The sequence below is a fragment of the Panthera pardus genome, unplaced genomic scaffold (assembly GCF_024362965.1).
Source record: "Panthera pardus isolate Hobbes unplaced genomic scaffold, ASM2436296v1 HiC_scaffold_1, whole genome shotgun sequence".
Classification (NCBI taxonomy): domain Eukaryota; kingdom Metazoa; phylum Chordata; class Mammalia; order Carnivora; family Felidae; genus Panthera; species Panthera pardus.
In genome coordinates, this window is record NW_026526654.1 from 84013474 (window position 1) to 84083566 (window position 70093).

General features: G+C 49.6%; 2 protein-coding genes and 2 long non-coding RNA genes across 8 annotated transcripts; 1 reads left to right on the forward strand and 3 right to left on the reverse strand.

The window, feature by feature from the left end:
- Positions 1–3283: 3283 nt before the first annotated feature.
- Positions 3284–7478, reverse strand: LOC128776517 (uncharacterized). Its single transcript, XR_008421611.1, has 2 exons — positions 7346–7478; positions 3284–3596 (listed from the first exon to the last, which is right to left on the reverse strand). It is a non-coding gene; the product is annotated as an uncharacterized LOC128776517 (long non-coding RNA).
- A 7259-nt stretch (positions 7479–14737) lies between these two features.
- LOC109266133 (uncharacterized) lies at positions 14738–19929 on the reverse strand. The gene is made up of 2 exons (XR_002079576.2): positions 18215–19929; positions 14738–17887 (listed from the first exon to the last, which is right to left on the reverse strand). It is a non-coding gene; the product is annotated as an uncharacterized LOC109266133 (long non-coding RNA).
- Positions 19930–20057: 128 nt separating this feature from the next.
- On the forward strand, positions 20058–37533 carry MTIF3 (mitochondrial translational initiation factor 3). 5 transcript variants are annotated; one of them, XM_019447899.2, is made up of 6 exons: positions 20083–20175; positions 27965–28040; positions 29125–29237; positions 32222–32682; positions 35563–35720; positions 36664–37533. In XM_019447899.2, exons 3-6 carry the CDS (start codon positions 29176–29178, stop codon positions 36880–36882), a joined length of 900 nt encoding a protein of 299 aa, XP_019303444.2. In that variant the 5' UTR covers positions 20083–20175; positions 27965–28040; positions 29125–29175; the 3' UTR covers positions 36883–37533. The 5 variants fall into 5 exon arrangements, with proteins under 5 accessions (XP_019303446.2, XP_019303444.2, XP_019303445.2 ...); XM_019447900.2 differs by having other exon boundaries at positions 29137–29237; XM_019447902.2 differs by lacking the exon at positions 29125–29237.
- On the reverse strand, positions 36867–49998 carry GTF3A (general transcription factor IIIA). The gene is made up of 10 exons (XM_053903695.1): positions 49950–49998; positions 48765–48964; positions 46466–46566; positions 42518–42614; positions 42035–42123; positions 40771–40844; positions 39241–39321; positions 38502–38731; positions 37361–37420; positions 36867–37129 (listed from the first exon to the last, which is right to left on the reverse strand). The coding sequence occupies exons 1-10, from the start codon at positions 49996–49998 to the stop codon at positions 36965–36967; spliced, it is 1146 nt and encodes a 381-aa protein (XP_053759670.1). The 3' UTR covers positions 36867–36964.
- Between the last annotated feature and the right edge of the window lie 20095 nt (positions 49999–70093).

Sequence of the window (70093 nt, forward strand, 5' to 3'; positions counted from 1 at the left end):
GTCAGGTCTGCGTCAGCCCGCGTGCCTCAGGGCTCCCTCCCAGGGTCCTTCCTTCATTCCGTTCTCACGTGCTGAGTACCTACCGCCCGCCGGGCGTGCCACAAGGCGCCCGGAAGACAGAGGTGAACAAAACCCTCCCTTGCAGTCTAGCAGCGGAAACCGGTCTCACACAGATCCAGATGCGCGATGACAGGTGCAAATGGCACCAAGCGGAAACCGGAAGGTGCCCTGCGAGAGGAGAGCTGCCCTCCTGATTGGGATGGGACCCCAGGGGCGGTGACGTTATGGCAGAGACTGCAGGGTGAGTGGCCCGGGGGAGGAGGGCGGGAACGGCCGCCCAGACAGAGACCCCGCCAGCACCTGGAGGAAGTGAGCTCAGCAGCGGGCCCCAGGGGTGATGTCCCAGGGACGCGGGGTCAGTGAGACAGTTCTGGAGAGGGAGCACAGCCTCGCCAGCTTGTTAAAGATTTGGGAGGTTGTCCCACCTTTCAGGAATGTAAGCAGATTAGCACTTCGGGAAGAACATTCTAACACCACCCAAATGTCCACTGACGGACGAGCAGGTCCACAAAACGTGGTACATCCACACAGTGGTGTGTTTCTCAGTCGTAAAGAGGGAAGAAAATCTGACATCTGCCACCTGGGTGAACCTTGGGGACGTGATGCTAAGGGAAATAAATCCATCACAAAGGGACAAATACGTATCTGAGATACCCACAGCAGTCAATTCGTAGAGACAGAAAGGAAGATGTTGCCGGCCAGGGGCTGGGGAGGGAAGGGGGTGGGGAGTCCTTGTTTCATGGGAACAGAGTTTCAGTTTGGGCAGACAAAACAGTGCTGGAGATGCATGGTGGCCACGTGTGTGAACGTGTCTAACACCACTGAACTGTGCATTTAATGTGGCTGAATGGGAAGTTTCGGGTACTGTGGACTTTACCACAGACAAACAAAAGAACATTCCAAGTGCCCAAGGGAGAGCAGATTAGAAGGACGATGGGACAGCTACGCCGCTTTTCAGTCGTTCAGGTCAGAGGTGCTACTTCAGGGATCCCCCTGGCTGGAAACCGCTCCGCCGAAAACTCACCAGGGGAGTTTTCCAGAATGTCTGCCTCGTGTTTGTCTTGATGAGGACTGTGGTGGGCTCCTATACAGATCTACCCGGGGGGGTGGGGGGTGCTGCCTGCAATGTGAAGCCCACAGTCGTGCGACATCTGAGTCAGAAACCTTCAAGGATGGAATCAAGCCTGCGGCCACCATCCCCCACGAGTCACCTGGGGCACGTCCTGTCTGCAGGGGTCGAGCTTTGCCGACGTAAATGTGAAAAATGGCCGAAGGATGCTGGGCAGGACCCAGTGCACGGTGGGCGTGGGGAGACTTGGCTTCCCCACCCTTCACCAGGCCTTCCTGGGTCTGCTTCCAGGAGGAAGACGCGCCCCAGGGCCCTCCCCCTGGCCTTACCAGATCAAGGTCTGGGGCATGTCCTGATGGTGGCCCCTTCCCCAGGCTCTTCCGGTGGGGAGCACTGAGGCTGGCCTCCGCGCAGTGAGGCAGTTATGTCAGGGGAAAAGGGGGGTGAGTACATCTACGAGGCCAGTTCTTATAGAAGAATAACGTTCGGACTCACAAACAAGCATATTCCTTTTAGAACTGCACCCCTCCCCATTCAAACAAAGCCACAGGGCTCTCTTTGTTTCAGGGGTGGATGAACCAGCAGAAACGCACAGGCTCCAGGAGTCCGTGCCTGCCTTTCCATTTCAGAAACCAGAGCATGTGTGTCTCAAGGGCCAAGGTCATGAAGAATGCAGGGCTTAATCACCAGATTTAGCAGAAAAGCGAGCGATCAGAGGCCGTTTTCCGCGCACCGGGGGAGTGAGTGAGCGATTTTGCTGAGGAGAGAGAGGAGTCTGGGGGCTTGAGTCCCTCACCACCCCGTTCTGTGACCACGCGCAGGTCAAGTCACATTGGGGGCTGCGGTTTCTCATCTGTGGCCAGGGGTCCTGCACTCCCCGCCACGAGCCAGCTGGTTGTCCCTACACCCCGATGCTGGAAAACCCTCAACTGAGTCACTTCCCCCAGCTGGGACATCCTGAGTGTCTCCGGAAGGACTTTGCTTCCTCCATGTTCCAGGCGAATTCCTGTCTCCACACGGATGCTGACTTTGCCAGGAGAGGGTGTGGGGTGTGGGGTAGTGGCTGGCTTGGGAACTGGACGGAGGTGGGCTTAGAATTCTGAGGCCATTGCTTTTGGTGTTGTGACGTCTGAACCCCGATTCCTCATCTGCAAAACGGAGACCAAAGAGCATCTGGCAGGCCCCTCATAAGGATGAGAAATGTCGTGGAAGGGACCCGGCACCCGTACACAGTGGGCTTCGAGCGTGATGGCTAGACCTAAGAATTAGAAGAATAAGAATTGTGATTAATATTATTATCATTTGCCATTATTGGGGGAGGGATGCTAGCTTTACGTACAGGTTAAGAGGGGCTTCTTGTGTTCAAGTGGGTTTTGAGGACCGTCGTCCTAAATCACAATGCACTACAGAGCTCCGCGTCGCAAAACTGGGGCGTAGGAAACTGACTCGAAAGGAGCAGATATCACCAGTAGTAGTGATCTTACGTAGAGGATCCTTCTTCAGATGAGATCGAAAGCGCTTTCCACCAGGTAATCGTAGTGTCTTCTCTTGTGAAAAGACTGTCTCAGCTCCTGGGTTCTGCGCCCACAAAGCCGGGCTCCCAGCTTAAGCCCAAGAGCGGCCACTTCAGAAGGAACGTCTTGTTTCCAGTAAACAAGGCAGCGTTCACCTCTGGGGTCTCCCCGACCCACGGTGTGGCCGTCCCTGGGGGCTGGGGTTCCCACAGGGACACTGGTGGTTAATGCGTGTTTGGGCATCCGGCTGTCCAGAGACAGCCACTCTGGAAGGTCTGGTGACCACCGTGGAAGGATGATGCTCCAGCCCCCGCTCAAAGGGCTGTGCTTTGCTCCCCAGGAGAGCGGGGGGGGGGGGGGGTAGGACCCTCCCGCCAGGTGAGTCCTGAGCAGACTTTCTCACACCCCAACACACATTCCGATTCTGCAGGTCTGGGGGACAGCCCAATGGCCTGCATTTGCAGCAAGCCCCCGGGGGGGGTGCCAATGCCACTGGACCCAGTGACCTCACCCGGGGACACCAGCTCTTCCTCGAGAATCTCCGATGCGGACCCCAGAGTCGCCTCCACCATGTTGCAGAGACCATGACAAGAGGCAGCTCGTTTGTCCCCAACCCCGTCCTTGCCAGCCACACCTGATGTTATAATCACACGGTTTAATTAAAGATTACATACAACTGTTGAAATAACGACCGCAGAAAGGGCAATAAAACCCAAGTTGAAAATCTCCATAAAAGTGAGTCGCTAAAAATAAAGGCTATTGAAATCGATGTAGTGAGATAACTATAAAAACCTGGGGTGGGAGGGATCTAGATGATTCCGCATTCCTGTTCCTCCCCAGATGGCTTTAGCTGCTCATAGCACATGTGGAGTGAACGTGGCTGCACACAGGACAATGTGGCTCTTGAGGCAGTGGCTCGTGCTCGGAAAAAGGCTTGGACTCCACAGGAAAGGCTGGGAAGAAAAGAAAAGTAACTGGGGGCAGCTGGGTGGCTCAGTCGGTTGAGCGTCAGACTTCGACTCGTGTCACGATCTCACAGTTTGTGGGTTCGAGTCCCGCATCGGGCTCTGTGCTGATGGCTCAGAGCCCAGAGCCTGCTTCGGATTCTGTGTGTGTGTCTCTCTCTCTGCCCCTCCCCTGCTTACTCTCTCTCTCTCTCTCTCTCTCAAAAATAAATAAACATTAAAAAAATTTTTTTAAAGAAATGTAACTGTATTTTTTAAGTAAAAATAAATACTGGATTTGAAATACGTATTTTTTTAAATCTCTGGTTCCAACTGAATTACAGGGGAAGGATTCCCTTGTATCCCTTCAAAAAGCAAGTTAATATTCCCATGTATCATAATGTAGTACAATCATTGATTTTTGCTGTCATTAATTCTTGCCCCGTTACGTTACTTGTAAGTTTTCCAAAAATCATGCGACAATGAACACTTTTCAGGCATACAGTTTTTTGCTCCTTTTTTTTAAAAAAAAATGTTTTTAACATTTATTTATTATTGAGACAGAGAGAGACAGAGCGTGAGCAGGGAGGGGCAGAGAGAGAGGGAGACACAGAATCTGAAGCAGGATCCAGGCTCTGAGCTGTCAGCACAGAGCCCAACGCGGGGCTCGAACCCACGAACCGTGAGATCATGACCTGAGCCAAAGTTGGGTGTTTAACCGACTGAGCCACCCATGTGCCCTTTTGCTCCTTTTTTAAGGATAATATTAGAGGAATAGAATTTCTGCTTCAAAATGCCTTTCTAGGTTTTGGTAACACTTATTACCTGTCTGCTTTCTGAAAGAGTAATATTTCCACTTCCTTTTTAGAAAAAAAATTTAACGTTTTTATTTATTTTTGAGACAGAGAGAGACAGAGCATGAGCGGAGAGAGAGAGGGAGACACAGAATCCAAAGCAGGCTCCAGGCTCCGAGCTGCCAGCACAGAGCCCAATGCGGGGCTTGAACTCATGGACCGTGAGATCATGACCTGAGCGGAAGTCGGATGCTTAACCGACTGAGCCACCCAGGCAGCCTTCCACTTCTTTAATATTAATCTAACCCGCATAACTTAGTGGCTTAAAATGACCAGCATGTCATTATTTCTCGTGGTTCTGAGGGCTGACCAGGGCTCAGCTGGATGGTTCTTCTGCTGGTCTCGTTTGGGGCCTTCCATTCAGCCGCAGTCAGCAAGCACCTGGGCATGTCCTGAGAACTTGGTGTGAAATCTCCAGGCTTCTGGCAAATAAACTGCTGAGCGAGGCATGGGGAGGAAGGCGGAGAACTCAGACATGAGAGCAGGAAAGATTGCTTTTAGATATTAATTTTTTTATCTTTATTTATTTTTGAGAGAGACAGAGAGAGAGCGAGCATGAGCGGGGCAGGGGCAGAGAGAGAGGGAGACACAGAATCCGAAGCAGGCTCCAGGCTCTGAGCTGTCGGCACAGAGCTGGACGCGGGGCTCGAACTCACGGACCAGGAGATCATGACCTGAGCCGAAGTCGGATGCTCAGCCGACTGAGCCACCCAAGGCGCCCCTAAAGATTGCTTTTAAGCTCAAACGTTTCCATCTACACCTTTCCCCTCAGCTCCCCCCACCCCCAGTTATGTGGGAGGGATGAGGGATAAAGCATCACAGACAAGAGTCAGAGTGTGGACCCAAACCCCAAGACATGGACGGATTCCCAGGGCGCAGAAGTCCTTATGTAATTTATTCCAAGGACCTTGCTTTAGCTAGAAATGAAAAGGATCCCAGCTTCCCCCTGAAGCAGTGGGAGTAGAAAGCTCATGTGAAAGCTTTTGTTCCGAATTCGTTCTGATCCCCACATCTGGGTGTGCAGTTAGTAATTACTTCCTTTTTTAAACACCACTTCAGCAAAGCTGGAGTGTCACCAACAGAGGAGGCAACTCTGAAACGGAGACCAAAAATGTATAAATAGCCCCTCTGAAAGCACAACAAAGGCTGGGCTGTGACCTCCAGGGAGGAATCCCTATTTCAAATGAGGCTCGGTGCTTCTGGAAACATAATTCTGTCTCATCAGCCGGGCCCCCGTCCCCGCCCTCTGCTGCGCTGTTCCCTCCACATCTCACACCTCCTTTTCGCCAGCTTCCTCCCACCTCCCACCTCCAAACAAAAGAGCGGGACGCGGAAAAACTCAACTACAATTGCAGAAGGTCTCCAGCAGCAGGCCACGTCCGGGGCTCTCCCCGGTGAGAACTTCTGGAAGGAATGGGGGGACTTTGCAGAGAGCTCTGGTGTCAGCCCTACTTTTAGGAAGTCAGCAGAGGCTTAAGGATGTCATGAGAAGCAGGTGCCTGGGTGGCTCAGCGAGTGAAGCTTCCTCAGGTCGTGATCTCACAGGTCGTGATCTCAGGTTTTGGCTCAGGTCGTGATCTCACAGTTTGTGAATGGGAGCCCCACATCAGCCCACATTGATGGCGCAGAGCCTGCTGGGGATTCTGTCTCCCTCTCCCTCTGCCCCCCCACCCCACGTACACACGCATGCGTACATGTGACCTCCCTCTCCCTCTCTCTCTCTCTCAAAATAAATAAATAAACTTGAAACAAAAAAAGAAGAGTTCCCATGATTAACCAATCCCCCTCCCCCATGCTGATCTGAAATTCTCCCAGGATGTACAAGGGCAGAGAGAAGGTGAGACACGTTCCGGGGGAAAGACGGCGGGGTTAAAGGGAGAGGATCTGTGGCCCCGGTGGCGAGGCCACGTCAGGGACCACCACACGTGGCTGCGCCCCCCTCCCGGCCCCAGCCACTGCCACCTCGGTTGCCGTCCTGCTTCAGGCTTCCTTCTCGGGCGGACATCTAGTACTTTTGCAACGTTGCAGCTACGCGTTAAACTTCTTTATGTCCACCGGGCAGAGGAGCGAGCAGAGACAAGCGAGTTCAACACGCTGGCCAACGTGACAGCTGACAGCTGGCCAGGCTTGAAGCCCAGGCTCTTTTCCGCTTTGGTGGGGACACGCCGAGCCAGGAGAACTGCTCGGGGCTCCCCCTTCTAAGAAAGCAGGAATCGGAGCCTCTCATCTGAGCTTGTCCGTGTCCCAGGGGGCAGACAGTAGCAGGCACTGCAAAGTAGGTGGGCCACTTTGGCTCAGGTCATGATCTCGCGGTCTGTGGGTTCAAGCCCCACATCGGGCTCTGTGCTGACAGCTCAGAGCCTGGAGCCTGTTTCAGATTCTGTGTCTCCCTCTCTCTCCGCCCCTCCCCTGTTCATGCTCTGTCTCTCCCTGTCTCAAAAATAAATAAAACGTTAAAAAAAAAAAAAAGAAAAGAAAAATATTCTCTCTTTAAGGATGGTGATTGTGGCTTATCCTCCCAAGATGGCGACTGATCCTTTCTCGAGATATTCCCTAAGTATTTGAATGAACAAATGAATGAATGAATGAGTGAAGGAAGGAAAAACTGTCCACATTGGTGCTTCTCAAACTTCAGCGCATGCCAAAATCACCTGGAGAACTTGTTTCGTCAAGTCAAGGTTGTTGGTCCCCAGGCCCACAGTTTCTGAATCCGTAGATTGAGAAGGGGCCCTGAAATCCCATTTCTAACATCCCAGAGGCTGCTGGTCCACAGGCCGTACTTTGAGTCGCACTGGTTTACACAGTGGCTCTCCTCTTGCTGTCACACCCAGAAGTGAGAAAAGACTCAGAGAGAAGTATTTCCAGGGAACACACACCTGGATCAGGAGATTAATGATATCTCACCCTTGTGGATTGCTTTCTCGTTTCAAAAATATCTTGATAGGTCTTGTTGGATCCTTGCAAGGCTGTGACATCATGAGCCCATTTTACAGATGAAGAAGCAAGGGTCCAAAGGATCACAATCAATTGCTCTAGGAAGCACAGCAGATAAAATACAGAGTTAGGAAACACATCCAGGCCCCCTGAGCCTCGCTGGAAGTCCTCCGCACTGAACACGGGGAATTTTCAGCATAAAGTAAGTAGTGATATAAAGATTACCTCGTGCTGAGTGCTTTGCAGTATGGCCTTCCCAGCAGTGTTTGTGAGAGGGGAAGGAAGTTCTGAGATTATAATTCACTTTAAGCAAGATTTAGTCGTAAAATCAGTTTAATACTAGTAATAAATTACCATTAAAGCATTATTAATAAATAGCATACCACAGTATGATTTTAGCTACTGCTTGACAAGCTGCAGATGTGGGTACATACGTGTGCGTTTTGGGACATGTTATGTCATTATTGCTGACACGTGACCTGAAAGCATTCAGCCCTCAGGCGGGGGCCAAGTGGGAGCCGTGGGGAGCCTTCATTCAGGCTAGGACTCCTGGGTGTTGAGGCTCAGTTTTCTGACCCAGAATTGTCCTTCTCAAAACCAAGATAGAATCCCTCCGTCCGTAAGCCCAGAGAGGAGTCATTCTCGAAAAGGATGATTAAGGGAGAATTTGCAAAGCATCTCTGACCCAGCCCTTGTCGTGGAGGCAGGTCAAGAGCCCAAGGGTCCCTGGGGAGAGCGCGGCTGGGACAGCCAGAGGAGCAGGACGGGAGATGACAGCCACTTCTTGCTGGCTGAGCACCTCACTGTCTCTCCCCACCCCCCACCCCCGGCCCCCTGCCGTGATACCAGCCCTTGGCCGGTCAGCCAGGTTACTGACTGTTACAGCATCACTCCCAAGAAGGCACTGAGGCTGAAAATTAGGCAGCCTGAGAACTCCACACAGCGCCAGGCTGCCTCCGAGGGCGTGCCACTGGTCTCAGCCATCTGTACACCAGCTCCAGGTACCCGGCTCTGGGAAGCCACTTCCCGGGCTCGATTCCAGCCCGTCCTGTCCTCACTTGGCCCCGGGACCTTTTTCTCACTGCTAGTGCTTGACTGGCAAATCCTTTCCGTGCCTTCGGTGCCGCAAACTCCGCACAGATTTCTGCTCTGCAGCTTTCCTAATGGTTGTGTGTGCTGCCCCCCTCAGGAAACCCAGGGGTCCCCTGTCACAGAATGAAGGACAGAATGCACCACCCCGTTGGGGTCCTTTCCGCAGGAGCCGGACTCCTGTTCAGTATCGAATCTTCAGGGCGTATAAAAATAATTCGATAGTAACACTATTTTGTGACTGAAACCCTTAAACCGGCAAGACAAGACTTTCCTTAAAGAGTTGAACGACAGAATTGAAATCCTGGACTCTAGAAGCCTATTCTCCACCTCTAGCTTCTACAGGACATCTCAGACACTCAAGCACTTTGGACATGAAGGGTCAGCTCTGACCCGGCCTCCTCTCATGAGAATATTTCAGACCATTGGTTAAAAATAAGAAACCTCTGTTCTTATTAGAATAATGGAATAATAAGCTTTCCTGTTTGGAGTAATGGACTGGTAAGCTTTATACTGGTTATATATATACTGGTAAGTTCATACCGGTTAATTTGTAAAAGAAATTCCATTTACACACGGGCTGGAATTACAACATATCAGTCACCGAAATCGATTCATAGACAGCCTAACGCGAAATTTAGCTGTGTTTCAGTCTTCATTTTACATAATAGTCTATCAGCGGTGGCCAAAACGATACTTTACCGTTATGATTGTATTTTATTTAATTACTAAGGCCAAGTATAAAATCTGAGCGCCCTCAATCCCACGAGATACTGACACACTGGGGAAAATACATCTCTACCTACCTACCTACACAGAAATTGAAACAAATATAAGCAGTGCTTCTGCCCAAGAGTGATTTTAGAAAATAGAAATGCCGTTCATATTGAATTCCGCAGGAAGTATTTCACAGTTGATCGAGACAAAGTAAATGTCATACTGAGAATAGAGATTTGGTAAAATGACAATCTTATTACATAAGATTTTCCTAGAAGTCTTTGTGTTACTTTATTATTAAATCAGTATTTTCTTTTGTTTTTTTTTTAAAAATACCTTTATTGATATATAGTACCGATACATACCATAATACTTACATACCATCCAACTGACCTATTTTAAGTGTACAATTCAATGAGCTTTAGCAAACGTACAGAGTTAGGCAACTGGCACCACAATCTAAGTTTAGACCATTTCCATCACCCTAAAAAAATCAAAACCCTTTTCTAGCGATAATTATTCCCTATCCTCACTCCCTGCCCCAGGCAACCATTACTCGACTTTTGGTCTCTGAACATTTGCTGTTTGGGGGTAATTCATATAAATAGGAAAATGGTAAGTGTTTTTCTTTGTCTGGCTTCTTTCACTGACCATAACGTGTCTGAGGTTCATCCATGTTGTAGCACAGGCCAGTCCTTTGTTCCTTTTAACGGCTCAATACTATTCCATTGTATGGATATGCCACATTCTGTTTAACCATTCTTTAGCTGATGGGTATTTGGGTTATTTCCACATTTGGACTATTGTGGATAATGATGCTACGAACACTCACGTACAAGTCTTTGTGCGGACGTGTGTTTTAATTTTTCCTGGTTAGACACCTAACCAATGGAATTTTTGGATCCTGTTGTAAGTCTGTTTAACTTCTAAAGGAACTTTTAAACTGTTTTCCAAAGTAGTCGCACCATTTTGCATTCCCAGCGGCAACTTAGAAGGGTACCAGTTTCTCCAGATCCTCGCCAACACTTGATATCGTTTTCTTTTTGATTCTAGCCATTCCAGGGGGTAAGAAAAGGGAGCTCATTGTGGTTTTGATTTGTATTTCTCCCCGAATTTTTGAATCCTTAAATTCATCCAAGGTCAACATTTAAGACTTTATGAATGCTTTTTTTTTGGGGGGGGGGGATCACACTTCCATTTTGAAGTCATCAACTCTGTTTCCTTGAAATGGTATGAAATACAAAAGGTATACAAATCCATAGACTACTTGTAATCAAGATTCACTCAATCAGGGAAAGCCTAAAAAAATTACGCAATGCTACAGGTATTAAGAAGAATGGATTAAAATGAAGGAAAATAAGGAAGATTGCTTTTATCATCCAGTGGTATATCACATTATGAGTAAAAAAATAAGAGGGTAAAAAATTTTTTTTCATTTTAAAAAACTAAAAAAATTAAAAGGTGATAGAAGAAAATTGGTTTGGGATCGGGGAAAATTCAGCCAACACAATCTCACCGACTGCTGTTCCTAAAAGGCTTGTCTGTGTCTTTTCTGCGAATAACACACTTTTCGTAGGTATGTTTTCTGTGTATGACTTTACTAGCTAACATTTGCCAAGCACTCCTAAGTGCCAGGAACCGAGCGTGTTTGCACGCGTGTCGTGGGTATTTTTTGAATGTTAGCAAGCCCACATGGAAAATACTTTTGCTATCCCTATGTGGCCGACGACGAAACACAACTTTACAGGGTACGTAACTTGAGCAAAGGCACACGGTGGCCAAACTAGCAGAACGTTAAGTCACTGGTCCAGGTTTGCACTCGTGCTGCTCAGCTTTTTTGGCAACCGATGGGTGGCCGTGTGACTCTTCACACGTCCTTACACACGTCAAATTCTTCGTTGCCCTGTGTTTCTTTCTCTGGCTTTGTTGCATTAACAGCATGAATGTGTTACTTAGCCCGTTAGAGCCGTTCCTTCTGGCCATCACTCTTGCCTGAGGCTCGTGTGTCAGCCTTCTGGCCACACTCGGGGTGTCCAGGAAGCAAGGAGGGCCTGGCCTCCCCAGATTGGGGCTATGATGCAGCTGCTGTTACACCACCTGTAACTCAGCAGCTCTCCCCCATTCAAGAAAGCAAGTGACGGGGTGCCTGGGTGGTTCAGTCGGCTGGGCATCCAACTTCGGCGCAGGTCATGATTTCCCAGTCCGTGAGTTCGAGCCCCGCGTTGGGCTCTGTGCTGATGGCTCAGGGCCTGGAGCCTGCTTCAGATTCTGTGTCTCCCTCTCTCTGCCCCTCCCCCTGCTGATGCTCTGTCTCAAAACTTAATAAACACTAAAAAAAATTGAAAAAAATAAAAAAGAAAGCAAGTGAGCTAGAAGCCAATTATAAGAAGAGTAACTTCGAATCCATGTTAATTTGTAAAAAATATCAAATAAGTGACATCAGTGCCAGCTTCTACGACTTACGCTATTATTAATATAAACTGACATGCACCCAGCATGACATGATGGTTGAGTGTGAAAGGGATACTATGAATGCCAGAGGCTATCAATTATAGTCACTAAGTGACATATCAGAAATGTGAGGCACACATACCTTTATCTCCATTATCCCACATTATTCTGTTGCATGCCTCATATTTATGATGCATCACTTCTAGACTATAATAAAGTTGCAGTTATAATTCCACATGGGTCCATTTTATGATGTCAGGTTTGGTTTTTTTCACCGTGAGCGTTACTACCAAAACCTTTGACCAAGTCAGTCATAAAACGCATCAATTACGTACAGAAAATTAAAGAAATCGTTAGACTGGGTTTTCTACTGTGCTGTGAACTTTCTGCCTTAGAGGTAACAAGGGGAACCCAACGTTACACATGTGTGATCATTTAATAATCCTTTTGAAAGTAATGATGATGATTATATGGGGTGTAGGCTATAATGATAGAGCCCCTAATGTAGTAATTAATACAAGGAAACTCAAAGACCCAGTTGTTACTCCTCTTTGAGACAGTGGTTACTATCCCTTTATGATATTTTTCACAGATTGTTTAGACTTTCTATGCTTTTTTTAAGCTTGTTTGTTTGCTTGTTTATTTATTTAGAAAGAGATGGAGCACAAGTTGGGGAGGGCAGAGAGAAAGAGGGAGAGAGAGAGAATCCCAAGCAGGCTCTGCCGTGCCAGCGCAGAGCCCGACGCGGGGCCCGAACCCACAAACCATGAGATCATGACCTGAGCCGTAATCAAGAGTCAGGCGCTTAACCTACTAAGCCACCCAGGCGCCCCCAGACTTTCTCCGCTTCTAATTCAGGAACGGTAAATCACTACAGTAGCAAGCACGGAAGTTTGTTTCAACAAAAGATGCCACCTTCTTTTGTGCTTCCCATAGTGGTTTAGAAAGGCTCCTCCTACAACCATAATAAAATACCTAGCAGTCTCTTATTAAGTACTCTCACCTCGGAGCCAGAGAAAAAGCGAAGGGAAGCCGCTACGAGACACGAAGTCCTGCACCAAAGCTCATACACCTTATCCAAGAGAGTCTGCTTTCTCTGATTCCAGAGACCGTTTGAAAAGGCTCCGTTGTGTATTTGACAGCCTGCAACTATTCAGCAAATATTTAATGCACACTAAAGGGATTCGGGCCTTAGGCTGGCGCTGGAACAACCTCGGCAAGGGTGTGTCCCTGCCTCTTAGGGGCTGACAATGTCGAGGGCAGGAAATGCCAAGTATTCAAGCAACTGTATGCGGAGGCAGAGAAAAATGAATGCTACGGAATAAACATACATAAGATGGCAGGGGTCACCCAGTTGGGCTAAGGGAAGGCTTCATGGAAGAGGGAGCATTTGGGCTAGGGCTGGAAACGTGGCTCTGTACTCCAGGCAGAAAGTAGGGCACGAACAGGCACAGAGGCAGCACAGCACAAAATGCGGTTCGGGACCAGCAAGTCGGCGGTGGTGGTGGAGGAGGGAGAGTCAAGCTACAAACATGTCTGGTTGCACTGAACGGAAAGTTATTGTAAGAAAGTCCACCTAAGAGGTATCTGCAGACGGGAAATGCAGACCAGTGGACTCCACGGGGACTGGAATTGGGAAGTTAGAAATGAAGGCTCCTACCCCGTTTTCCACGGAGCCCCACTCTCTCCCGCTTTTCTGCGTGGTTCTTGCTGCATGTCTGTTTCACCCTCCTGCCTCTCTCTGCAGACCAGCCCATCTGCATGAAGAACGCCAGCATGCGCGTGGCATGAGCCTGACTTGTGAAATAAACACCTTTGTAAGACTTTTCGTCCCAGTCATGTGTTGTCAGGAGCAATGTAAAAGCTTGTGTCTCTCGCACGGTCAGTAAATCCAGAGGCACGGCGTGCTGGGGTGTCAGGCCCCAGGCTCCTCCTATCTCATTGCTCTGCCAGGCGTGGTTTCCATTGCAACGAGCCCCCCCCGCTCCAGATGCCATCCAAGCTCCAGCCATCACGTCCACCTTTCAGCCGACAGAAGGGAGGAAGGGGAGGAGAGCACACTCTCCTTCTGAGAACACTTTCTGGAAATGGCACGTACCACAGCTGCTTATTTAGGATGACCATGGGATGTGCCAGGTCAGAGTGAAAGAGGTTTATGCTGGGATGGCAGGCATAAACTAGGACCCCCCTGCAGCTACGGGGAAGAAGTTATATATGAGCAGGTATACACAGATTCCACCGGCCAGAACTTGGTCACGTGGCCACAGCCGTCAGGGAGGCTGCACATACCCTCCTTACCCCGCGCAGCCATGTGCCCGCTGGAACCCGGGAAAAGGCAGGATGAATATCCAATTAGTATCTGTCTCTGCCACAAGTACCCTTTGACACCCAGCAAATTTCCTGGTTGGAATGTGGAAGTTGTCACAGTCTGTGGACTGGATTCTTGTAGGTCAGTCTTCTCCCCTAGTGCAACCAGGTGTGGACAGGAAGAGGGAACGAGGGCAGGAATTTGAGTCTGGATGGCTCCCCTTTCACGGGTGGAGGAAGGGGCCTGGGCAAAGCAGGCAAACTGACTGACCTGTCAACTCCAGTAGGTTACAGATATATCGAAGAGGGTGGTAAATGCTAGAGCAGACACTCACAATCCAATTGAGCAGGTGGATGAGGGAACCCGCCAGAAGGAAATGGGGGGGGGGGGGGAGGCGCTGAAGCTTTACTCAAACAAGGTTAGCCCGGCTGCAGTGTGAGGGCTGATTTGGAACAAGGATGTTTGGAGAGCAGCAGTCTCCTTAAACAACCCCTGCATTCGGCCAGGTGAGACTGAACTTGACTTTGAGCAGAACGTGAGAAGGTGGGGAGAACTATAAAGCTAGGTAGCAGGGTACCAACAATAAGGGGACACTGACAGTATTATGGCAAGAGAGGAGTGAGAAAACCTATGACAAGCAAAAGTTTCAAGTTCAAAACGACTGCAGTTTGGTACAGTGGCACTTGATACAGGCACGACTATATTACACAGCACCATATAACAATGGATGGTCATAATGATGCCCTTGTTCTTTAAGAAACTCATCATACCATGTTTCAGGATGCAAAACGCTGTAATACGTTATATAAGACGCTTTTATTCAACGTGGTTAGAAGTTCTGTGTGTTTCTGGAAGGTATGCTTAGGTATCCGGAAGATTCTCTCATGCAAAACATCGTATTTCCTGAATAATAATTAAATGAGTCCTCACTGTACCTAAGGCAAACATGTTGTCAAATGCATATTACAGTACAGCACTTAGATTGTTTGATTACACTTACCCTTCCGACCATCAGAGCAAAACCGTGGCCCTGGCAACCCAGGTTCAGTATTCTAAAACCTCAGCCCCATGCATGTATAAAACTCACTAAAAAGAAGTCGAGCCTCTTATCGTGGAAATGCGGTTAAATAATACCTGAAGCCTTCACGTGTCACAAGACCCTCGACATCAGTTCTAGGTAAATCATACCTATTGAAAGGTGTGTGTTTCCAACTGAAAGGCTAGAGTTGGCAGGACTCTCTTCCCAAAGACCGATTTCCGAAAGATTTCAGTCCGTGGAGAGAAAATATGGAGTACTAGAATGAAAACGCCATGAAGGACATATGCAGAAAACTATGGCTACCTCCTTTGCTTGCACGGAGAAATAACACACAACTAGTGATGCCCGGTGTTACGCTCGAAATGGAAAGAAACACACATGTGGAAACTTAAGAGGGGGCCTCTTCGGTAACTTTGAAAAAAACAACTGGGAAAACTAGGCTGGGATGGTTGAAAGTAAACACACACAAAGAAGCTTCTAGAAACTTGAGCCCCTGCATCTGACTGCTGAAGCATTCCTCCATTTCTAATGGGGATTTTTTTTTTCAACCTCCCTCACAGATTATTTTTGACTTAGCCAAGCAGGGAGCCTATTCTAAAGCCTCCCAATTTGAAAATCACGGAAGCTTTATAAAGTCCCCCACCTGCACCTCTCTTTAGGAACACAGTCCTTTCTTCTCTATAAAGGATGAAAACCTCCAGCATATAAAAACTTTGTTAGGCTGTCACTATCAATAGGGCAAAAAAAAATAATAATAACCGTTGACAAAGAAGAGACAAATTGCATCTTCGAATAAGTTTTCTTGAAGCTCTTGTTAAAAGCTATAACCTCCGACGTTAACTAAATTTAACCCATCCTGACCCTCACGGTGGCCCTTAACCTCTTCTTTCTTCTGCTTCCTGTGGCTGCTGGAGACAACGGGCCCAGTCCTTGGAAAAGCGTTCTCTGTAGCACACAAAAGGCCCAGCCTTCCCGCTACCCCCGCCAGGAGGCCCCGGATCAACCGAGGGGTCAGCACCTGTGCGGAGAAGCAGGTGACAGTGGACCGCCAGCGTCCGTCCCGAGCGAGCTGTAAGAGTGTCTACCCTTCAGCCACCACGCTGCAGTTTCAGGCATTCAAGCCACTGCGGTTCAGGTTTTCTTTGTGAACGCAGACTTTAAACAAATTAACCTATTGCTGTTCAACTGACTGTAAAATTAATAGATTTACTGTTGCAAAAAAAGAAAGAAAGAAAGAAGAAATACTGAGAGCTTTCACTTCCACTTTGGTAAGGTCACGGATGCGTCCTAAGCTGCCAACAAAACAGCCCCGAAAATCTTTGCAGCAGAACCTAGCAACTTTAAGGGAGGGGGCAGGCAAACAATGAAACGTACAGTGGAAATCTTCCCGACCCGGTGAGCATGTTAAAACTTCACATCTGACGAGCTTCTCAAAGGGAGAGGACAAATCTCGTTACTAACATTGTAGTTGTCGGCAGTCCTGCCTTCCTTAAAGAGCCTAGCTAGAAAATCTCACGTGTCGGCAAACATTAGTGGGTGTTATTTAAAATGTAAAATGCGAAGAACTTGGTCCTGTCGTGCTTGGATTTACCCAGTACGCATTGTACCTTCTGCAAAGCTTCCCACGCCAGCTGTTGGCACTTTAGCATCACGTCCTATGACGGGAATGGGAATTACGTTCATGAAGGGTCTCGTTTTTCCAGTGGGGTCTCTCGAGGCTATTTTCTGCTTCGTTCAGTGGCACAAGACTTTTCACAGGAGATAAATGGATCTTCCCGATAGACCTCTCTTTTATTCGGCAGACCTGAAAGCTTTCCAAAACTTTATTACAACAGGCCATTCGTTGTAGATGAATTTAGCTCACTTGTCCGCAACCGCCATCATGTTTTAATAATTGGTGCCATCATTTTCTGACAAGAGGAATGATTAGTCTGGAGTCTACCGTTATGGGCAAGTTTGCATGTGGTCAACGTATTCTGAATCTGGCAACAGTTGGGGAGGACGGAAAGGGTTTTCACGCAGACGCGGTCACCAGATGTTCTCCGGCTCTCCTGGGGAATCGGCACACGCAGCCCCGTGATGGATTTAGGCTGAAGGAAGAGATTCGTTCCCTCAGTCTTTCAAAACAGTGAAATGAGCTCCTACGGAAGGCTGAATCTCCCTGCCTCGGAGTTTTCCCTTTTTAAGTGTGTGAATGTGTACACGCCGAGAATAGATGAATCACAGTTCCCCCTGGGGGTCACCAGTAGAGCTCCGGTGAGGAGGTTTCCAGCTTTCGTGTGTTGTGATAATGGGCACATGGTACTGGGCCGAGGGGATCTTCAAGGTGTCTTTGACGAGTTAGCTCACACTCAGCCACGCCCCCTTGCGCACCTCGCTTTCCGTGCCCCTCTTGACAAGCTTGTAAACACGAATTAAGGAAAGCGTGGACCCTCTTAGCGGTTAAGAAGGCACCGTAATGAGAAAGTTGCCACCACTTAAGACAACTGCCATCAGCTAGATTTAGTAGGGACTATGTAGGATCTCACACACGATGGACTTCAATTCCCCTATTTTCACCAAACTGTCCTGATGAGAGCTTACGATGTTATGTTGGAGGGGATACACAAGCTAGCCGTGATCCGTTAACAACTAGGTGTCGAAGCATATGCTCAATGTGTGAAGCCGCGCAGGCTTTGAGTCACCTATGTGACCTCAGAGTAAACACAGGATTTCATTAGTGGAAGATCAGCCTCTTAAAGTTATTGTCTGTAGTGACTGTGGCATCACGACAGAGTCGGGGGTTAATCACTTTTTGAAGAAATCGCCTGCAGAATAATTACTTTGTGGAGCGGGTACGTTGCGCCCCAGTGACCTCAGGCCGAGACTGTCTCCAGGGGCTTCTCTGTTCCAAAGATTCCCACCATGCCTGTGGAGAGAGGGGATTTTCAAGGCGAGGGGCGGAATTTCCCTTTAATCCTTTCTCAGAGCAAAACACCAATGTACACATTGTGTGAGAAACCGTGTCATTTGGGGACCAACCATGGGAATTAACGGGGAAATTACTCTGTGGAGGAAAATGCAAAAGTTTTAGAGTCCCCTGGATTTGAGTTTTATTACTTCTGTTTGGGTTTTTGGTTTTGGTTTTTGTTTTTGTAAATTATGGGTAGAAACAATAGCAACTGGGAACGTGTGTAAGTTCCTGAGAGCCCTAGAGGACATAAATACAGGAAGGGGACCCAAGCGAGCCAGTTACCTGCTTTACTATCTTTATTCAAGGGTCTCCAAAATCTGCCACCACGGAGCTGAATCCAAGACTCCCAATGACTTTTTAAAAGCTGCTGCATCTCATTTCAGCTGGAGGTCAAGGCCGAGTTCAAGAGAAGAGATTTAGAACAAACAAAAAGGCTTCTCTCTGAGGGCATGTCTGCAATGTGTGTATTTTCCGGCTCATCTGCTTCCAGGAACACTAAAGCGCCTCCTTCTTGAGATATCTGATGACGACAGTCTAGGAAACTTCTCGAATCATCTACGCCGGACACATAGCCTTCAAAGAGGGGATACCAATGGGGTCCTGGCAGGTAGCTCCAGTTACCTAACGATTACTTTGTGTGAATTCATTCAAATTGCAACCTTACCAAATTTCAAGTCCTTAATTTGGGCACTAAAGCCCTTTAATCTTACGTATTTCACAAATACCTTCACAGACTTGTAACCCCCCTGCTTCCTTAGTTGAGTCTAGCAGTGGAAGGAATATTTAGTATTAAGACTACCAACTCTGGCTTCAGGCTGCCTGCATTCCTTTATTCTTTTTTTTTTTTTTTTAGTTTATTTACTTTGAGAGGGAGACAGAGCCCATGAGCAGGGGAGAGGCAGAGAAAGTGGGAGAGAATTTCAAGCAGATTCTGTGCCGCTGTGGGGCTGACCCACCAACCGTGAGATCGTGACCGGAGCCAAGGTCAAGAGCCAGACGTTTGACTCTGCTACTGGTACATGACCTTAGCTGAACTTCTTTATGCTTCAGTTCTCTCATCTGTGGAACAGGGTGAGATGCTTGTATTGAGGATTAAGTGATTTGAGAGAAGTAAAATGCTTAGAACGGTGCCTGGCAGGTAAATTCTATAAATGGGCATATGCATAATTGTTGAGCACCTACCCACGGTATCCCCTAGTCACTCTATCCCCGTATCTACACTAAACAAATTCAGATCTTGGTATTATGGAATAATTTTGGTAGAGTAACAGGAATCTCTAACTCTTCTGGTGTAACTTGGAAACGGCCAATGTGCAAATACTAACCGTGGACTTCGGGCCACCTACACGCTGTTTCTGGGTTTCCCACTTCACTATTTCAACAAAATAGTCAGCACGTAAGATGCCAGACACTGGGACAGAAACTTGGGCCTCTGCTCTCAAGGAGCTACTTAAAGCTGAACTAGTGTTTTGATCTGCAATAAAGCAGGTAAAATCGGATTCAAGAAGTCATTTAACGAGAACAGAGCAATGTGTTGGCGGGGCTATAACATCCTCTAAACGTAGTTTGCTCCCAATACGGTAAATTCCCTAACGATGTAGCTTCACTAAGTCACGACGGCAGATTTCCACCGGGCGCTGAGCAATTTCCGATCGAAGACGAGGTGAGAGGGCAGGAAACTGACACCCACAGAGCAGCCTCGCGGACAAGCAGGTGACACCCGGGAGCACCCGACTGCACCCGAGTTTTGGGACCGCCCCACGAACTCCGGACAAACCACTTCACCACCACCGGCCCGTTTTCGCCTTCGTAAAACCGAAGGCCTGCCGGAAGCTCTCCCAGTTACATCCATTGAATCTCACACGCCCGGCCCCATCTCCGGATCTGTCTCCTGGGACCCAGCGCTCGGGAACCTAAGACGGTCTTTTATTTCCCGGATCTGTTTGCTCACCTGCAAACCGGGGACAGTGTTCCTTAAATCACGGTAACTACAAGAACACTGACGAAATATTTTAGTCGACGTTAAATTAAAAGAGAGGAGGCGCAGGAACCGCCCCTCGCCCTCCGCACTTTCTGTCGGAGGACCTCTGCCCGCCAGCTGGAAGGCGCTCCTCCCTACGTCACCTTTCCTTTAAAAGACGCGGGCCGAAGCCCCGCCCACTACGGAGGGCGAAGAGGGCCTCCCCGCGAGGGCCGTTCCCCGGCTTCTTCCGCCAGACCTACCAATCGCCGGCCCGGCACAGGTACGGCTAAAGGCCAGGGGCGCCGAGGGGGTGAGGGGGCCTGTGGCAGGAGGGCTTGGGCTTAGGCACAGACCTGCGGAGGGAGCGGCCTCGCGCTCGGCCGTGTCCCTGGAAGGTCAGTGCCGACCTAGCCGCCGAGCGGAGCGCGGAGGGGCGCCGCAGGCCCTGCCGCGGGGCCGGGGATCCGGCCGGCCTCTAGGGCCGTCTTTGGGACCGGGACGCTGCCTGCGCTCGGAAACCGCGGAACCGAGGCTGGACGCCGGCCTCCTCCCGCTCCCCTGGGCGGCCCGCCCCGCCATCGGGGCGCACGTACGGGCACGCACGCACGCCCCACGTCCCCACGCCCCTTCTCTGGCAGAGACGCGCCGAGAGACCCTCCCCCCCCCCCCCCCCCCCCCGCCAACTTCCCGGCGTGGGCGTGGCTGCGGCCGCAGCCGAAACACTTGACCGCGGTCCGTTCTGCGGTAGCGCTCCGCGTCCTGTACTGTAGTCCCTGGCTTCGGCCACTTGCCTTTTCTAGAACCCGTAGCCTCCGAAGGAGGCCGTGGCGGGGAGGGTTACTGAGCGATTGCGGGATCTCGGTTTTCCCGATTTACTGTTTAATAGGCTCCGTGGCTTAAGACTCTTGAAAGAAGTAAATAGCTTTCCGACTTGAAAAGCCTCCGTTCCACGTTCGTGGAAGGCCTCCGTCTAAGTACAGAGAGTGGAGGGGAGTCTGTAAAGTCAACGACTGTTTCTTGTGCCGCGGACGATACAGTAAAAGATAACAGATTCGTTCCCAGCCTCTGAGAACTTGCCGTCTGGTAAAGGAGAGAAACAGCAGTAAGAAAATCACAAAATTGTTGATTGCGGTAAGGGTCATAAAGGACAGATAAACTATACTGTACAAGCACTTGATGTTGAGTTCCACAAACAGATGAGGGAGCAGGGAGAATAGTGGCTGATGGGCGTAGTTTGGAAGGTAATCCGAAGAATGCCCAGAGAAAGGGAGCACTGAGCAATGATCTGGCGGGGTTTTTTTTGTTGTTGTTTTTTGTTTTTTTTTTAATTTTTATTTATTTTTGAGAGAGACAGAGATAGAATGCAAGTGGGTTAAGGGCAGAGAGAGAGGGAGACACAGAAGCAGAAGCAGGCTCCAGGCTCCGAGCTGTCAGCACAGAGCCCGACGTGGGGCTCGAACTCACAAGCTGTGAGATCATGACCTGAGCCAAAGTCAGATGCTCAACCAACTGAGCCACCCAGGTGCCCCTGATCTGGCATTTCCTAAGCTTAAGGGAAGAGCAGGGAAGAGCATTTCAACACTGCACCGCCAGTGTCGTTTAGACAAGTAAGAAGTTTGGTATAGAACGATGCTAGAGAGGTGGCAAGAGCCTTTGGTCTCATGAACAATGTTGGCCTGTAATTTGGGGCGGTTTTGAGGTGAGGAGGGCATGGGGTGTGGTGAGAGCAACGCAGAGACGGGAAGGGCTTGCAGGGTTCAAGTGTGTAGTTAGGAGACTGATGGGAATCCAGACAAGAGATGTCCAAGTTCAAGATGTCTTGAACTACGTTGGTGGCAGTGGCTATGGAGAGAAGTGGATGGAGTTTGAGTGGTGTTAGGAAGTGAAATTTGTGAGACTTGGTGTTGGGTTAGCTAGGAGAGTGAGGGAGAGCAAAAACGGAAACGATGTGGCTCTGGGTGGACTGTGATGCTGGTCCCTGAGATGACGGTTGTGGAAGAGGAAATGACCGTGTAGAAGATTCATGTACAGGAATAAGTCCGACGTTAATACTGAGTCTGTAGCTCTGGATTTTAAAGCTTTAAAAAAAAAAAAGTTTCCTGGATGGTTGGTTATTAAGCTATTTCAGTAAAATAACTAAAATAGAAAATAAATGAAAAATGTCGTAGCTAAAGAAATGTGGTTAAGAAATTGGCCAGAGACATGTGTTGGCTTTTTCCAGTGTTGCAAATCAATGTTCTAGCTCTTAAAAAGCCAACCTGAGTATGGAGAGTACTTTGTTCTCCTTATGGAAGAGCAAAACCAGAGCCAAGGGACAGCAGCGGGCAAGCTCAGCGACCATGCTTCAGTCCTCTGGGATTAAAGCTGTACAACTCAAACCCGTTGGAATGGGGCAGATGGATAGTTGGCAGGTCGACAGGCAGAAGCAAGGACTTTGTGAAACTCCTGTGAGAGGTGTGAGAGGCTTCTTAAAGCCCTAGGGATTGGCGAAGTTAATTTCACAAATACTTAGTTCACTAGACTCTATGTAACTTTCATCCAACCTTTCTGGAAATAACATCAGTAAATACGAGCTTGTGAATATCGGCAAAATCAGAAAGAAAAGCAGTGAGGGTGCAAGCAATTTAATCTCTTACAGGACAGGATCATAACCTGTATCGTATCCACATATCATAACCACATATTTAAATCATTTTCCGAGAAGGTTCGTGACCGTACTTCCTGAAGAGATACCACAAAAAGTAATGCAAAATAATCTATCAAGGGGAATGCAGCTGTCCTTTGGAGCAGTAATGACTTGGCCACTTTTTTTTTTTCTTGTATATGACTAGCAACCTTCCTCATAATAGCCCCAAACTAGGAACGGTCTAAATGCTCAACAGAAAACTGGGTTTAAAATCTGGAGTATATTCATACACTGGGACAATCCTCCGAAATAAAAAGGAACAAACTGATGATACTTGCAACAACACAGCTGAGTCCCCAAAACATGCTGAGATGCCTTTCAACAAAGAGTACATACTGCGTGGTTCCATTTATATGAAATCTTAGGGCAGACTGGTGGAAAAATATCAGGACAGTCTTTGCCCCTGGCTGGGGACAGAGACTGACTTGGAAGAAGCATGAGAGAACTTTCTGGGGTGATGGTAATATTCTACACGTTGGCAGGAGTTTTGGTTCCAGAGATGTTGGTGCTTGTCAAAACCGATTAAAAGATACAGTTAAGGTTTGTACATGTCATTGTATGTAAATTTTGCCCCGAAGTGAAAGGAATCGTAGACAAATATTGAACCCTAGTTCATGGTCTGCATGCAGAGGTATTTGAGGATGAAGTGTACCAATGGCTGCAATCTACTTTGAAATGTATCCAAACACAAATGGGTGGAAGAAGGAATAAATAGATAAATAAAACAAGGATAGCAACATGTAGCATCTAGATGAATGGGTATTGGGTGTTCACTGTATAGTCTTTCAACTTTTCTGTATGTTTAAACATTTTCATAATAAAAATGGGAAGAAAATAGTCCTCAGAGAATATTGTTCATCTTAAACAACTGCAGACCAATGGGAAAAGATAACGCAGCCCTAAGCTCACCAGAAATACACAGCGTATGGAGGTAGCCACATGTTTATTTCATAATGTCCCGCTTTATGGCTTAATATTTAAAATCATTTCAATTTCTTATGGAATATGTGGGTCAAACACTACAGCTCCTCTGCGTTGTGTGCATTTGGAATAATGCAGCTGTCATTTTTCTCCCATGGTCCCAGGCAGGTTAGTGATGGTGTTGAAGAGATCCAAGCAGTGGAGAGAGGACCGAAATTAGTAGGGGTGAAGGGGTTTGAGGGCACTTGTCAGTTTATCCTCCAGTGCTTGCAGGATACATTTTGGGCGATCCAGTCTCAAGTAAATAAGGAATTAAAAAAAAAAAAAAAAAAAAGAAATTATATGGGGTTTTTTTCCCCCCCTAGAGGTAGAGTTAGCTACCGAATTAAAAACTACAACTAGATGCAGATTCCCCCAGTTAAGGATGATCTTAGTAAGGTCTGAGTTACCATGAGACCAGAAATGGATACCCATACTATAAAATTGTGTGATTTAAGTAAACGACTTTAAGATAATTGGCTTTTAAAATAGTTTTGGATGTCTCAGAAGGGATAGCTGTGGCAGAAAGTAACCAAATGCACCAATATTGTCATGAGAATGTAAGCATCTCTATTTCGATGTAGACCACTGGCTCATTCAGCCTACTGTTTGTTTGACAGAGTATCGGAGACGTTTAATCAGAGAAATCTTAATGAGAGAGCAAGGCTTCCTATTTTACGTCCACCTTGAAAGGTTTCTTAACCTTTGTCCTCATAACCCCAGACATCCTATAGCGTAAACTATTTGAACCCACTTAACATTATCACGTTTTATTCTTGGGGCGCCTGGATGGCTCAGTGTGTTCAGTGTCCAACTCCTGATTTCAGCTCGGGTTGTGATCTCAAGGTTCATGAGTTGGAGCCCCGCATGGGGCTCTGTGCTAACAGTACAGAGCCTGGTTTCGGATTCTCGGTCTCTCCCCCTCTCTCTGCCCCTCCCCTGCTTGCACTCTCTGTCTCTCTCAAATAAATAAACTTCAAAAAATAATAATAATGTTTTATTACTTATTTCCTTATGTCTTCTTGTTTTGAGGGGGTCCTGACCCAGCGGGTGTGTGTTTGTTTTTTGCGGAGGAAGGGCAGAGAAAGGGAGACACAGAATCTGAAGCAGGCTCCAGGCTCCCAGCGGTCAGCACAGAGCCCGACACGGGGCTCGAACTCACAAGCTGTGAGATCATGACCTGAGCTGAAGTCGGACACTTAACCGACTGAGCCACCCAGGTGCCCCTAAAAACTTTTTAATTATGAACAGAATTATACAGAGAAGCTGTAAGACTGGTAACAGAACACCCGTGTAACCATAACGTAGATTCAGCAAGTGTTGCCATACTGCACGTATATTTTCCGCCACATCCTGTCGGAGTAAGTGGCAGATGTTGCAGTCCTCTACCCCGCAAACAACCAAGTCCCCTCCCAAGAATGGCATTGTCCCTGAGACCATGCACAGGACTTCTCTGATAGCATCTGGTCCATCAGGAATCTCGTCCATATCCAGCTTGTCCCCTGTATCTCTCTTTTTTTCTTTTACAATTTATTGTCAGACTGGTTTCCATACAACACCCAGGGCTCATCCCAACAGGTGCCCTCCTCCATGCCCATCACCCACTTTCCCCTCTCCCCACCCCCCATCAACCCTCAGTTTGTTCTCAGTGTTTAAGAGTCTCTTATGGTTTGTCTCCTTCCCTCTCTATAACTTTTTCCCCCCTTCCCCTCCCTCCTAGTCTTCTGTTGAGTTTCTCAGGATCCACATAAGAGTGAAAACATACGGTATCTGTCTTTCTCTGCCTGACTTATTTCACTTAGCATAACACTCTCCAGTTCTATCCACGTTGCTACAAATGGCCAGATTTCATTCTTTCTCATTGCCAAGTAGTATTCCATTGTATATATAAACCACATCTTCTTTATCCGTTCGTCAGTTGATGGACATTTAGGCTCTTTCCATAATTTGGCTATTGTTGAAAGTGCTGCTATAAACATTGGGGTACAAGTGCCCCTATGCATCAGCACTCCTGTATCCCTTGGGTGAATTCCTAGCAGTGCTATTGCTGGGTCATAAGGTAGATCTATTTTTAATTTTGGGGGGAACCTCCACACTGTTTTCCAGAGCGGCTGCACCAGTTTGCATTCCCACCAACAGTGCAAGAGGGTTCCCGTTTCTCCACATCCTCGCCAGCATCTATAGTCTCCTGATTTGTTCATATTAGCCACTCTGACCGGCGTGAGGTGGTATCTCAGTATGGTTTTGATTTGTATTTCCCTGATAATGGGTGACATTGAGCATCTTTTCATGTGCCATCTGGATGTCTTCTTTGGAGAAGTGTCTATTCATGTCTTCTGCCCATTTCTTCACTGGATTATTTGTTTTTCGGGTGTGGAGTTTGGTGAGTTCTTTATAGAGTTTGGATACTAGCCCTTTGTCCGATATGTCATCTGCAAATATCTTTTCCCATTCCGTCGGTTGCCTTTTAGTTTTGTTGATTGTTTCCTTTGCAGTGCAGGAGCTTTTTATCTTCACACAGTCCCAGTAGTTCATTTTTGCTTTTAATTCCCTTGCCTTTGGAGATGTGTCAAGTAAGAAATTGCTGAGGCTGAGGTCAGAGAGGTTTTTTCCTGCTTTCTCCTCTAGGGTTTTGATGGTTTCCTGTCTCACATTCAGGTCCTTTATCCATTTTGAGTTTATTTTTGTGAATGGTGGAAGAAAGGGTCTAGTTTCATCCTTCTGCATGTTGCTGTCCAGTTCTCCCAGCACCATTTGTTAAAGAGACTGTCTTTTTTCCGTTGGGGATATCCTTTCCTGCTTTGGCAAAGATTAGTTGGCCATAGATTTGTGGGTCCAGTTCTGGAGTCTCTATTCTATTCCATTGGTCTATGTCTGTTTTTGTGCCAACACCATACTGTCTTGATGATTACAGCTTTGTGGTAGAGGCTAAAGTCTGGGATTGTGATGCCTCCTGCTTTGGTTTTCTTCTTCAATATTACTTTGGCTATTCGGGGCCTTTTGTGGTTCCATATGAATTTTAGGATGGCTTGTTCTAGCTTCGAGAAGAATGCTGGTGCAATTTTGATTGGGATTGCATTGAATGTGTAGATTGCTTTGGGTAGTATTGACATTTTAACAATAGTTATTCTTTCAATCCATGAGCACGGAATGTTTTTCCATTTCTTTGTATCTTCCTCAATTTCCTTCATAAGCTTTCTATGGTTTTCAGCATACAGATCTTTTACATCTTTGGTTAGGTTTATTCCTAGGTATTTTATGATTCTTGGTGCAATTGTGAATGGGATCAGTCTCTTTATTTGTCTTTCTGTTGCTTCATTATTGGTGTATAAAAATGCAACTGATCGGGGCGCCTGGGTGGCGCAGTCGGTTAAGCGTCCGACTTCAGCCAGGTCACGATCTCGCGGTCTGTGAGTTCGAGCCCCGCGTCAGGCTCTGGGCTGATGGCTCGGAGCCTGGAGCCTGTTTCCGATTCTGTGTCTCCCTCTCTCTCTGCCCCTCCCCCGTTCATGCTCTGTCTGTCTCTGTCCCAAAAATAAATAAAAAACGTTGAAAAAAAATTTAAAAAAAAAATGCAACTGATTTCTGTACATTAATTTTGTATCCTGCGACTTTGCTGAATTCATGTATCAGTTCTAGCAGACTTTTGGTGGAGTCTATCGGATTTTCCATGTATAATATCATGTCATCTGCAAAAAGTGAAAGCTTGACTTCATCTTTGCCAGTTTTGATGCCTTTGATTTCCTTTTGTTGTCTGATTGCTGATGCTAGAACTTCCAACACTATGTTAAACAACAGCGGTGAGAGTTTGTCCCCTATATCTCAACATACCTTTTCAGTTGCTTTTTTCAAACACACTGTATTTTATCATTATGTCTCCTCTGTCTTTTTAAAGCAAGATTAGCCACCCCCCCCTCCCTTTTCATTCCCCATAACACTGACTTTTTTTTAAAGACACCGAGCCAGTTGTCTTGTCCTACAGTCTGGATCTGTCCGATTGTTTCCTTGTGCTGTCATCTGATTTGTTCCTCTCTGAGTCTGGCCCTTGTATTCCTTGGAAACTGGAAGCTAAGTGTAGAGGCTAGACCAGGTTCCTGTTAGACCTTTTCCAGCAGGACTGCTTTGCAGAAGGCACCGAACAGGTGCCACACTGCACAAGGAGGCATGCCCTAGGATGTTGGCTTCTTCCCACCGGCGGGATGCTGAGTCTGACCTTAGGTCAGGCAAGGTGATGGCCAAAGTGTGTTTTCCCCATTTCGATTTGCAGGTAATCTTTGCGTCGCCCTTCAGCACCATATGAATACCTCGTTTCCTCATTAGCTTTTTACCTCATGATTTTGCCTCCATCCTTGCCTGAATCCGTGATTTGATTGAAGGTGGCAAAATGGTGATTTCTAAATTACTTCTCTTCTCCATTTATTAGCTGGCATTCTCCTCTAACGAAGAGCTTTTCCTTCACCAACTGGGGATGATTACTGATTGTAGTTCTTCCTAAAGAGGTAGGATGACGCTTCGTTCTTTTTCTTGACCAATTTTCACAGTGAGGAGTCAGGGTAATAGTCACGCAGGGTTCTGGCAAACGATCTTTCTTTTTGATAGATTTTTGCGTATTCAGTGTGTTGAAATAACTTTCAGCCATTATTCTTTAATGTTGAAATTACCGCACATTTGGCCAGTGGGAGTCTGTCCATGCTACCAACCTGTGAATGAAATGTCAACAAACGATATTAAAGTATTATCGGGGCAGTCAGAAAACTGGATATTTAAAGGAATGATTATTAGTTGGGGTAGCGTTATCATGGTTATTAAAAAGATAAAAGAGGGGCGCCTGGGTGGCTCAGTCAGTTAAGCATCCCACTCTTGACTTCGGCTCAAGTCATGATCCCAGGGTCATAGGATCGAGGCCCACATCGGGCTCTGCCCTGAGCATGGAGTCTGCTTAAGATATTCTCTCCCCCCCCCCGCCCCGCCACTCACGAGCTCTCTGTCTCTCTAAAATAATGTTTTTTTATGTTTATTTTAGAGAGAGAGCCACTCATAGAGCATGAGCAGGGGAGGGACAAAGAGAGGGAGACACAGAATCCGAAGCAGGCCCCAGGCTCCACGCTGTCAGCACAGACCCCGACTCGGGGCTCGAACCCACGAACCGTGAGATCATGACCTGAGCTGAAGTCGGGCGTTCAACCAACTGAGCCACCCGGGCACCCCTCTCTCTAAAATAAATTTTAAAAACAGATAAAAGAGTCCTAACCTCCTAGAGACGACATATTGAATGACATATTGAAGTATTTGTTGGCAAGATAGGATTTATCTTGAAGTAGTTCATGGGTGGCTGGCAAGGGGGGTGGGGGGAGGGGAATAGCCCAGGCTGAGAGGAAGCGGGTTTGGCCACATTCTATTAATTAGGCTGCGTGAGGGATGCTTAGGGTTTGATTATACTATTCTTCCAGGACATGTTTGAAACTTTTCCTAATGACTAGTTTTTTAATTATTTGAACCTAAGGTGGGATTTGCGGTTCAGATTGAGTAATCTCACAGCTCTTTTTTCTTAACTGCGTATTTATGTTTTTAATCTATGAAAAGCTTATTTTGAAGGAATGTGTACCTGTTCAGCTTTGCTGACGTAAAGCCAAAATGGAGCTCGTATTGGAGCTTAATTGCTGTGTAAATCCAGGAAATTTGAAACTCTCTAAAATGTAAGTAATGGTAAAGAACTTAAAGAAAAACGTGGTTACGGTATTTCTCTACCTTTTCCTCTTCTTGGAAAGTGTTTTTACAGCTTTAAAAACAATTCCCCGTCATTATTCTGAAATAGTCTTTATTTTGTAAATAAATATACTAGTATAAAAAATACTTCTTCCAGGGACTCCTGACTGGCTCAGTGGGTAGAGCATGTGACTCTTGATCTCAGGGTCGTGAGTTCAAGCCCCCATTGGGCGTGGAGCCTACTTAAAATAAAGTTAAAACTAAATACATAAATAGAAATACTTCTTCCCTGTAAAAGATTGAGGAAAAAAATGGCAAGAAGGATAGGGGGAAAAAATCACTTGGGTCTTCGACCACAGACAGCCAGGGTCTTCATAAATTTCTTTTCATCTTTTTCCTATGCCTTGTCTGTTATTTGCTTACTTGTTGTCAAAAATCCTACATTTGGAATTAATATTATCTGTTTTAATGTATTGAGGATTCATTACACACGGCGCGTCAGCTTTCATCTGTTATTGCCAGGGCTGTCCTAACTCACTGTGAAATTTGGTGCTGTGGCTGTTTTCCTGACGATAAATGGAAAAGAGGTCATCTCTGGTCTCTTCAGACTGTCCTACTTTTTGGGTTTGGGAGCTTCCTCCAGCAACAAATACCTGGCTTTTTGGTGAAACAGTGCTATGGCAGCTATTTAAAATCCAATTTGCTCCTGTCTTAGGGCCTTTAGCACAAGGACGGGGGGGGGTTCCCCAACCAGGTAATGACCGAAAGGGAATTCATCCCATTCACCGGGGGTGGAGCGTTGGCCGTAGATCTCACTAAGGTCAGCGGACACGTGAAGTGCCAGCCAGAATGCGAAGCCAGGGGACCCCAGCGTCCCTGTACAGTGCTAGGGAGTGACGCGCAGAGGTCCCTCCCGGCCGTTCCCCTTGTCTCGGACATTCACTGAGCGCGTCCAGGCTGCGCTGGGCTCTGGGCTCTAGCGTTCGGAACGCAGCCGCGAACAGAATGGGACTGGTTGTGAACATGTGTGCAGATAACCAGATAGTATGTCCGGCAGGAGACGTCTGTAAAGGCAAGGCAATGGCTTTGAAAGCGATGGAGGGTGCGGTATTCTACAGAGCAGGCGGGGAGGCCTCACTGAGCAGTAACCCTGGGGCCGAGCCCCCGGGTTCACGAAGCACATAGGCAGCTGCGGGGCGGGTCCACCCGCGTTACTTGCACCCAGAGGAAGACTGTTCACAGGCCATCGAGGCTGGAACCGCGCCGCGGAGGCGGGGCAGGTGCTGCGGGCAGAGGTGGCCGGGGGCCGCTGTCGGCCCCTTCAGGGGCTTGGCTTTCTCCCCCGGAGTGAGATGGAAACCGGTGGAGGGTGATGAGCAGAGGAGGGGCGTCATCTGCCGTGTACCTTGTAAAAGGACCCCTGGGCGTCACGCGGGTGATCAGTTACAGGGGGGAAGGGCAGAGGCCGAGTGCCGGCGGGGGGCCAGGACCCGTACACCAGGTGAGGGAGGATGCTGTCTTCGGAGCGGGGTGATAGCAACAGGGAGGGGGGGTGGTGATTGGATCCCGGAGGTTTGTAGAGGGTGAACAGAGCCAGACCGACGAATCGCTGAGAGAAAAAGGCGAGGGAAGGATGCCTTTGCTGTCTGGGGCCTTGAGCAGCCGGAAGGGCACGTGGCCTTTCTATGAGCTACGGAAGACCGAGGGAGGAGCGAGAGCGCGGGGGGCGGTGGTGTTCCCTGTGGGTGACGTCCGATATCTTAGCGGACAGGTCGGGGCGGCAGGCAACTCTACAAGGTGGGGAGTCAGGGCAGCCCGTGGCGGGTGTTATCCAGCTAGGACGGTGAGATTGCGTGTATCCCTTCACTTTCACTCGATTTACCGTGTCTTTTTTTTTTTTTTTTTCTTGGTCGTATCACTTGCCACCAGAGGCGTGAGGTGGGGGTGATGGGGGTGGGATTGGTGGTCGTACAGCCCAGTGAGATCCAAGCTAGCGACCAGAGGCGGTTTCCGGTTCTAGCGAACACTCTAGGTGACTCTCATTGCAGGTGACCCGGGGACCGTTCTTTGAGAAGCACTGCTGAAGGCACCTCGTCCTTTCCTCTTTTGTCGTGGACAGGGCCCCCTCCCTGAGTTCTTGTGTTACTCAGCAAACCCCAGAGGATGTGAGTGGGTCCTCTCATCCCTCCAGCCCGCACCTCTGGGCTTGGCCTAACGTGCAAATGGAAGGAGAGAGACACTTAGTGGGCGAGAGAAGCAAGTGAAAAGCCAAAATGCCGTTAATAAGAGCAGCGGTTATTCCCATGCAGTAAACCAGCTTCACCCCGTGTGCCTAACGCTTAGTTAACGCTTGGTCGTCACGCCTTATTACCTCGTGAGTCATCCGTTCGGTTTATGAGGGCGGCGCTTTGATTCCTGTCGGGATGTTTCCTCTCTGAGAGTCCTCCCAGAGTGCTCCCAGCTTTCCCAGAATAGCGCTTTTGTGTTCTGGATACCTCCAGATACACTGATAAGTTCTCAACAGCTGACTGTATTCACAGTTTATGACTTGGTATTTATGAATCGCCGAGGATGTTATGTACTGCCTTCTAAATAAACCTGTAGGATGATACTTGCTGTCAGAGTCAGCACTGTAGTGCTCGGGAAATAGATCAAATGAGGCAGCTCGGGAAATAGATTCTCAGGAAATAGATCAAATGCGGCAGCACTGGGGGAGGAAACGATGGAAAACGAAAGCACTGTGCAAATACGGCTTGTTCTGACAGTAACTTGCACTGGAGCCGGGACCACCGTGACCTAGTGTGACTACAGTCACCTGACAGTCCGTGTCATTGGTGTAAATTTCCCGTGCACGGGTCCACAATGTTTGCAGATGACACAGGCCTGCAGCCCCACACACGCACGCCCTCCGTGCACCGTATCAGACCACGGGGAGGAAATGATGGAACAGTAACAAACCTTTCTCCCTTTTTAGGATGGCCACTCTTCTTCTAAAGAGGCTAACGTTGCATACCGTAAAGACTGGAAATAATTGCATTAGATGTCCTGGTACATACACCCTGCACCAGACCGCACCAGCACAGCCGTCGCTCCGAGCTTCTGGCCCGAGACTGTCCTGCCCGATTCACGCAAAAGCTTTCGGTACTGTTGCAGACACCCAGGACGAAAGGAAGAAGAAAAAGAAGAATGAACCAGCTCTTAGCAACATCGGAAGAAAAATTCACGAGCGGATTATTCACGTGCTGGATGAGGCGGGCAACGACTTGGGCAACATGCACCGAGCAGACGTGATCAGGCTCATGAACGAGCGGGACCTGAGGCTTGTGACAAGGGACAGCGGTGCGGAGCCCCCGCAGTACCAGCTCCTGACGGGGGCACAGATCCACGAGGAGCGCCTGCGACTCCGGGAGCTGGGAAAAGCCCACCCGAAACCCGGTAGGTGACCTGCTGCCCACGCCCTGAGCCCCAGGGACCGCAGAGGGCGTCTGCCGAGGTGCCTGGTGACAGCGGGGGTGTGAGCAGCGGGGTAGTTCACGGCCTCCCCACCGTCTCCCGCATCTTCCTCCAGCTCTCGCTTCATTTCCATTCCTCCTCTCGTCTTTTTTCCTCGATGCCCTGTGGTCGGCGTCGCTTCCTCGTGTAAAATGAGGGGGAAATAGGGAGGCACCCCAGAACGACGGGACTCCTTTTCCTCTTGGCCTGGCCCGGGGGTGGCAGCATCTCTGGTGTCCGGAATGAAAGAGCCTCGGAAGCGGTGGGGTGGGGTCCCTGTTCCCCTCTTTCCCCCTCATCTCTAACGTGGAGGCGCCTGGCCAGTTGGCCGGAAGCCCTTTCTGATCTCCGAAGGGATTCACAGAGCATCTTCCACACCCTGTTGGTAGTAAGGCTCATTTACACATTTACCGATCACCTTACCACGGCCTTGTCTTTTATGCCTTATGGAGCCCGGAACTAGACATCAAGTGAAAATTTTTCATGAGTCCTAATAAGTGCTGACCGTTACGAAAGCTTGTTTTATGGAAAACACTCTGGGGCAGGGGCAGGAGACGGGTCCCAGAGCTGCCACAGTGAGGTTGTGTGTCTTAGGAAAATCACACGGTTCTCTGTGGCTCAGTTCTGTGGCACCACATTCAACAAGGATGTTGGCTGGGAAACAAAAAGTCTTCAGAAGAGGCCAACCGGGATGGTAAGGACATCACATTGCATCGCAGAAAAAACGCAGAACAGCACCGAGAAGCTTGGAGAGCTTTGGCGGGGGTGCTCTTTGCAGAGATAGTTGAAGTGCTAAGGTGTTAAAGGCATTAATTTTGTTCCGGTGGCGACGTAGGACCAGCTGCGGGAGCTTGAAGGAAGCGGGGAGGTGTTCCTAAAAGGAGGTCTTTTAGGAAAATTACTTTTGGGAATTAGAAAGCATACTGAAAACTATACACACCTGTTACCCACCATCCAAGATGAACAAGCGTTAACGTTGTTGTACTAAAGATTGTTAAACGAAACAAAACATTAGAGGAAAGTCGAAGTCTCCGTGCTCCCTTTTCCTGTGCCGTCCTCCCTCCCTGCCGCCGTGGACATGAATGTGGGTCTGTGCTGTTAAACTTCAGTGACGTACAAACCCGTGGTATATGGCATGATTCTGTACACATGAAAATTATGTCATGCTGTCTTCAAGAGCTAGGTTTATGTAACAGCTGTAGCTAATTTTTTATAATTACTCAGTGGAATCCTCAGAATGTACCAGATACCATGGATTGGTCAGGGCCTTTCCATGGGCATTGGGCTCGTTTCCAGCCTTTCATTTCCAGACCAAAGCTGGCTCGTTTCCAGACCAAAGGGCATGTCTGTCAGTGTCTCCAGAGTCTATGGGGCAAATTGTCAGCAATATGTGAAATTTCTTTCTCTACATCCTCACCCATACTTGGTACTCTCATCTAATTTTTGTCCTGCCAATGGGTGAGAAACCCGATCTTATTATTTCTTTGGGTTTCATTTCACCATTTGAGCTGCCTCTTCTGTGAACTGCCTGTTTACATGCCCTCTTCCTCTGCTTGCGTGGTCCCCCCTCCCACCCCCGCCAATTTATAAGATTCTCTGTGTGATGCAAAAAAACCTTATCCTAGTTAGATTTCTTTTTTTTTTTTGCCCTTTTCAAAATTACACCATAGTGTCTTTGATATAGGAAATTATCAATTTTTTTCCTTAACAAAATCCTTCTTTTTTTTTAATGTTTATTTTTTAGGGAGATAAACAGAGCATGAGCAGGAGAGGGGCAGAGAGAGAGGGAGACACAGAATCTGAAGCAGGGTCCAGGCTCCAGGCTGGAGCACAGGGCCCGATGCGGGGCTCGAACTCACACACCGTGAGGTCATGACCTGAGCCGAAGTCAGATGTTCAACCGAGTCACCCAGCCGTCCCTTAAAATCCTTTTAGCCTGAGGTCACAAACATACCCATACCCGGTCTTTTCTTCTATTTTAAAGTTGTATTTTTTCACATGCAGTTAGTGCTCCCAGGAAGATTGTTGTGTGGATTAAAACCTAACTTTTCCCCCGTATGAAAACTCTGAATCTTCCAACGCTTTTACTAAGGAATCTGTTCCTTCCCTGTAATTTTCTAAGTCAGGATTTCCATTGCTGGATACAGGACATAGAAAGCTCGCTCTCGTCTGATGCAGTCTGGCTGACCCCATTGTCATTAGAAGGGCACCACTAAGGGAGTCAGATGAGAAGAGTACTTCCCAGGGGCGCCTGAATGGCTCAGTCGGATAAGCGTCCGACTCCAGCTCAGGTCATGATCTCGCGGTTTGGGGGTTCGAGCCCCACATCGGGCTCTGTGCTGACAGCTCAGAGCCTGGAGCCTGCTTCGGATTCTGTGTCTTCCTCTCTCTCTGCCCCTCCCCGGCTCATGTTCTGTCTCTCTCTCTCTCTCTCTCTCTCTCAAAAATAAACATTTTAAAAAAATTTTTGAAAAAAGAGTACTTCCTAAACACTGCTCCAGTCAGAAAGAAAAATAAGGCCAATTAAGTTTATCATAAAGCTAAACTTGTTCCTTTTAAAGGACCATTCTTTTGTACTGTCATCAAATGAGGGTACTAATAAATGGAAGCATTTCATATCTAGATACTTGACAGGTAAAAACTGGTACCTTTATGTCTATTTTCCTTGTTTAAAAAGCGTTCACCGGTCTGTCAGACTAAGTCAGGAAGAGGAGCGTCCGGGCCCCTGTGGCAACCGCAGATCTCACGAAGTGTGCATGACCCAGCTCAGGTCCCCCAAAGGGACCAGTCAACAGTCCTAAAAAAGTCTCTGTTTTAAACTAGGCCCTACCCTGACAAAGGAGCTAACTTTTTCTTCAAATATTGGACAACATGATTTGGACACAAAGAGTAAACAGATTCAGCAATGGATTGAGAAAAAATACAGAGTTCAAATTACTATAAAGAAAGGGAAGAACGTAGAGGAGCCAGAAAATAAAATGGTAAGTGAAAGCAGGTCTGAGAAACTGCTCACTCTGTTTGCTGATCTAAAAGGACAATCGTAGAAAGTCTGGGTAACGTGAAGGCAGAGTAGCTGGCGAACTCTACCGTGACGGCAGTAGCTTCCCAATTCGTTTTTCAAAATGCAAACATCCGCTCCATATACTTTTTCCACTGAAGCATAAGTATCGTCATGTGAAAACACTGCACTTCGTAATCTAGTGAAAGAGTAATGTGTACTCTTCTGACAAATTGTACAGTATCTAACATTTAAGCAGAAAAACATAGATTCATTTTTTTTAAAGTCTTTTTACGATTTATGAACGCCTCTGAGAATTCTTCCATATAAAGTTAAATGGTCTTTATGAAAAGTATCAGTTTACACTCCCAGGGTAAGTCTACAGAGTAACGACTTCACTTTTAGAGCCCGAGAACTCAGCAGCTAAAAGGCAGCACGAGTCCAGTGGTTTCCGTCCTTGTTCGTGTTAGAATCACCGAGACGTAGGACCCAGCCCAGCTGATCCTGGATCTCTGGAACTCGGTGTTTCCCAAATGACCGTGAGCGAGTGTTAGGAACCGCACAGGACTGACAGTTGTGGGGATAAGGAGGTCCTCTGCCCGTGCCCAGACCCACCGCTCTGTACTTCTTTTTTCCAAGAGGGTAGCTGGAGCCAAACACAGCCCCTCAGGGCCATTGACAGCGGGGATTTTAAACTATCGACTTTTAGTGCAGGAGTATAGTTACATGGAGTTTGTAAAACTGCCTGGTTATGGTATAGGTTTCAACGACTGCTTAACCAGAAAGGCACAGTTTAATTGAGCTAATCACTTAAATAACAGCAACTCAATCAAGAATGCAGATTTGCATGGGTATTAGAGCATTAGCACTAGGAAGAATCGAAGACATTGGTTTTAAATTAATCTTTGGCCGTTCTCCCCTTCTAGGAGGAGATATGTAATCAAATACTCCAAACTATGCCCGGAATAGCTACCTTCTCAACCCGCCCACAACCTGTTAGGGGAGGGAAAGCTGTAATGTGTGTTCTTCGTCATTTAAGCAAAAAGGAAGAGAATGCATATAGAGAAACGCAAGGAGCCCAGAAAGAGGACCCTTTGAACAAAGAAAATGGAAACAACAGAGAATCAGATGTTGTGCATCCATGATTTTAATAAAGAAAAATGTGCTTCTGGGAGGAAAGAACTGAGCTGGCTGGTCTGTGGTCCTTTAAGCAAAGCAATCTGGTGTTCAGTTGAGGGTAAGTATCGCGACCGTCGAGAGCACCCTGTCTTCAGTACAGTTCAGTGACTCTCCGTTTGTAGGCAGAGATGAGCTTTGTCCTTGTTTCTTTTTAGGAGGAATGTATCCACTGAGACGAGAGGCCAAACTCCGTTTTTCACGAGACGGTTTTACCTTTGGAAATCAGAAAGCGAGACAATGAGAACACAAAATCAAACTATCCAACTAACCTAATAGCTGTACCCCCCAACAGGCACCCAGCACCCCCTTAGAAGAAAGCGAAGCCCGGCGATCGCGTTCCCGGTAGAGCAGCTCACACAGCAGTGACGAGCGGAAAGTACCCGAGACTGCATCCGGCTGGGGCACTTGGGGTTTAAAACCCACAGCGGGCCCCAGTTAACTTACTTTGAGGTTCATTTTCTTCTTGTCAGGGTCATGCACAACGGCGTGCCTAGTGAGACTTTGCTACAATGAAGGGAAAAGGAAAAGTTATGTTTCTGAAACGCTGCCATGTGGGTGCCTATTAATATGAGAACTTCACGAGTTCTTTAAATAAACTGTCGACCTTCTTTCTGTTACACACCATTGAGGGACTCGACCTCTACTTAAAGATTCTCCCACCAGAGCAGAATTCTTCCTCACATCCTACACCTCATCACTACCTTTCCCGAGGACCCATGTTCCGAATTTAGACAGTCTCACCGCCACCCCCCCCGCCCCCCGTGGCTTCTGAGTTGCTTCCTGAGGGGGAGGAGGGGGAGCCAGTTCTGGATGAGCTATTCCAGGCTGGAGAAGCTTCCTGTAACTGAATCTAGGCAGCAGCATTCCCAAACACCAACGGAACACCTGACCGGTCTCCCTGCCCTCGATGAGGATGCGGACCGCGATCGGCTCCGAGCTGCTGTCGGTTTGCATCCACGCTGGGCCTGCCTCGCTTGTGTGTTCGGTCTTAACCATGGCGCACGGCGCACGGCACACGCTTGGAAGAGTACCGGCCAGAGAGCCTGCCGAGCCGCACGGGGCCCTCCGGTGAGTGTCCCGTGCTCGCCTGTTCACATCTCGCCCAGATCTAGACTAGACTCCAGTCCTAAGGTCCCTCGTGTCCTGATGCCCACTTCTCGATCCCTAGATGGTGAGTCTAAAAGGACACCTAATAGGCATGTGGTACCACAGGCCACTGGTTCTCAAATGGAGGTAGGGAAGAATCCCCTGGAAGGTTCGTTACAACACACATTACCGGGTCCCATCCCCAGTTTCTGATTCGGGGTGGGGGGGGGCGGGGAAGGATATGCATTTCTAGCAAGTTCTCTGGTGATGCGGAAGCTCCCGGTCAAGGGCCACACTTTTGAGAACCACTGGCACGGGCGAATGCGGTTGTTGCGGGGACTTCAGAACCACCCCTGCTGAGGCGAGAGGGGAAGGTCCGGGTCACCCAGCTTTCCCCATCGGCAGGCCCCGGGACACCGTCTTGGGACCCAGGGCTCCCAGGAACCCCGCCGGGAGGCCGCCCGGCTAGAGGACCGCGTCTGTGAGGGCGAGTACTTACTTTCATTGCGAACGTTTTGCCGCAGCCGGCGTGCTCACAGGTGAATGGGCGCCTTTCCTCGTGAAAAGAGAGAATGTGGCTCTGGAGATTAAAGACCGTTGTGTAGGTCCTACCACAGCCTTCCCTGGGACACCGGCACACCTCCCTCTCCGGGGCGTGAGTCTTCATATGTTGCTTCAGGTAGTCCTTGCGTTTAAAGGTTTTCTGGCAGACTTCACATCTTATGGCCTCTGGTGGAGCAGACACACACTTAACCCATTTCCCCGGGTATCGCCACGCGGGAAAATTAACAATGAGCTTGTAAGGCAGGTATTTGGGGCCAAAAAGGTCACGATGATCATAAATCCGAACACCGGCTGCGGTGTCTGTTGCTTGGAAGCCGGTCTCGATGCTCCCACGTGCTGTATTACGTGGAGTCACTCTGTTCCCTTAAGGGAGCAGGGGTTCTCAGCCTGGTGGCCGTGGGCAGGGGACAAGATGAAGTAGACCCGTGTCCTTCCTCGGCCTCCAGTACAGAAGGCACCGCCTCCCAGATCGCCCCCCCTGCCGGAGCCTTTCCGGCCACTAACTGCACGGCGGTCCTCCCCGACCCGGGACCCCGGCTCCCGCGCGTCTGCCGGGCCGAGGTACCAGCTTCACAAACATCACGGGAACGCCTTTGTCTTAAGGCACACGCCTAGCACTTCACTCTCCAAAACCGTGGGGGCAAATGTCACTGCGCCACGCACATCTGCCTCACCTTTATGGGCTTCCCTCATGTGTTTTAGAAGCTCTGTCCACGTTTTTGCCACAAAGGAACATTCTTTTTTGCACACGTAGCCTGTGTAGGAAAAAGCAGATTGGCGCATCGCCTTGTGTGAATATTCAGCGTAAACACCGCTCGTCATTGGAAAGGAAACTTACAGCCTATACAGTTGCCCTCCTACCTCCCAATACCATTGTGTTCCGTCAGCCGTTGGAGGTGGGAATAAAAACTAAGGTTTTATAGTAAAACCCAACGACCCCACAGCGAGGTGTTCACTGCACGTGGGGTTTCACCTCAGCAGACTTCACGGAAGGATGCCGTGCCCTCTCCCGCTGTGGTCAGTGAGCTGGGTAGACCGCGCGTGGGCTCCCGGCTGCCGTCACTCCCCGGCCGCTGGCTCACGGTCCCTTCCCTCCCTGCTCTGTGCTTGCCTCTTGTTTTCCTCAGAGCTCTGGGGTCCTCTGCGTTCGCCAGACCACCAACACTGAGTCTCGGTGGTCGTGTGCCCATCCCTGGCCGCCTCGAGTCTTACCATCTGGTAGGTTCTGCACTGCAGAAAAGACTCGGGCTGCGACTAAGGGAGAAAATAAGACCCTAGAGGAAACGCTGCGGACGACAGTGGACATTGTGCAAAGCACCGCAGCTGGAAGAATCCGGGTAACAGCCAGCCCGTGTTTCACCCACGAGATACCAGAGTGAAACTAAAAGGAGCGAGGCCACCTCTCAGGCTTCACCTACTACTCTCTTGTTTTAAAAAAAAAACAACCCAGGGGCGCCTGGGTGGCGCAGTCGGTTAAGCGTCCGACTTCAGCCAGGTCACGATCTCACGGTCCGTGAGTTCGAGCCCCGCGTCAGGCTCTGGGCTGATGGCTCGGAGCCTGGAGCCTGTTTCCGATTCTGTGTCTCCCTCTCTCTCTGCCCCTCCCCCGTTCATGCTCTGTCTCTCTCTGTCCCAAAAATGAATAAAAAAACGTTGAAAAAAAAAAAATTAAAAAAAAAAAAAACAACCCAAAAACCTATTCTATACTCAGAAAACCGGAATACAGATATAAAAACGTCCCTCGTGGAAACAGAACAGATTCAGGTAACTTAATCCAGTCTTTCTGAAAGAAGTTACGACCTGATTCCTCCGGAACCTCAAACTGTTACCCAAGCCCTGCGAGTGCCAGTAAGGAAAAGAACGACACAGGTCGTGAAGACGTTTAAATGGTGGTGGCGAAGCCGACCTCGGCTGGAGCGCTGCACTCAGAAGCGTAACGCACCGCCAGGCACTCGCGCGGGGCATAAAGCGTTCGCTGCCAACGGCGACAAGAGCGGCGCGTGAACGGGCGACAGGTGGGCCTCCGGTCGAGAGCCTAACACCTCGGGCTGCGGCGTGCCGCCCCCGCCTGGACAGTGTCGAGTTTCTCAGCGTGGCCGTGGAACAGAAGAGAAGGCGCTTTCCGCTCAAAGCGTTAGGCCCGCCGGCACGCGTCGCGGTTAGTGTCTACTCAAAGCTGGTGCCACAGGGGCCCCCGTACGCACCCTCGTGGACCTTCCCGTGTCTCTTCAGCCTGCTGCGGGAGGCGAAGTGTTTCCCACATCCCTCATGGGCACACCTGGGCGAACGACACACGAGGCGTGAGCCAATCCGTTTCCGGGGGGCAGCCCCTCAGGGTCGACGTGAGCTTCGTCCTTTTCCGCTCCCAGAGTCTCTCCCCACGACCAAACCAATCGTAAAAAGGAGATTTAAAACTGAGACCGAATCACAGGTGAAATTCAGGTGACTGGCCAGCCTGCAGACAAAATAAACTTAGAGAAAAGTACCAGCACCTTTTTTTTTTTTTTTTTTTAGGATGTGATCAAATAGTTTTTATCTTTATGCTTCTGAAAAGATACACTGTTTTCCTGGCTACAAAAACACGGCCTGTGTGAACCCCTAAGGCACTGGGCATGGTCTCTGCGAGTTTTAACGCCGCGGCCGAGGGCCGGCGTGGCGAGCAGGCTGCGTCAGGTGCACCCGTCTGGCGACCGGTGCAGAGGCACGTCCCAGCTCCATGCGACAGCCCTCGGTGGCCGCCCACCGGCCCCGCGTGGGCCAGAAGCACCGCCAGCCTGTGCTCCTCAAGACCTCACCGGGTGCTCCTTCGCACCCTCCCTGAGTCCACCCCCGTGTGTCCCGTCGCCGTTCCTGTCCCTCCTGAAGGCCCCTCGCATGCAAGGCCGACAGGCCTGATCGCTGTGGCTCTGTCGGAAGGGACCGCTTTGTGTCTCCACCGTGACATTTCATACGACTGAATAAAGCCACTTCTCAGCGCTCCCTTCAAGCTTAACCACAACTGTACTGATCTCACAAATTATTCTGGAACACGTTAGCTATTTCTTTTAGCAAATAAAAGCCAAATTAAACTTTTGACGTGCCCCCGATATAGACGTGGGCGTTCACTGCACAGAAAAATGTTAAGACGTGGCTTCAGAACGCTTGTATCCCACCTCTGCATTTCAATCTTTTTTTTTTTTTTTTTTTTTAGTTTTTATCTATTTTGAGAAAGAGCGAGAGCGCGTGCATGAGCTGAGGAGGGGCGGAGAGAGGGAGACAAAGAGAGAGAGAGAGAGAGAGACACACACAGAGAATCCCCAGCAGGCTCTGCACTCTCAGCACAGAGCCCGTCCCAGGGCTCAGACTCCTGAACCGTGAGATCATGATCTGAGCTGAAACCAAGAGTCGGACTGAGCCCCCAGGTGCCCCTGCGTGTCAATCTTCCTGCCACCTGAAATGCAAGAGACCTCACCCATGTGGAGAACCTACTTGAACAGTGGCTCACTGGTGTGCTGGCACTGATGGGTCCTCAGCTGCTGGTGTTTCTTAAAGGCCTTCTCACACCCTTCAAAAGTGCACTGTTTGATAAAGGTTCGTTAGACTTTGGAAAAAATCAAAGAGTGGTTCACAAGAGAATTCCCTCAGGAGAAACACACCGTGAAGATTTTACACTTGCTGCCTGCTCCCCCCGAGTTACCGTCGAATCCTATGCCAGGAAGCTTTAAAGATTTAACACATTGGAAACAGCAAAACGGTTTCATTTGGGGCAGTCTACCATAATAAACTTCATTAGCAAAAAAAAAAAAAAAAAAAAGGATGCTTTCAAAATAAGCCATTATTATGATAGCTAGTAGTTGGGCTAAATTCAGGTATCTGCCAGACAAAATCTGGTTGATGAGCCCTTTAGGAACATTAGACAATAAGCCTAAAAATATGCAGAGAGTTTAAGCATAGAAAATCATTCATACTTACTACATATTGTTTTTGCTGATTTTCATGCTTGCGTTCAAAATGTTTCTTCAAGTTTGATTTTGTGTTGAATTTCTGATCACAGCCACTAGCTGTACAACTGTAAGAAATTGCATAAATCAACAAAATATTAACAAACCGAGTGAAGAGAAGTTTTAAGATGTATATATCCTCCTCCTTTATAGAAGTACTGTCCAGGGGGCCTGGGTGGCTGTCGGTTGAGCGTATGACTTCGGCTCAGGTCATGATCTCACGGTTCGTGGGTTCGGGCCCCACGTCGGGCTCTGCACCAACAGCTCGGAGCCTGGAGCCTCCCTTGGATTCTGTGTCTCCCTCTCTCTCCCCCTCCCCCACTTGTGGTCTCTCTCTCTCTCTCTCTCTCTCTCGCTCAAAAATAAATAAACATTAAAAAAATTTAAAGAAACAACTACTGTCCAAAGTACAGTATAAAATAGACTTTAAGCAACTCCAAAGCATTAAAGCCGAAGCGTCAGCCTCACTCTGACGGGATTACCAGGGAACGAGATGCGTCTTCACCCAGGCTTCTGAAACCAAGCACGTTCATCACACGTCCTTTATGAGCCGGGCACACAGAAGGTGCAAGACATTACTTCCAAAAGCCCAAACCCTGCTCAGGCTTAACTCCATGTTTAAGCGAAATTGTTTTTTAATTTAGAATCTGAAAACCTTCATTTTGCTTGAAATGTCAAAGTAAATTGCATTTCCAAAGGAAAAAAAAAACCCCTCAAAAACACTACTTTTAGCTTCTGTTCAGAGGTAGAAATGGGTATTTAGAGCAAAACCACCAACCATAATGCCCTCTGGCGTATCACCAAGCCATCCTAGTTCCCCTTAATGAGTGTTTCTATATCTTGCCCTTGAATTATCCAAATTCTTTGTGAAGTTGTGTTTTAAACGTGTGCTCTTCTTGTGAGAGTCCTCAGCCTGAGGGACGAAGCAGGACTTCTGTGACGGCCCTAATCTCAGCCATCACGGACCAGTAAACACGGGGTGACACTGTCGGGCGCTGTGCCATCTACAGGGGGCTGACCGTGAGCGGGGGCAGCGGGAGATCCCACTGGAAGCGTGCGGGAGGCTGTGACAGAGAACACGACGGACGCCAACGGGTGGTGGTTTTGACCCCAGGGACGGAAGGCTGACTTTTAGCTGGGTACACGGTCAACAGAAATAGAACTTTTTCCAGCCTCCCCTGCAATCAGGGGTGGCCACACGGCTGTTTCTGGCCCATCCGGCTCAACGACCACAAAGTGTCTAAAAGGGGGCACGCCTCTTTTGCGCCTTCGCCCATCATGGTGGCTGGAATGCCTATGATGGCTGGAACTCCAAAGGTCATCTTGGACCGCGACGTCAAAGCCCCAAGATGAGGACGGCAGTGACAAGTTCCAAGGAGCCCAGGTCCTACTGACTGTGGAACACCCCCAACTGTCCATGTCAGCGTTTCTGTTACACAAGAGAAACAGAGACGGTGTTGTTTAAGCCTCTGTTGTGCTGGGTTTTCTGTCACTGTTGACTTCAATCCTGACACAGGCATCTAACCCAACACCACTGTGGGGCAAGAGGACAGGGCCCAGAAATGTCCAGACCGGGAGCAAAGAGCAGGCGCAGGGGCACAGAAGACGCGGACAAAGTTGCAGGGTGGTGCACGGACCGGGTTTTATGTCTGAGAGTCAAGCAGATGGGGCAAGATCACAAAAAGGCCAGATCGCAAAGGCCATTTGCACAATATACTAAGACCCTGGACTTCGTTATGAAAGCAACACTTAAACCCTGCACAGCTTTAAGAAGGGAAGCCGTCTAGAGCAGAGACAACACCATTCAGGTCGGAGTCAGAGCCTGAAATATGACCGCGGCCGCGGGGGGAGGGGCAGGGGTCCGACGAGAAGGGACAGAACCTGACGACCCGCCGGCTGCAGAGGACAGCCGCGAGGACGGGGCGTCCAGGGAAGCTGCCTCGCCTTCGCTGAGGGCCATCGGGTGGACAGGGATGCCACCAACAAGAATGAGGGACAGGAAGGCCGAAGGAAGCAGAGCTCAGGCTGCACTTCAAGAGACTTGGGCCATGTGGAATTAAGAGGCCAGAGAGAGAGCCGGAAGGGAGGAACACCGAGCTGCCCTGTTCCAGAGGGAACCCTCCCTTTCCAATTCACCCTGGGAATCTGTCCAGCCCCAGTTCTTCTTGAAGATCCAGTTTTTTAAGGAGCATACAGTAGCTTAATCCAGAAACCATGAAGCATAAAAAGGGACACAGCTGCAGGTTTCCTTCCACCCCTCGCCCCTGCCTCCTCCCCACCCGGGACTCCCCACTACTCCCAGCCAGGACAGGCGACCTGTTCGGCTTTATACAGATAGAAGCAGATACAAATGCAGATTCTTCCCGCGTTCTTCTCCCTCCTCCTTTTTATGCACAAAAAGGCAGCCCTCTGTCCACTCCTCTGAACTGTGGTCTTTTGATGAATATGCCGTGGGACACTCACTCACGGCTTCACAGACGGTACCTGCATTTGTTTTTCCGGCTGTCTAGGATTCTAGCGTGTTGATACACTTTTCAGTCCCTCCTGATGAGCACACGGGTTGATTCCAATGCTGTGCACAGAACCTCGTAGCGGCATTTAATTCAGCCACAAGCGTATCTGTAGAGTAAATTCCCCGAAGCGAAACTTCTAGGTCAAAGACTCTCTCCCGGCCCCATTTTCCAGACCACGCTTCGTTACTCTTTGCTGGGCTGGTCGAACCACATTTTGAAATACGTTAAGCTTCACTTAGGGTCATCTGTTTCGGTGATACGCCATGTGCTTGAACAGGGACGGGACTGAACGCGTCTGCCCCCTCAGGACTTTGTCCCGTTCCCGCTGGCCAGCATGCTGGTCAGACGGAGGTGGCTCTCCACATGGACAAGGGCAGTGAAGACGATCCCGTGCCAACAACTGACAGCTCCCCTTCCTCAGACTGTTTGGACCTTCGTGAGACGTGAGACACTTCACATTCGTCATCCTCTTAAAACTGGAAGAAGTGAACTCAGATCATTAGAAAACCTCACTGCTCAAGGAGCTGTCTCATAGAACACACTTGTGATACCAAATTCTAACATCTGCAGGACGTGCCATACAGCTATTTTTCGACGTGGTCTCCCGGATGTAGCTCTGGGGATCTATAAAGTCGTTACTCTTTTTCCAATGAAAGCTCCGTGTTTTCACGGAACATTTTGTCCAGTGGTTCTCAAAGTGTGGGTGCCAGACCCACGGCATCAACATCACCTGAGCCTTTGCTAGAAATGCAAATTCTCAGGCCCCACCCCATGTCTACTGAATCAGAAATTCCGGAGTGGGATCCAATACTCTGTGTTTTTTCTTAACAAGCTCTCCAGGTGATTCTCACGCTCCCTATATTTGAGACCCACTACTTTAAAAGACAAGCAACACCTCCACCCTTTTCAGAGATAATCAGCAACTCCAAGGAAAATACAATTAAGCCTGGTATGGGAGCGGTGAAGCGGCTCGATCTGAAGAAACACAAGATCAACTATTAAAAGCTCTACTCCTTTATGCTTCTGTCTCTTCTCCCAGCAGCTTATCGGTTCAGAAAGACCCTGTTCAATGCAGGGCCAAGAATCTGCCAGGGAACCATGACCCCATCTAGTCTGAACAGAGTGTTTTTCGAGGAGGGTGTCCCACTTAGTAGACACGTTAAAGGGAGGAGAGAGGATGCCAACTTAAGAGAACTTCAGACAGACTCATTCCTGAAGTTCTCACGAGTGACCCACACACCCCTCCTCTCTTCCACACGTTCAAAACCCAGGCTCCTCTCGTACCATGAAGTGCAAAGGAAGGACACTGCACATCCCTGGCCTCACGAGTTAACAATCTACTTTCTTACCAGGTCTGCATGCCAAAAGCAAGCTCTTTAAAGGCCGTAAGACTGTTCTCTACTTACACAAATGGCTTTTCCCCAGTGTGAATCAGGACGTGGCGGGTCAGATGGTAGTCCCTGACGAAGGCTTTGCCACACCCTTCACGGTCACAAACAAACGGTCTCTAGCAGGAAAGAAAGAAAAAAACATGTCACTCCTGCCTCAGTTAGTATCTCTGGTACCATTTAAAGACCTAAAAACGTGTAGGGGACATTTTAGTCAGGCAGGGACTCTGCCTCCAGGGATGGTTTCCACTGAGTTACACAAATGCCACGACTGCCTCCCGAAGTCGGTGCAGCAGATCCTGCCCTGTCAGTCGCATGCGAACTAAGCGGGTGGCCTTCACGGTAACAGCACCGCTCACTTGCTCCCAACCCGACAGCAAGCGTCCACAGCAAGCCCCTTACGGATGACTTGTGTGCTGTTAGCGTTGGCCGATGTGCACAGGTCACCACCACTGCATGTTTTTCTCCACTGAAAGCCTACGGCAGAGGCAGGTGCGGGTTCCCCCTCATCCCGGACAATCCCAGGGTCTGTGCTACGAGAAGGCCTGACACACCCAAGGAAAACGCTCGCAGCCTCACTGCGACCACCGCTTGGGACCCAGGAGGTGGGAGGAGGGGGTCTCCATTCTGAACCTACAGGAAAAGTCGAAACACATCCCCCAAATAACCAGTGTGGTTTATTTACCTATGAAAAACATAGCCCCATGGCAGTCCGGGGGGGGGGAGGTACCGAGGCCCCAAATGTCAGTGCTAGTAACAAAGCAAGCAGACGGGAAGACAGAAGAGCTGAGTTACCAGGGGAACATCCACAGAGTTTTGCACAATATTTGCCATTCTTTTTGTTGTCGTTTTTGTTTTAAAGAAAGTGCAATTCATTGAGAGAGGCGCAGCTGAGGGAGGCGGGTGCAGGGCTACCGCTCCCATGCCCCGAGGACACAATCTGTCCTTCCCCTGGGCCATGGCTCTGGGGGCAATCCACAGAGGGGACAGGAGGCTCACGCTGCCCCAGGGTTTCTCGGAGAGGGACACAAAAGTGACCACGTGCTTCTCTCCCTGGACATACTGGTTTCAGAACCCAGAAGCTGAGGGGCGGGATGGGCAAGAGAAAGGACAGGAAGGAGAACACAACGGCTGCTCCGAGGGGAGCCAGTCACTGGGCAAGACTGCCACGACAGCGGGTGGCACGGGTAAAGTCCGGGACAGAAAGGAGCAGCGCGAACGGTCCGCGTAGAAAAGAGCTGGAGGAAAGGGTCAACCTTCCAATGGCAGAGAGGGTAGGGAGCCATGAGGTCACACGAAGGAACGGCCCGGAAGTTAGGTAGGTTTGGGAGCAAAGGCGGGGGCTGCAGGTCCCTGGGTTAAGAAGTAAAGGGCTTTAGCTGAGGCAGTGTCAGGCCAGGCTCTGCCGAACACTGGGAAACTGGGCAGGTTCCCTGGCCTCCATGAGCTTCCCTTTCCCCAACTGCCATCTTCCAAAGGCTTCCTACTGCCCTCAGAAGAAAACCCAAACTCCAAACCCTATTTGCACCCTGGCCTACAAATGATCCCACCACACCTGCTTCTCAGACCTCCTCTTATACGGCCCCCAACTCGATCACAATCACAGGTTCCTTTTGCAGTTTCTTTCCACCGGGACTGTTTTCCCTTGTGTCTTCCCGGTTGGATCCCTTCCTTCTCATTCAGGTCAAAAGAGACCTTTCCTGACCATCCTCCAGGAGCCCTCAATTTACTGCGTCTCATTCCTACTTACTCCTTTGTCCCCATTCAAGGACAAGGTCGGTGACAGCAGGAGCCTTTTGTTTTGTCGACTACTCTCGTCAGAGCTAAAAAGGTACTGAATTGTGAAGGAATGAACGCATGCTGCTTGCAGAACCTCCAGTACTAAGACGTTACCCCTCGTTCCAGTTCCAGGAGGCCAGGGATTAAGGCAGGTGTCTGCTGGGGGTCGAGGGCGTAGAAAGCATGCGAGTAAATGAATCCTTCCTCTGCACCTATTTACAGATTATCAGGAGACGGTGACGGACCAAGCCTCAAGATCAAAGGAGAAGCAGCGGCTCAGGGTGCTTGGAGCCCATGGCAAGGCTGTCTTTGGGTCTCAGAACTTGTCTACCTCTCCTCGGCTCCTCCCTAACCTAAGGCAGAGCTGGTTCGCCTCTGTGATCCAGGCTGCCAAGACCGCATAGGTCTCGCACAGGCTTGTGCAGCCACACGCTGCCCCGGGGCCTCTGGGACAGAGCCCAGCTGGCGGGCCACCCCATCCCGAGTCCCCGGGCCCGGACGCCACACCCCTCCGTGGCCGGGCCGGCGGCCCCGTTACCTCCCCCGTGTGCTTGCACAGGTGCGCGTCTAGCTTCCACGCCTTGTTGTAATTGGCGCTGCAGTCGGGGAAGGAACAGATGAACCTCCTACTGAGCGCGGAGGGCGGCGGGGCGGGGCTCTCGCCCGCCGCGGTGAAGGCGTCGGCGATGGTCAGGGATGACACGGCCTCGGCGACCGAGGCCTGCGGCTCCAGGACGCCTCAGCGGGCGCTCAGCCACGTGCCGAGCCACGGGCGACGAACGGCTGCGCGCGGCCGCCGCCGGACCCCGCTCCTTCCACTCCCGGAGGCTCCCACGCGCGACCCCCCCCCCCGGACTTCCGGGAGCACGACCCCGGAGGGGCGGAACTGGAGCGCCGGCCCGCGCGCGCGCGCGCACAACAAGCCCCGCCCCGCGCCGGCGCCGCGTTTGCGCATGCTCCAGGGAGCCGCTCGCCGGCCGCGCCCACCCACTTTGGGTGGAGCTTGCTCGCGGTGCCCGCGGCCGCGGCTTCCTCTTCCCCGGCGAGAGGCGCTTTTCCCTGATGGGCTCTAAGGGGCCCGCTTCCCCAGCGCAGCTGATTTGTGACCTGTTTTCCGCCCGCCACCACTCTCTATAAAGCGTAACTTAAATTACATTATTAGTTTGTCTTTTTTATGGATAGATTTCCTTGCATGCTTTCTACTTGGTTCCAAAAGTTGTCGGCACGTTTGGAATCTCTTACAAATTGTGAGCCCAGAACATACCCCGGACCAACGAAGCCACAATTTTTGGAAACTCCCTAGGGATTCCGGTGTGCAGGAAATTTGGGGAACCAGTGCCCCGAGACCTTGCTGCTCCGAGTGTGGTTTGCGGACGGGCAGCATCATGAGAAATCAGAACCACAGACCTACTTGAATCAGCGCAATCTCCAGGGGGTGTGGTGCGCATTCAGATTTGAGAAGCGCTGTTTCAGAGGCTTGAGTGAATGGAGGTGTCTTGGTTTTACCAGGATCACTTAAGGATGTCCTTGGATGAGGGTAACAGTGACAGGATGGATTGTCTGATGATCCACCGGGTGTGGCTTGTTCACATCTCGCATCATTCCAAATCGTTAAGCGGGTCCTTATCAGAAGGTGATGAACAGGTCTCTGCAGAGAAGCGCAGTTTTGAAAACAAGCCCGAGGCTTGCCGCCCAGCCCTGATCTGGGATCCTCACATCGTACTCGCTCCTGAGCTCAGTCGCGTCATCTGTACAGTGAAGATGATGATCATAACGCCTGTCTCAGAATGTCATGAGGACTGTACCAGGGCGTCCGGGAAGTGGGTGCACCTGTTGCTTTTCTTGATTGCCGCTCTAGCCCCGCTCCATGGGACAAGGTCACACACATCCCTCGGTCTGACAACTCCCAGAGTCTCAAATGGTTTCCTTTGTGTTGGATCTGGCTTTCTGCTCCTACTGTGCGTGGGCGTGGCAGGGTACCTCCCTGAGCTCTTTGAATCGTTCTCGCCTTTCAAGTGGACTGTTAATTACCGCCGTTTTGGGAATGAATGACATTATATGAACCGACAGTTGCATTTGTTACATGCCCCTGTGCTAGCCCCGTTTACCACCAACTTTCAGTTCTCCCAACAGCACTGCATGTTAAGCAGCTACAGGGTCCAGGCCATGCCTTTGTTTCTTCTGTCTCTTTCTTTCCTGTGAACAGATCCTTTGCTCCACCTCGTGCTCTCTGCAGTTTGCTCCCCAATGCGTTTTTTCCAATGTCCCACATTTCTAAGTGACAAATGCACTTTTTTCTTTATTTTAACACCAAGCGAACAATCTTACCATCTCCTTCTGTTTACACCTCCTTCCCTCTCTCTCTCTCCCAGGCAACAGTAGTAGAATTCTGTCTCCCACTCATGAAATCTTAGAACAGTTGTTCTTGGGGTGCCTGAGTGGCTTAGGCAGTTAAGTGTCTGACTTCGGCTCCAGTCATGATCTCATGGTTCATGCGTTCGAGCCCCGTGTTGGGCTCTGTGCTGACAGCTCAGAGCCTGGAGCTGCTTCGAATTCTGTCTCTTCCTCTCTCTCTCTGCACGCCCCCTTTCTCTCTTTCAAAAATAAGTAAACATAAAAAAATATTTTTTTTTAGAACAGTGGTTCTCAACCCTGGCTGCACATTAGAGTCACCCAGGAGCTTTTGGAAATGATGACAGCTGGGGTCTCCACCCACGCTTGTGAAATCAGAGTCCCAGGTCGTCCCCCTTTCTCTGCCCGTCACTGGCCTGGCTGACTTATACACCTGTCCTGTCCATTCCCCTTCTCATGCTCTGTCTAGCTTTTCTGTGCTCTGGACCTAGGCACCTTAAACCCCTTCTCATGAGGCTGCCAGCATCACCTCCCTAAAACATCTAAGATTTTATGGGTTTCAGTGTGCAAGACTGGTAATTGCAAAGCATTTTGAGTCCTCTTAGCTATTATGCCTGTAGTTCAAGTAACAGCACTCAGGTGGGAAATGGGGGCCCTGAGCTCAGCCCCCCGCCCCCCCGGCAGGCTCCTTCCTCCCTTGGACACAATTCTCAGCCCAGATAAGATCCTACTTCCTCTAGATAAGCCTTATTTAATAACTCAAGCCCCCACCCATATTTTCTGCCTTTGAACTTCTACAACCCTTTCCTTCTGTAGCACTGAGTAGACGGTTCTCGAATGTGCTGGGTTATCTTTAACTCTTCAGGCATATAATTTCCTGTTACCCCATCTTGATTTAATCTCCATAAGGGCAGAGTCCGAATCATATTTTGAATATCCAATAGCAAGGTGACTTGTGTACCCTGGGTGCTAACATTATTTGTTAGTTAAATGAGCACAGCCACGAACCATTGTATGAAATCATTTTTTAAAAATTTTTTTAATGCTTATTTATTTTTGAAATAGAGCATGGGTAGGGGAGAGGCAGAGAGAGAAGGAGACACAGAATCCGAAGCAGGCTCCAGGCTCTGAGCTGTCAGTCCAGAGCCCGACGCGGGGCTCGAACCCACGAACCGCAAGATCATGACCTGAGCTGAAGCCGGACGCTCAACCGACGGAGCCACTCAGACGCCCCAAAGTGAAATCTTAAAGGTTCGGCATGAACGTCTTCACCAAGGAATCTTTGTGCACAAGGAACATAATCCCACTCAAACTAATCTACGTGAAAAGAGATTTAGGGAAAGCGTTCAAGGGAATCTCTCCGCGCTGACTGCAGAAAAAGGCCTAAGAATCACAGTCATCTGCAGTCTGTTTCTCAGTCTGTTGCTCCTTGGGTCTGCTGTCCTCCTTAGCCTCTCTCCGGGCATCTGTTAGACTACTCCGGAAAACTACTGGTTTCCCGTGGATGTGGGTGCCTGCGTGTGCACCTATGTATAAGTGTGCCCGTGTGTGCATGTTTTTTCCTGCCCCCTTTCTCTCCGAGGCTTCATGCCCTCACAGCCCCACGTCTCTGGGCTGCATGCCTCTTCACTCTTCTCTGCAGATCAGCTCTTCGATGAGACTCTGAGTTTCTGCCCCTGTAACTGGGGTTTTCCAAAGGCTTTGGCGCAACCCAAGCAGCCCCGACCTTACGTGGTCTGGCCCCTTCTCTCCCCACGGCTACTCATTCCCGAAAGAGAAGCTCAAGCCCACCTGACGTTCGGGCTCTCTTTCCCAAGCCCAAACGGCGTCAGCCTGGAAGGGACAAGACTATGCCTCTTGTAGGTCAAGCCAAAAGGGTAACAGAGACAGAATTCTGATATACCTGTTTTAGCTAGATGATTGCATTCACTGGCCCCAGCTTTTTCGCCACTCTTTGCCACGTGGCTTTGCTCCTCCCACGAAGGGGGCTGGAGACATTTTCTCTCTCCTCGACGCTAAGCTCAGCTGGGAGACTTGCTTTGGCCTTCTGAGAGTGACAGCGTGCGGGTTCCAAGCTTGGGCCACAAGAGAACTTGTGTGTGGCTGTCTCAGGCTTCTGCCATTGCCACAAAGGACGTTTCTGCTTGCGCCTGGCAAGGGAGAAGGGAGACGTGAGGAACAAAGCTGAGTCATCCCAGCTGAACCCAGCGTGGAGCAGCCTACCATCAGCTGACCCTCCGCCGGTCTATGCATCTTGACCATAAATGATTGCGAGCCATTGGGTGGTGGGATGAGTTATTGGGCAGCAATTTTGCGGCAATGGCTGAGTTGTACATTCTCTTCACGAGCGCTTTCCCTTCGCCAATCAACATGCTCCAGTATCATCTTTGAAACCAAAACCAGGGCTCCTGGGTGGCTCAGTCGGTTAGGTGTCCGACTTCGGCTCAGGTCATGAGATCTTGCGGTTTGTGGGTTCGAGCCCCGTGTCGGGCTCTGGGCTGACGGCTCAGAGCCTGGAGCCTGCGTCCAATTCTGTGTCTCTGGGTCTCTCTGCCCCTCCCCTGCTCACACTCCGTCTCTCTCTCTCTCCCTTAAAATTAAATAAAACACTAAAAAAATTTTTTTTTAAAAACAACAAAACCAACCAACCGAACAAAATTCCTTTGTGTCCTTATGCCTCTCCTAACCATTGCATGATTTCACTTCTTCCCTTCACAGCCAAGTTAAAGGAAGAGTCTGTGCCTTTCCTCCTCTTTCCCTGACCATCACCACCATCATTTTCTTCATCATCATCAAAATTACAAGCCTACATAAAAATAGAGTGAAGAGTACAGAGAACCCCAATGGACCCATCACCCAGCTGTGACAGCCATCATTTGTTGCCATGCTAACTGCCCCCAGCCCTAACCTCCCCCTGCTTTTTTTTTTTTTTGGCTAGAGTATTTTTTTGACTTTCTCTTTATTTTTTTATTTTTATGTGTGTGTTTATTTTTTAATTTACATCCAAGTTAGTTAGCACATAGTGCTATAATGATCTCAGGAGTAGATTCCAGTGATTTGGGCCCTATGGATAACACCCAGTGCTCATCCCAAAAAGTGTCCTCCCTAATGCCCCTTACCCATTTAGCCCATCCCCCCCACCCACAACCCCTCCAGCAACCCTCAGTTTGTTCTCTGTATTTAAGAGTCTGCTGGAGTATTTTTTTAAGTGTATTCATTTATTTTGAGAGCAAGAGAGAGACCAGGGGAGGGGCAGAGAGAGAGGGTAAGAGAGAGAATCCCAAGCAGGCTCCACAGGGTTAGCACAGATCCCCACGTGGGGCTCAGTCTCACAACCGTGAGATCATGACCTGAGCCGAAATCAAGAGTCAGTCACTTAACCGACTGAGCCACCCAGGCACCCTGCTTATTATAATTTTGTAATTATATCTTCATTCTATTATCATACCCAGCAAAATGAACAGTAGACCCTTAAAATTGTCTAACACCCACTGACCCTCAAACTCAGCATATTCAAAACTTCTCTCCTCTTCCCCTGCCCCTCCCCCAGGGTCTTCTGGTCCCAATGAATGGGACCGCCATCCCCCCAGCTGACCGGACCCATGGCTTCTTCCCTTCTCTCACCCCCTGCACTTATTAAATGGCCCGTCACCGTCGATTTTACCTTCCCATCTTCAGTTACGGCCAAGGAAGGCCCTGATCCTTCTAGTTGCCATGGTCAGCTACGATCCCGTCAGAAGACGAGTATTTGGGGATCAAATTAGGCCACGCCCCAACCACGGGGAGAGAATTCTGCTCAGAGCTTTCTTCCCCCAAACTCCTCCAGATCTCCCCAGTTCTCCTTCAGTTAATTGCAGCGATACTCAGGCCTTCTACCACTAACAAATATAGTACTAAAGCAAAAGAGAGTAGGATTAGAAGGGAGAGTCCTGGAGTCAGAAAGGCACACCCTATGGTGTATTATTGTCAACAGAGTGGGAGGTCCGGGCTCAAGGGGGTGGCCATGAAACCAGAGACAAGGAGGCAAGTAGGAGACATCTGAATGCACAGGTAAAAAGGAAACTCCGTGATGGATGGGCTTTGTAGTTTGGCAGATCCAACTTTGAATCCTGGCTCTACCATTTCCTCTTTGACCTTAAGATAGTTGTTGAATCCCTCTGAAATTTGTGTGATCTGTACAATGGGAATAATAATATATACGCCACAGGGTTGTTGTGAGAATTATGTGAGGCAGTTAATTCTTGTGTGGTGCTCAGCACAGGGCTCAGCACATAATAGGTCATCCAAAAATAGCAGTCTTTAATTTTTTCCCCCATTTGCTGCTGACTTCTGCCTTTCACCCTCAAGATACACCTGTGGTTGTCAGGCCTCTGTGATAGCCCCCAATAATCACTGCTTCCTGGTATTCATGTCCTTGGGTAATTACCCCTCTCCTCGAGTGCGGACTGGACCTTGTGGGTTGCTTCTAACTCAAAGAATAAAACAAAGGTGATGGGATAGGATGAGGTTACAAAATATTGGGACTCCCGTCTTCCCAGCAGGCTCTCCTCCTTTTCTTGGCCTGTGCACTTTGATGAAACACACTGCCATGTTGGAGAAGCCTACGGCAAACAGTTGAGGGTGACCTCTGGCCAACAGCCGAGTAGGAGCTGAAGCCCTCAGTCCAACAGGACTGAAGAGGAACTGAATCTTGCCAACAACCATATGGGCATAGAAGCAGATCCTTCTCTGCTCAGACCTTCAGATGAGACCCTAACCCTGGCTGACTCCTTCACTGCAGCCTGGGAGAGGCCCCCGCAGCAGGCAACCTAGTAAAGCTATGCCTAGATTCCCAACCCACAGAAATTGTAAGGTAATCAATATGTGTTGGTTTAATCCATTGAGTCTGGGGATAATTTGTTATGCAGTATAACCACCACATAGAGTCGGAATCTTGCACTGCACAAGATTGCTCTAGGCTTGGTGGTCCCGAACTGACACAGGAGAGAGCATCTGAACAAAGAGGGTCCTGACCGGAGAGGGGACCTTGACACGGCATCCAGCCATCGTACAAGTCTCTTCCTAACCAAGCCAGATGCACGGTGTGACAAGAATCGATGTAGTTGTGGTGATAGCTGGACAAAATAGCCCAAATGTGTCCCGTTCTGGAAGACCTTCAACGCATGGTTCTTTTTATCCCAGTTTTACCCTTATCTCCAGGGTTGAGTTCTCTTGGACCGGTCCAGCACGGCCGAAGTGGTTAGCTAGAGCCATTGCCCTTTGGCTCAGGCAAGGAACCAGAACATCCTGGCTGAAACATACCTTTAACTTAAAGAAGTAGAACCACATTCTCTTTCTTCTTCTTCTAGGCTTGTGGTGAGAAAGACCTTTGGGTTGGGCCCCAATCGCCACTAACCACTCAAGTCTGACTTTGGAAAACTCTTCCCAAAGAAGAGTTTGCCTCATCTATAACATAGAGGAGACCCTGCCCTACCTCCCTCACGGGGCCGTTGTAAGGAGAACTCGGCAGGTTAATTAACCTCTCCGTACCTCAGTTTCTTCACCAGTCAATTAAGGACCACAGTACCTACCTCACAGGTTGTGAGGATTAAACAAGAAAACGCATAGAAAGCATGTGGCCAAACGCATGGCTCGGGGCGAATGTTAGCTCTTGTCGCCATCATTCCTGCGACCCGTGTGAACACCACGAAGTGCTACACGTCCGTAACCTGACACTGGCTTCTCAAATATTGGCTCAAACAAAAAATGAATGGCTGGCTGGCCACCATTACATTGGCCAAGGTCAACCCAAAGTGAGCTGGAAGTCAATGGTTAGGTAAAGGTCCCTCCGCTTTGCCTTCGGATTGAGCAAGAGAGATTCCACCCCTCGGCCACATTCTCGCCCTACTGCCCATCGCCCAAGGAGCCTTGAGGAGTCACTGATTGTCTAATTGGCCAGTTCAAAGAGGTCCCCCCCGGGCTGTCGCCTGTAGCTTCGTCCTTGCTCCCAGCTGTGCTGTGCCAACAGATTCCTTGCCCTCTCTCAGCACCCGTTCTTTGCGTGTCCCCCTGGAGCGATCCAGTGTTCAGGGCTTCAACCCAGTACCTTCTCCTCCCTGGTTGGGTGCTCACCATGCCGTTCCAAGCTGGCTTCTCTAATTCGCCCTCCTCCAGCTTCCGTCTGACCATCAGTGTTCCCGCAGCTGTGACTGGCCCACCGGGGTACCGCCACAGGCCAGGCTTAATCACTGCCTCTCACTTCAAATCCTTTTTAGTCTGGAGTGGCCAGATTCCATCTGACAAGCGACGCCTAATTGCCCTCTGATTACCCACGGGGACAGGTGCTTGAGCAGTGCGGTTTCCACCCACAGCCCAATGCAAGGTTTTTGTGTTTGATAAATCCTTCCACCAGCTCTGTTCACTGCCCCACCAGACACACCTGTGGCAGAGGTGAGGAGGCACACATTCAGGGGTTTGGGGTTTACATTAGGGGCAGAATTCCTCACTCTCCCTTCACCGCCACTGCCAGCCTCGCGGTCCAGCCCACCATCGTCTCACCTGATCTCCAGGTGCGCCCTGCACCCAGGCTCACTCTTTCCAATCCTTCCTCCGCATGACTGCCAACGGGTCCTTCCCGCGTGCCAGGGATTGCCGCGGTGTCCCTTAGCTTCAGGACAGAGTCCCAACGCCTCAAGCCTTGCAAGAGAAGCCTCCCAGCCTTATTTCTTGCCATCCGGCACGCGGCCTGGCATGTCGTAGATGCCAACAGGTACTTCTGAGCTAAGTCAGTATGTTTCCCACTAATGCCAAGGAGCAGCGGAAACAACAGCGGGAGGTGTTGTGACATTTCGCTCGGTAGAACGTCTCTTGGTCCCGAAAGCAGTTCATAGGAAACATTAATTTTTGCCTTGAACTTTTAAAAGATGAAACTATCGCTTTTCTAGCATGCTGATGACGTTTCCATATTCTACCTTTCCCTCACGTGCTTCATGGGCTCCCTGTGTCCTATACGTTGACTTTGAAATACCATTCCCCCCTCTTCTTCTCAATCACTGAGGTCAATTTTTGGCCCATTTCTATAGCACTCTACATGCACGATCTCACTTATCTGTCCCCTGCGTTCGGGAGGCATAGGGATTTGAGCACAGGTAGGGACAGCTGTCGCCTCTCCTGCGTAGGTCCCTGCTCCTATATAAAGAGAAATGCCTTCATCCGTTTGCAGCTAGAATGGATGAAATGATGGTTCTGCTTGGCTTTTCCAGCCTTTTGTCATTCTTTCCCCCACTGGAGACGAGGTTAAGGGAGCTGATTTATACGGGTATTTCCTCCACCAAATGTACAAAAAACATATTCCACTGCTCACCAAAGACTCTCCCTTTGTCGCCTTCCTGCCCACCACTACCACCGGGAGGTCGTCCCCAGGGTCCTCTCCCAAGTAAATACACATCTGAGCAGAAAAAAATTGTCCAACAATCTCATGGAGTCATGGAGTTGGAGCCCACGTTAAGAATTCCTGTTCTGGGGGCGCCTGGGTGGCTCAGACACTTAAGTGTCCAACGCTTGGTTTCGGCTCGGGTCATGAACTCACGGTTCGTGAGTTTGAGCCCCACATCGGGCTCTTGGCTGACAGCACGGAGACTGCTTGAGATTCTCACTCTCTGCTCCCACACCCCCCCCCACCCCCGCCGCTTCATGCTCTCTCTTTCTCTCTCTCAAAATAACTAAATAAACTTAAAAAAAAAAAAAAGAATTTCTTGCTCCAGAGGGTGAAAAGAAAAAGATTTTTCGCAAGTGATGTTTAGGGCAGCTGAAACTAAACAGAGCCAGCAACTTGGTTTAGAATTTTCGATCTTTCCCTTGTTTTTTGTTGTTGTCGTCGCCGTCGTTTTAAGTCCTGGAGTCAGAGACTATTTCGAATGGTTTGTCTCCAGCTCAGTGGCGTCCTCCAACATCCCAAAGGGCGGGCAGCCCAGGAGAGGAAGCACCGTCATTTCAGAAGGGAGCACATTCTCCTGTGCGATCGCGTGTGACAATAAATCTTGACCATAGACGTGTGGCTTCCTTACTCCCCCGCTACCGAGATTTACCATCTGGCACCGAACAATCGCCACAGGGCCACACGTGTTTATAGTATCTGTGATCATGGGAGTGAGCCTCCTCGTAATGGCTTCAGGTTGGTTCTTTCAGATATTTGTTGGGGATCTCCGTGTGAGATGCCGTGGCAGCCACAGTCGGGCCACCTGGGCCAGTGCCATTTTAGTGGTAAAAGGCACAAAAACATGGGCGTGAGATTTCCCCTTGCTTACAGCCGGGTTGCGGAAAAAAAGGCTCTCCGTGAGTTTCAATCCCATCGTCATCACACACACACTTTTTATTAAGCTTCTATTTAGCAAGCAACGAAAGTATGTAAATCCGGAAGAAAGGGCCTCAGTGTCCTCTGGAGAAAGTGGAAGGACTTTTTTTTTCTTTCAAATCACCTTGAGCCATTAAGAACCTTTGGTGGCTGGTTGTCTTTGCCAAAAAGTGCTGTTTGAATATTATAATTGGACGAAGAGTTACGTAAGCACTGTTGTTTCTATTTAAACTGCTTCAGGGAGATGACAATAAATAGTACGGATAAACTGGGACGCCTGGGTGGCTCAGGCGGTTGCACGCCCGGCTGCACCTCAGGTCATGATCTCGCGGTTCGCGAGTTCGAGCCCCGCTGCCGTTAGCCTGTCAGTGGAGAGCCTACTTCGGATCCTCTGTCCCCCTCTCTCCGCCCCTCCCCCACCTGCGCTCTCCCCCAAATAAATACATCTTTTAAAAATAAAAATAAAAATAAAGAAAGAATAAAAATAAAAATAATAAGCATAAATTTCTTGAGCGGCGGCCCGCTCATGGCGCTGAGACCAGCTGGGAAGGCATAGCCGTCTCCGTGGAGTGATTTCAGGGGTTCGAGGAAGAACCCCACCCCGTGCTTAAAAGTACACACTGAGGTATCGGGGTACCCGAAAAAACAACAACGGCAAATATTCCCTGGAAGGCTGTCTCAGCACCCTCCAGAGCCCCTGTAATTGAACAAGTGGGTTTATTGCCCATCCCAGCGAAGTCTGGAAAAGTCTGGCTGGAGATACAACTTGGAGAGTTTTGAACTCTATTTTTAGGACCTCTAGCTATCTAAAGGCCACCACCCAGGTCCTTTTACATTTCTGAGGCCTGACACCATCCTTCTGGGCGCTGGCGGCCAGGACTCCCCAGAGGCGCCCCCTGGGGCCGCGGGAGCCTCCCCCACCGTGGGCCCGTGGGAGACCCTGGCCCCCAGCCAGCGGTTCGGGACAGACCAGCCCAGGGATCTTGCCTGCCGCAGGGTCAGGCTGAGTCTGGCCCTGACTTCCCCCTGCCCTGCTGGTTCCCCTGGGAGTGTCTTCTTGCTACATCCTGCGCACAAGTCCCAGTCTGAGGGTCTGTTTCTGGGCAACCGAGAGCTAATCGTTTAACAAGCCTTCTTGCATTTAACAAAGCAACATGCCTCTCAATGGCATGGAGAATCCTACCCCACCCCCAGGCTCCCTCCAATTTCTGGTACTCCAGAAGCAACTATTTTACACTCATCTTAGCTTTTGTTTTTTCTTTTTTCTTTTTTTTTTGGTGTGTTCATTTACATGACATCTCTAAATCATGGTCTTACAGCGCTGTTTCCTTTTCTCTTGATTTTCCCAAACAGAATATGAAGATTAACACCTACACGCACACACGCACACACACTTCTTCCGTTCTCCTAAACGGTTATAAACTGACAATACTAGGTTACTCTTCTATAGAACTTATTAATGGGTGGTTCGGTTGGTTAAGCCTCGACTCTTGCTTTCGGCTCAGGTCGTGATCTCATGGTTCATGAGTTCAAATCCCGCATCAGGCATATATATATATATATATATATATATATATATATATATGTGTGTGTGTGTGTGTAGTATACACGTGTATATATATACACACACACATATATAAACATATACATATAAATATATCTATATATCCTTTAGGCATGGATTTTGTAATCCCCAGGGGCTCCATAATTTTAGGATCTTCTTCTTCCCCCTAGTGTTCTGGAGTTTTCTAGGGATATGTAGTGCTGTGTCTTGCTGTGGCCTGTTTTACCACTGGACCAGGTGGAGTGGGCTCACGTATTCTGGAAACCCATGATCTGCAGTCAGAAGACTTCATCTCTAATTGTTTCTTTTTTTTTTTTTTTTAACATTTATTTATTTTTGAGACAGAGAGAGACAGAGCATGAACGGGGGAGGGTCAGAGAGAGAGGGAGACCCAGAATCTGAAACAGGCTCCAGGCTCTGAGCTGTCAGCACAGAGCCCGATGCGGGGCTCGAACTCACGGACCACGAGATCATGATCTGAGCCGAAGTCGGCCGCTTAACCGACTGAGCCACCCAGGCGCCCCTCTAATTGTTTCTTAAATGATGCCCTTGAGTGCCTTCGTGTTCTCACCTTTTCTTTCCTGTTTTTCATTTCTTTTTCTTTTTGCTCTCTTTTCTGGAAGATTTCCCCACCTCTATCTTCTAAACTATCTACCGGGTTTTTAAATTTTTCTACACTATTGTTATGTGTTTATACTTTCTGCTACTATGTTTTTTTAATTTTTCATAATGTTTATTTATTTTTGAGAGTGGGGGAGGAGGGGAGGAGAGGGGGAGACACAGAATCCAAAGCAGGCTCCAGGCTCCGAGCTGTCGGCACAGAGCCCCACGCGGGGCTCGAACTCACGAGCTGTGAGATCATGACCTGAGCCGGAGTCGAACGCCCAACCGACCGAGCCACCCAGGCGCCCTTAAGATTTTTTTAATGTGTCCTCTGGGTTTATTAAAAAATAGCATCCTGTTCTTATTTCAGGCATAAGGTATCTTCTCTTACCTATTTGAGGATATTCATCTCCCTGTCTAGATCCTGTCTTCTCCACTCTACTTTTTTCTGCTTGTGTCGGTCTTTGTCTTACATTACAGAGTTTCTTCAGCTGCCTGGCGATCCTTGGCTGCCCTCTCCGATTTAACTCAAAGCCAGTTGAATCCCTGTGCGCCTGGATGATGACGGAGAACTGGGGAAGCCCGGTGTTTGGAAGGGTCTGCGCTCAGGCTGGTCACGTGCCCCAGATGTCTGCAGACGGGGTGCTTCCGGCTGCTAGAATCCCAGAAGCTTTGTGGAGGACAAGACTGGGAATCTCCCTGTTCATTAGACAGATTTTCTCTCAGTCTCCCTTACCCTCCACTGTGCTAGATCCCCATTAATCCAGAGACCTTATGTTTCCTCCTTCATTGGGTGTAACTCCACACTTCTGATGAAGCAGGGGGCAAGGGGAGATTGCCTAAAGCGACGACTCTGTGTGTGTGTGTGTGTGTGTGTGTGTGTGTGCACGTGTGTGTTGTAAGACCTAAAATTTCATACGCTGCCTTGACATCTTAGAGCCTCACGGGGCCCCAAAGCTCTAACCGCAAGTTTCCCTACTCTGACCAGGCATGTTCCCCCCACCAACCAAGAAGGGTACCCACCCCCACCTCGACGAGATCTCCTGCCAGCCAGACCAGCCGCATTCTACCCATTTCTCAACCTGACTTCACCTCCTTGCCAGCCCGTGACTTAAACCAATCATACCCTCCCGTGGGAAGTGGGGGGCACCCCGCCCCTTGTTACTGTACAGGCCGTCTCTACTGGTTCACTCTGCCCCTGACGCAAGCTTTGTATGGCCCTGCATGGCAGGCTGTGTCTGCCCCTCCCGAGCAGTGAGCGTATGTGACTAACGGACTACTGTCACCCCCCCTGTCCGGGGTCAAGTGTCACGTGCTCAGCCATCACACGCTGTTCGGATCCCTCCCTCACCAATGAGGTGCAGAATCTGAAACAGGCTCCAGGCTCTGAGCTGTCAGCACAGAGCCCGACGCGGGGCTCGAACTCACGGACCTCGAGATCATGACCTGAGCCGAAGTTCGACGCTCAACCAACTGAGCCACCCAGGCGCCCCCTGACTGCTTCCTAAACAGACCGTCAGTCAGTTCTTCCGTTTCTTCCACAGGTAGACAGAAATGCTGTCAAGTCAGCCTGGAATTGATTCGGGCTCCATTTCCACTTCTAGCTGTGTGGCCTTGAGCAAGTTATTCAACTTTTCTGTGCCTCAGTTTCCTCATCTGAGAAGTGGGAGCATTAACAGTACAGGGTTATGGTGATGAGTACATGAGTACATGAGCCCCTACATGCAGAGGGGGCTCACTTTGGGCTTCTTAATGAACAGGGTAGACGAAGTGTGAGCTTCTGAAACCCTAATAAACAGACTGAACGGACATCTTCCCCAAAATGCGTTACCCCAGAAGGACAACAGAACAAGAGACAAGATTGCGGCCACAAAATTTGGGATGCTGCGAGGCAAGAAATTTGGCTGGTGACTGATTCGGCAGAGTCAAGAAGCCAAAGGGAAAATTAGGTGGGTTAATGCACGGTAAGTACTCAGAACGGTCACATGCAGTGAAACCATTTTGGAGGCTCTTAGGCTGAGAGAGAAAGAAAATACTTGGGCGATCATGAGATAAATCCAGACCTCCTTAAAAAAGGGGCGAGTACCAGTGGGCACCGTCTAGGAACGGGGGGGGGGGGGGGGTGGAGGAGTGAGGGGGTAAGCTAACATTCCTAATGGAAAGCACGTTGTGAATCACGTTAAGTTGGGGGGGGGGGGGAAGGACCATCTTCATACAAACAGCCAAAGGGAGTAAGTTTTATATTCAAAATTATACATAAAGTTTCACCACCGTTGTACATGGGGGGAGGATTTCAGGCAGTGCACCCCCCCGTCCGGAGGCTGACGCCACATGGGTGGAATCAACACGGATCCAGCACGTGGAGGGAAGCCCAGGGCATCGGGGACTGGAGTGAGGGATTTCTGATGGGGCTTCACTCGCCCAGGAAGGGGGCTGAGGTCACTGGCTCGAGCTGCCTGTCCAGCTTTGATAATGGTACCCACCCACCCCCACCCCGCCCCCACCGCCCAGGGCTTGCCCTCTTTGCCCCCCCTGACTTTGCCCTGGAGCCCGCGTTGCTCCTAAGGAGAAATGGTACAGAGCCATCTGGTGGTGGAGAAAAGACACACAGGCTCCGGGTGAAAAACTCCACTGGATTTTATGACATCAGCTGGTGGGAATACACCTGCATAGTCGTGTACCCTTGATCCCTCCCAGGCGGGCAGGCAGCGTTTTAACACGGTCAGCAGATGTTTACAGCAATCTGTACTTGTCCCGCTAGCACAGTGACCACAGGTAATTATCTTAACTACCTGATAAAAACGTAATTGGCATGTTGTAATGCCAGCTATTGTCCGAAAAGCCTTTGACTGACCATCACTTGAGACGGCTCCTCGGTTATCTTTACGGGCACATCATCGAATCCAAAGTCGATCATTAGTGTGTGCCTTGATTAGAGTCAACAGCCAAATCGCGTCATCGCGGTCCTGAAAGGTTGGCTATCGGCCTCAGCCATGCGGTTTTGATTTTGATATTGTTAGGAAAGAAGAGGTTAGTCCGATTCCTGCCAAATGCCGTGCAGCCACCCCTCTGTGCCAAGGATAAGCCTAATCTGCCAGAGGCTGCACGGCACGCGTGTCCGTGTGTAGGCTGCCTGGATTCCTGTTGCCTCTTCCGGACGCCCCGGTCACCTCATGCGGGCCTTTTGTCACGTTGCAAACGGCAGCGACGCACGGCTGCCTTCTGAGAGCGCGTGGAGCGCGACATCCGGCAGCCGGGACGGGCTTTCGGAGTGTGGGCGGCCAAGCAGGTGCTTCCCGAGCCCGGCCACCCGTGGCTACAAGTCTCACCTGCGTCTCCAGGGCTGTTGCGAACAGGCCAGGACGGCGACAAAGGGCTTCCTCGCCCGGTCATCAGCTGTGACTGCTGATGCACGTGGGCTTTTCCGCCTTCAAACCTCAGGCCCCGTGGAAGCAACCAGCCTCCTGCCCAAGCTCGGGGGGATGTTCCCATCTTGGATGCTCAATGAGACAGAGAGAGACAGAGAGACAGAGAGAGAGAGAGAGAGAAACTTATTTATTTATTTATTTCTAATGCGATGACCGATGAGGGTCTGTCTCAACTTGCTTACGTGCTTCCGCCGATTTGGGCGATGTCTCGGCAGCCTGCCCAGCGTTGGGAAAAGGACAGCTTCTGGGCTGTGTTTAGGAAAGCCAAGGCTCAGGACCACACACAGCAGCGCCGTAAGAGCCTCAGCATGGTGAGAGACATTAGCAGGTGCTACGGAACAGCCCCCGACCAGATGGGGGATGATCTTCTAGAAATGGCTTCGGCCGCGCTCTTGAAGTCAGCAAAGACAGAATTCGGCGCGATCCTTAAAACCGGCACTTTTCCCCATGTCCTAGGGTGGATTTTCTGCTCTTCTGAGCTCATCCAGCCGCCACCCCCGCACCAACCTGATCTTTGCCCCGCAGACACGCAGGCGCCTGCCTGACCTCAGCCCTTGGCCCTCGAGGGCCTCTGAGCCCGAGGACTTCCTGCCAAGGCGTGCCAGCCCAGCCCGTGTGTTAGCTCCCGGCTCTGCTGGTCTCATCCTGCCGTCTCATTGTTTCACGAGTGCCCCGGAACACCCGTGGCTGCCTGGGAAGGGGGGGGGGGGTGATGAGTGCCGCAAAGACAGGGGGGCAACAAGCGTGAAACGGGTGAGAGCATTCATCTGGTCATTTGCCAAGTCCTCACCGAGCGCCCGCTCTGTGCCAGGCGCGCTCTAAGCGCTGGGATGGCCGCGATGAACAAAACAGGCCAACGTCCCGCTCTCACGGAGTTTCCGTTCCAGTGGGAAGACGACGAACCACGATGTAGAACCCGAGGCGCGGTCCAAGGGCACCCGAGAGTCCAGGGGCCAGACGACGGGAACAACGCCAGGGCCTCCAAATGATGAGAGCGAGTCAGCCTCCAACCTCAGCGGGCACCACTGTGCATGATGTACACGCATCAGCCCGTTGGCAGCGAGGGATGGGCTCTGGGAAGTCAGTGCCTTGCTGACGTGTTGGGTCCTCTGGTCTCAAATCGTCCTACCGGAGGGACGTGATGAGAGTGGTCCTGGGCATGACAGGGCTGTTTCCGGCCGCCTGATAACACCTTGCGGCGCTCACCTCGACCCAGCAGCCCCGCGGCAGGAGGAAATCAAGGTCATTTCTGCTTCAGAGTTCACATCACCCTTGGCAAATACAGTTCACTTTATAGAGCAAACAGGATCACCCAGTTAACTTACGGGCGAGAGAGAAAGAACTTTACTCACCATTAATGTTTTACTACCTTTCTCAAAAAGTATAACCTTTAACCCCCAAATCAACCCGGGACCAGGGCTGAGGAGATCAGGCCGCTGGGTCAGTTCCGGGTGCCGTCTGTCACTGGGCCAATGCTCCTTCCATCAGGAGAACAAATAAACAGAAAGATAAGCTCTTTAAAGCGCGCCGTGAATGAAGCAGACCCAGAATTTCCCAAGAGGAGATAACCGTCCGCTGGGCCCTCATCTGATAGGGGCCTGTCTGCCCAAGCGCCTGGCACGGACCCGGGCCTTTGTGGTGACCGGAGCGAGGGTCCCCTTCCGCCCGCCTGGGGAAGAGGGTGGCCTCTCGGACTTGGCCCCAGCACCAGCTGACTCTCTGATGGCCTGACGGAGTTGATGTTTCCACAGAGATCCCCATGCCCTGCCAGTAACTACCAGCAAGGATCCTAACAGAGCACGAGGACTCCAAAGTCTGAGTCGCCCTTGGTGGACAGAGCATGTATGCGGGAAACATCTCGGACGCCACAGGGCTCCCTAGGATGCGGAACGTCTTGGGCTCACCTTGTCACGTGGCCCTTGTGCTGAGCCAGGAACTGAGGTGACCAGTCAGTTCCTTTCTCCCTTCCTTTCTCACTTGTAAATGACAGGCACTTACACTTTGGGTTTTTTTTTTTTTAACATTTATTCATTTTTGAGAGAGACAGAGACAGAGCATGAGCGGGAGAGGGACAGAGAGAGAGGGAGACACAGAATCGGAAGCAGGCTCCAGGCCCTGAGCTGTCCGCACAGAGCCCGACGCAGGGCTCGAACTCACAGACCATGAGATCATGACCTGAGTCGCAGTCGGGTGGCTGATCGACTGAGCCACCCAGGCGCCCAAGACATTTACGTTTTTAGAGATGACTAATGCCTAATTATTTGTGATCTAAGCCACAGTCACGAAGAGTGAGCATCGTTTGTCATTCACGAACCAAAATTAGCACAGGACTGGAATATACTGACAGGTCCCCTCGGCTCCTCCCCAGGGCTCTGGCTGCCCAGCAGGGATTAGCATGGGCCGCATAGCTGGGATTCCTGCAGTTTGGGGGACTCACGCTTCGTTATCAGCACCGTCTTGAGTTGGTCAGGCTTTACAAGTGCGGTGCTTTTCTTGCTCTTAAATTATAACCCACCGTTGGTTTCGCCTCCTTACCGTCAACTTGGCTTGTTGTGGGTTGTTTGATGAGCCGGGCTGTGTGGGGTGGGCGTATTTCAGCATCCTTCTCTACTTTCCCGGTAGTTACACGCACACACGTCAATGCACTGAGGTTCAAATGTAAACCACCCATGTCCCGATTGCTAAATCAAAAATGCGCCTAGTTCTGCCGACCGCACTCGAGGAGATCTTTTTCTATGCCGTGCGGAAACTGTTTGAAGCGGGCAGGCCACGTTCTTTCGCTTGTCAAAGTGGGCTGCTGTCCAAAAATTTCTCAAGCCACCGTCCTGGGAGTCTGGAGTCACACTGCACCAGTGTGCGTGTGCGTGTGCGTGTGTGTGTGTGTGTGTGCATGCGTGCATGGGTGTGCGTCCTAAGTTCAACATATGGCTTTATCACAAACGGTACCGATGTAGAAGACGTGTGGTACACAACCCCAACGTACAAATAAGGAAACACACAGCACTCTCCATCGGAAATTCCACAGCACCAGTGGGTTCTCACAGAAAGCTTTCAGTGGATGTTTCTTGAACTCTTGTACCCGGGGCCAAACTGTAGTCACAACCGAACAAATGCGGTTCCAACACACACGTTGGTTGATAGGTTTTAAGAGTAAGACGGGAGTAAAACAACAAAGACTCTGTCAAAGCGTCAGTCACTTACCAAGGATGCGTGTGACTGCTACATCAGGTAACGTTTTCGAATACCGGAAGAACAGATTTTTAATTTTTCAGCTATCCGCAGCTGCGCGGCTAACCCATCGACACACTTTTAAGTTTAATCCGCGTCGTTGGCGCTTTCTCCGTCAGCTTCTTAAGCCTAGACGATCAAAGAAACAATAAACCGAGCTCTGATTTACAGCATTTAGCCGACTTCTATGGCGTAAGCGCTCCCATCGTGGCTGATTTCAATCGACGGTGCCGTGACATCACTGAACTAGCGGGTGGGAAGATACCCGCTTATACACCCTCAGAAGGTGTCTACGGTACAGCCACAGCGACCCAAACAACCTGGGGGACGCAGATGATAGTGAAATGTAGTAAAAGCCAACCAGGAAGTGATGATCTTTGAGTATTGTTTGTCCTTTGTTTGTACGTAATGTAGTTCCCAATAACGGTTATGTTCAATAACCGGTTTGATAGCTGGAAGGTTCCTGCGAGCCTGCACCAGCCGTCCTGGCGCACCAGGGAATGTCCTGCGCGAAGACGGCTGTGACTTAAGGAAGGTTAGTTATTGTTTTCAGACGCAGTGATTGTATTTTTCGTTCTCGCTTCCCTCAGTTTGTAATCTGGCCAGCAGCTAGGCCTGGGCTCACCCCGCCCCTCAGCGTCAGCCCCCCACCTGGAGGCCCTGGGTCCCCCCCTCCCCGAGGGCTGCGGCCAACCCTTCTGCAGGGAGATGGGCCCAGGCAGGTCCGCACTGGCGCCCTACCGGAAGCCCAGCCCCCCACCATAAAGAGGAAGTGTTAGAAGCAGTTTGAGAATTAGGAAGAAAGTGCCAGCCAGTGACTAAGAGCCTAGTGCAGCCATAAAAATCTGCCCCGGGTTATGTCTTGAGAAACAAGGTGTTGGCTTTTAAAGTGTTTAATTTTCTTTCCCTTAAAAACTGAACCAAAAACTTCAATTACAGGCAGATCGTAAAACCCCGAATTCCAGTGTCGGGGGACATGTCTGAGGATATGTCTTCTACATATGACAAAAGTCCCACAAATGACTTCTACGTTTTTTTTTTGTAAGGCTTTATCAAATCACCAAACATGCCCTTCTTTTTTTTTTTTTTAAATGCTTTTATCGGTCAAGTGTGGAATTTGTTGCTTTTCATTTTTCACAATATCTAATTCTCAGTGATGACTTTAAATGCCTTTCGAAAAGGGTCCATCCGCTTAAACAGATAACAAGACAAAAGCATTTCTCCATCCCCCCCACCCCTGCTTTTTCGTTGAAACAAACAAGGATTCTGGGGATCCCAGCGGAGGCTACATCCCTGCCCTCCTCCCATCCGGGACCGTTTTAGATCTGCTCCCAGTCTCCCTTCCTACCCCATTCCGGTAAGGAAGTATCCTAGACTTTGAAACTATTCTCTTCTCAGAAGAACCCTCACCCTGACCTTCTTGGGAGAAAAAAAGTTCAAAGAAACAAATTATTGATTTGGAAACCATCCTAGTGTTTTGAGCACTAAACTCTGCCCTTTGAAAGGCACGATGGGAAAAATATATTGAGATACTTGTGCTAATAAGTAATTCTATGCTTATTCTATGCTTATAGCACCTTCTACCCAGAACTGATATTTCATAACAGGAGGGACAAACGAAAATAAGAGCAAACTCTACTTGACCCAAGAACCCGGAGAAAAGTAGGCAGCCTCAAAACTTCCTTTTTTTATTAGTCAGGGGAAACGGCAATGTTGAGATAGAATGATCTGGTTTCCAAGAGGCACCCAGAGAGGTAGGAATGCAGGCAGCACTGGCTGAACACAACTGTCACCTACAGTTTGAATAACTGTAACACGAATAGCATTTACCTACATTCGGATGAACTCGTTTCTTTGTGCCCAGATGGCGTATGGACATAACCGCTTTCACAGAAAAGTCTTTTGACGACAAAAGCGTTTTCGTTTTGGAAGGAGGAAGCGTTCCTCATTGGGCTTAATTGATGACGTTGAAATGTCCCCTTTTTTCCTAGTACATCTAGCTCTCAACTCGTGTCCCATTGTTAGTGACCAGCGTGCAGGGTGCAGGGGACAGGCAGTGAGGGGTTTTGTAGGGCGCACATCTCCCTGGGCCTCCCTGTCTTGACCCACTTGGGTCTGCCCCCTCTATATCATCTGTTTGATGGGAACCCGAACATAGCAGTCACTTCCCTCCTGTTCCTGGAGAGGCTGTGAGAGACCCGTAGGAGAGGGTGCGTGGGCATGCATCATCTGGAACAAACTATGGCTTCCATTCTTTCTCGGATTTCCCGCAGCCCCAGCCCAGGCCAGGGGCGGCGTTGTTCTACAACTGGCCAAGAACGGAAAACTAGCTAGTTGAACAAGGACTTGTGAGCTTATGT

Bases quoted from the DNA above. Each gene is read 5' to 3' on its own strand.
- MTIF3 (XM_019447899.2), top strand. From the start codon at position 29,176: ATGGAGCTCGTATTGGAGCTTAATTGCTGTGTAAATCCAGGAAATTTG. The intron at 29,238-32,221 runs GTAAGTAATGGT...CTCCCTTTTTAG, and splicing joins AATTTGAAACTCTCTAAAAT to GATGGCCACTCTTCTTCTAA. The intron at 32,683-35,562 runs GTAGGTGACCTG...GTTTTAAACTAG, and splicing joins AAAAGCCCACCCGAAACCCG to GCCCTACCCTGACAAAGGAG.
- GTF3A (XM_053903695.1), bottom strand. From the start codon at position 49,998: ATGATCATCATCTTCACTGTACAGATGACGCGACTGAGCTCAGGAGCG. The intron at 42,615-46,465 runs GTAAGTAGAGAA...AATTTCTTACAG, and splicing joins ACTGGGGAAAAGCCATTTGT to TTGTACAGCTAGTGGCTGTG. The intron at 40,845-42,034 runs GTAGGTTCTCCA...TCGTTCGCCCAG, and splicing joins ACCAGTGAGCCACTGTTCAA to GTGTGCCCATGAGGGATGTG.